The sequence below is a fragment of the Moschus berezovskii genome, chromosome Y (assembly GCF_049115385.1).
Source record: "Moschus berezovskii isolate FMDL1 chromosome Y, NW_MosBer_1.0, whole genome shotgun sequence".
NCBI lineage: Eukaryota > Metazoa > Chordata > Mammalia > Artiodactyla > Moschidae > Moschus > Moschus berezovskii.
In genome coordinates, this window is record NC_142489.1 from 48,741,104 (window position 1) to 48,813,192 (window position 72,089).

Genomic DNA, 72,089 nt, shown 5'->3' on the forward strand with positions numbered 1-72,089 from the left:
CACTCCTGTTCAACACAGTTCTGGAAATTTTGGCTACAGCATTCAAAGCAGAAAAGACATAAAAGAATACAAATTGGAAAAGAAGAAGTAAAACTTTCACTGTTTGTTGATGACATGATCCGCTACACAGAAAACCCTAAAGACTCTTCCAGAAAACTGCTAGAGCTAATCAATGAATACAGTAAAGTTGCGTGGTATAAAATCAACAGAAATCCCTTGCATTCCTATATACTAATAATGAGAAAATAGAAAGAGAAATTAAGAAAACTATTCCATTCACTGTTGCAGCGAAAACAATTAAATACTTAGGAATATATCTACCTAAGGAAACAAAAGACTTGTACATAGAAAGCTATAAAACACTACTGAAAGTAATCACAGAGGACACTAATAGAGAAATATACCCGTGTTTGTGAATTGGAAAAATAAATATTTTGAAAATGAGTATACTAACCAAAGTAATTTATACATTCAATGCAATCCTTATCAAGCTACCAACGATATTTTTCACAGAACTAGAACAAATAATTTCACAATTTGTATGGAAATACAAAAAACCTCGAATAGCCAAAGCAATCTTGAAGTAGAAGAATGGAACTGGAGGAATTAACCTGCTGGATTTCAGGCTCTACTACAAAGCCACAGTCATCGAGACAGCATGGTACTGACATAAAGACAGAAATATAGATCAATGGAACAAAATAGAAAGCCCATAGATAAATCCATACACCTATGGACACCTTATCTTCGACAAAGGAGGCAAGAATATAAAATAGAGAAAAGACAGTCTCTTTAACAAGTGGTGCTGGCAAAACTGGTCAGCCACTTTTAAAAGAATGAAACTAGAACACTCCCTAACACCATAAACTAAAATAAACTCAAAATGGATTAGAGAGCTAAATGTAAGACCAGATTCTATAAAACTCCTAGAGGAGAACGTAGGCAAAACACTCTCCTACATACATCACAGCAGGATCCTCCAAGACCCACCTCCCAGAATATTGGAAATAAAAGCAAAAATAAACAAATAGGACCTAATTAAATTCAAAAGCTTCTGCACAGCATAGGAAACTATAAGCAAGGTGAAAAGACAGCCTTCAGAATGGGAGAAAATAATCAAAATGATGCAACTGATAAAGGATTAATCTCCAAAATATACAAGCAGCTCCTTCAGCTCAGTTCCAGAAAAATAAATGACCCAATCAAGAAATGGACCAGAGAACTAAACAGACATTTCTCCAAAGAAGACAAAAAGATCGCTAACAAACACATGAAAAAATGCTCATCATCCCTTATAATCAGAGAAATGAACATCAAAACCACAATGAGATACCATTTCACACCTGTCAGAATGGCTGCTATCCAAAAGTCTACAAGCAATATATGCTGGAGAGGGTGTGGAGAAAAGGGAACCCTCTTTCTCTGTTGGTGGGAATGAGAACTAGTACAGTCACTATGGAGAAAGGTGTGGAGATTCCTTAAAAAATCTGGAAGTAGAACTGCCCTATGATATAGCAATCGCACTCCTGGGCATACACACTGAGGAAACCAGAATTGAAAGAGACACATGTACTCTAATGTTCATTGCAGCACTGTTTATAATAGCCAGGACATGGAAGCAACCTAGATGTCCATCTGCAGATGAATGGATAAGAAAGCTTTGGTACATATACACAATGGAGTATTTTTCAGCCATCAAAAAGAATGCATTGGAATCAGTTTTAATGAGGTAGATGAAACTGGAGCCTATTATACAGAGTGAAGTAAGCCAGAAAGAAAAACATCAATACAGTATATTAACGCATATATATGGAATTTAGAAAGATGGTAACCTTAACCCTGTATACGAGACAGCAAAAGAGACACAGATGTATAGAACTGTCTTTGGGACTCTGTGGGAGAGGGTGAAGATGGGATGATTAGGGAGAACGGCATTGTAGCATGTATATTATCATATGTGAAATGAATCACCAGTCCAGGTTCAACGCAAGATACAGTATGCTGGGGGCTGGTGCACGGGGATGACCTGGAGGGAGGATATGGGGAAGAGTGAGGTGGGAGGGGGGTTCCAGAAAGGGAACACATGTACATCCGAGGCGGATTCGTGTCAAGGTATGGCAAAATCAACCAATATATTAATGTAAGGTAATTTGCCTCCAATAAAATAAATGAAAAAATAAATAAACACAGAATGTATTAAGGATCTACATGTAAGACGAGAAACTGCAAACCTGCTAGAGGAACACAAAGGCAAAACATTTTCTGATATAAATCACAGCAGGATAGTCTATCAACAACCTCCCAAAGTAATGTAAATAAAAGAAAAATAAATAGGAATGAAGTAAATTTGAAAGCTTTTGCACAATGAAGAAATCGAATGGGAGAAAATATAGGAAGCTGAACAACTGACAAAGAATTAACTTTAAAAATATACATGCAACATATTCGGCTCAATTCTAGAAAAATAAACGACACATTCAAAAAGGGGGCCAAAGAGCTAAACAGATTGTTCTCCAAAGAAGACATTACAGACAGCTAAAAAACACATGAAAAGATACTCAGTATACCTCATTACCAGAGAAATGCAAATCTAAACCACAATGATGTACCATCTCACACCAGTAACAATGCCTGCTATCAAAAAGTCTACAAACGATAAATGCTGGAGAGGGTACAGAGAAAAGGGAACCCTCTTACACTGTTGGAGGGAATGCAAACTATTACAACCAGTATGGAGAATGGTGTGGTGATTCCTTAACACCCTGGAAATAAACCTGCCATACGACTCAGCAATCCCACCGCTGCACATAATACACACCGAGGAAATCAGAATTGAAAGAGACATGTTCACCCCAATGTTCAATGCAGCACTGTTTACAATAGCTAGGATATGGAACCAACCTAGATGTCCATCGGTACATGAATGGGTAAGGAAACATGGTACATATACACAATGGAATATTATTCAGCTGTTAAAAATATTTGAATCAGGTCTAATGAGGTGGATGAAACCAGAACCTATTATACAGTGAAGTAAGTCAGAATGAAACACACCACTACAGTATTAGTTTAGTTCAGTTCAGTCGCTTAGTCGTGTCCAACTCTTTGCGACACCATGAATCACAGCACGCCAGGCCTTCCTGTCCATCACCAACTCACGGAGTTCACTCAAACCCATGTCCATCGAGTCGGTGATGTCATCCAGCCATCTCATTCTCTGCTGTCCCCGTCTCCTCCTACCCCTAATCCCTCCCAGCATCAGACTCTTCCAGTTCGTCAACTCGTCACATGAGGTGGCCAAAGTATTGGAGTTTCAGCTTTAGCATAAGTCCTTCCAATGAATACCCAGGATTGATCTCTTTTAGAATGGACTGGTTGGATTTCCTTGCAGCCCAAGTGAGTCTCAAGAGTCTTCTCCAGCAGCACAGTTCAAAAGCATCAATTCTTCGGCGATCAGCTTTCTTCACAGTCCAAATCTCACATCCATACATGACCATGGGATAAACCATAGCCTTGACTAGATAGACCTTGGTTGGCAAAGTAATGTCTCTGCTTTTCACTACAGTATAGTAATGCCTATAAATGGAATTTAGAAAGGTGATAACAATGACCCTATGTGTGAGACAGCAAAAGGGACTCAAAGTTAAAGACAGACTTTCGGATTCTGAGGGAGAGGATCACATTGAAACATGGGTATTACCATATGTGAAACAGCTTTCCAGTCTCTGTTTGATTCATGAGACAGGGTTCCCTGCACCAGTGCACTGGGACAACGCTTGTGGGTGGAATGGGGAGGAAGGTGGGAGGGGGGTTCAGGATGTGGGACACATGTGCACCCGTGGCAGATTTACGTGAATGTATGGAAATAAGCACTACAATATTGTAAAATAATTAGCCTCCACTTAAATAAATTAATTAAAACAGAACAAAACAAAATTTAATGGTACACCAGAGAGGAAGCGCTTCTGATAGCTAGGCTTTTCCAGGAGGAGGGGCAGCAGAGAAGAGCCAAGGTAATCTCAAACTCAATAAGCGGCAGGAGGCCGTAGGTTGGCAGGATCTGGGGAATACTGATTCTGACAAAGGTGCTTAATTCACCCTGCCTGCATCAGGATCACCTAGGATTCACATGTTATACCTACAGATGCTTTGAGTGAGATTTGGACACAAGAAGTCCCCAAGACCCCCAACTCGGACTGTCACTATCTAAATTCATGATCCAAATCCAGGCTCGGCAGCCATCCTGCATGAGCCTAGCTTCCCCATTTGGGAAAGGAGAGTGTCCCAGACTCTACAAGTTTGGGACTTCAGGGACGACCTCCTGTTTCCCTCAAAGCCTGTTTTCCTATCAGGCACCATTAAGGTAGGGCTTTCCTCCCAGGGGTAATACTGCAGGGGATCGACCAACAGTCATCGGAGATATACTGCTGGCAACATAAAAAAGGTCAGAACACGTCTGAAGAGGCCCCAAACCCTCTCATGTGTAGATAAGAACTCCAATATCCATCTGAAATTCTGGGGAAGGCCCAGAGGGATACCACCTCTGCAATCCTGATCAATCCTGGTCAGTTGTGGTTTGACAACCAGTTGAGGAAGTAAAGGCTGCTGGTGTCCAGACTGAGGCTAGGAGCTCCCCATCCATAATCCCAGAAAAAGTGGACTGGAGTGAAATGATATACCCTATACCCTGGGAGTGGACAAGTGGGACAGGGAAGGTTCACACAGGAGGAGCATCCACTCTTTCCACCACCCACCCACAATGACTGGGAGCCACATCATACCAGTGATGTCATGGTAGTATTCCTTCATGATGACTGCATTCCAGATGTAAGGTCTGTCACAAAAGGAAAATATCAGGTTGCAGTTGGACTGGGGATGGACTAGTTCCTGCATATGCCAGGACCAGAAGGAGGGAAAAGGTGCAAGCTTCTAGGGTCCTCGGCTTACATGCCAGGAAGGCATCAAAGCGTTCTGCTTCTCTTCTCCAAACACTCACGCTGCACATGCATACATGATATGATACGCCCTTTCTCCCACCTTCCCTGCCCATCACCCTCATCCATCTGTCTTCAGTCTTCCTCATTCACCTTCAAATTAAACATGTCCATAAGGAAATCTTTATCTTGGTCACTGATCATGAGATACATCTGGGGGTGGTTCATAAACTGCTTTAGGTCAAGGAGCCAGTACAAGTACAAAAGCAAGTAGATGGAACAGGCATCATCAAAGGATGTGGGCATTCCTGCTTGCTAGACCAGGCCACTGACATCTCCATCCCCTGGCATACCATCAAATATGCTCATAGTTCTATGTTCCCCATGGTCCTCCAGGTCCCTTCTCTACTTCCACTGAGGGACGGTCTGTGTCTTATGGTTTCTGATCTGCCTGGTCTGTGTCTGCTGGGTAGTGGCATGTCACTGCTTAAAACATCAGTGTCTGCAGTCCCTGTAGCATGCCTTGTCTGCAGGCCCGTGTATCCTCTGTTTTTGCACACGTGTGTGTGTGTGAGTTAGTGTGTTTGGCAAAAGATCCCTAGGACTCTCACCTTCTCCCTCTCTTCACCATACGGCATTCGGATATGTCTGGAGTGGTGTGGCCCTAACTAGGGATGAAAAGAGTGGCTCCTTTCTGCTCCACCTTAGGTGAGTGGACAATGTCCTACTATTACACTGCACTAGCTGGAACAAATACAGGGGCTCTAAATGACCAGGATGGGTTATTGGACTCTGAATGTCTCTGTTGCTTTCCCAGATAATCTACAGTTACAATAATAAGGCTTTGAGAATGATGTTCTGGCATACTGTCTCTAGTCACACAGAGTTCCAGATCCAAAGTACCACTTCCATTCAGATGCAGGCTGAAAGGTGTCACCCAGAGTCATGGATCAGACACACACAAGTGGAGATCTGGCCTGGCTTTGCTGACACTTGACTTTGGAGCACACCACTCCTCCCAGCCCCTACTTCCCTCCACCCCATGTGTTTCCCTGTGGCCTCACACACATTCCTCCTCCTGCTAATGCTCCTTCTCTCCTCCTGAACAACCTACCCTCAGAAGCGGTAGTAAGGATATGACTTTGCCAAAGGAGCCAGGAATGCCCTGGATGATGACACTTCTCCGAGACAAGCGACCCTTTTCCTCTGAAGGTTCTTAGACCTGAGCGGAAAGTAGGCCCTGCGGTAATTTTCACCCCCACAGCTCAGCTCTACCTGTGGGAAAGCCAATGCCTCCAGCACCCGAAGTGGGGGCAGAGTGGGCTAATTCCTCGGAGCTCCATGTCTTGTGTGTTCCTGGTCCTGCTCCTCTGGGTTCTCCTCACACTCTTGAAAGGACAGCAGCTCCTGTTCCTCCACAACCGACACCAGCTTCACCTCCTCCATGATGTCTTTCACCAGCGGTTGGAGGTCTTGCCGGAACCCCGCCATCTCTCCTTCCTGCAAAGTTTTGCCTTCCTCCATCACCTCCAACCTGAAGAGGATGCCCTCTTTGCCTGGTGTTCCCTGCCCCCGCTCCCTGTAACGTCCCTGATGGCCCCACCAAGCCAGCAGTTCTCATGGCCCAAGCGGCCTGAAAACCAGTCTCACAAGTAAGAAGATTAAAGCTCTCAGGGGCACTCCAGACTTCTTCTGGTCTTCCTCTCCTTGTGGCCCTGGCCGTGTTTCAGGTTTGTGAAAGAGGTGGGCCTGGAATCAAAGCAACTGGCCTGCACAGCAGGCCCAATGGCTTCAGTCACTCCCCACCAATTGATTACTTGCCAACACTACCAGAAGGGAAGTTGAGGTACACAGGCAGATTCTTATGTCATCACCCATGTGTAGTATGTTGGTGGGAAAGGCCTGGCTTCTACACGCTGACCTTCCAAACACTTCAAAAACCAATCAAATGGAGTCTAAAGGCATTTCCTCAGGGGCACTCTGGCCACAGTGAGCCAGATGCCCATCTCTGATCAACACAAGCATACCCTACATGGAAGCTGTTTTCATGAGAAACAGTGTCAAAGTGCAAATAGGGCAGGCAGGTGTTTCAGTAGCTGAGGACCCAGCGGTTCTTATGAAATATAGAGATTTCCATATTTCTTACAGGAAAATATAATTTCTGATCTTCAACTGTGAAATATGGAGAAGCCCTACTTCCATGAAGGAGGATTAACCAAGATTTTGACACAGGAAATACAGAGAATTCCGTATTTCATGGTGAAAATTGGTTCTCTTGATATATGTTTGAGAAATACCAAGAATTCCATATCTTTTGAAGAAAGAGTGATGGCCAGATTTTCTCTGTAAAATAGAGATGATTTCAATTCCATAACGATTCTCTGTATCTTAAGAAAACCAATGCCAAGGTTTTCATATGTGAAATATAGATAATTTCGTATTTCATTTGAGAAAATAACCACACAGATTTTTGTAAATGATATATAGGGAACTGTACACTTTGGGTAAGAAAAATAGCATGATACAGGATGCTCGGGGGTGGTGTGCTGGGATGACAGAGAGGAATGACTTGGGGAGGGATGTAGGAGAGGGTTCAAGAAGGGGAACACATGTAGACCCAGGGCAGATTCATGTCACTCTATGGCAAAATCAATACAGTAATATAAAAGGAACTAGTGGTCATATATGGATGTGAGAGTTGGACTGTGAAGAAAGATGATGGTCAAAGAATTGATGCTTTTGAACTGTGGTGCTGGAGAAGACTCTTGAGAGTCCCTTGGACTGCAAGGACATCCAACCAGTCCATTCTAAAGAAGATCAATCCTGGGTGTTCATTGGAAGCACTGAGGCTAAAGCTGAAACTGCAATACTTTGGCCACCTCATGCGACGAGTTGACTCACGGGAAAAGACTCTGATGCTGGGAGGCACTGGGGGCAGGAGGAGACAGGGACGACAGAGAATGAGATGGCTGGATAGCATCACCAACTCGATGGACGTGAGTTTGTGTGAATTCCGGGAATTGGTGATGGACAGGTAGGCCTGGTGTGCTGTGATTCATGGGGTCTCAGGGTCGGACATGATTGAATGATTGAACTGAACTAACTAAAATTAAAAATGAAAATAAAAAATAAAGAAAGAATATGATAAAACCTGTATAAAAAAGAGAAAAACAAAGCCAAGTTTTTCATATGTGAAATATAATCAGTGCCATGTTTCATCTAAGAAAATTACCACGCAGATTTTCATATATGATATATAGAGAAATCCACGTTTCGGGTAAGAAAAGTAGCATGCGGATGCTTATAATGTGAAATACCAGAAAATTCAATGTATTCTATTCTAAAATCAGCATCAGAAATCCAATTGTTACTATAGCAATGTACATATTTTCATGTAGAAATATGGCACCCAGATTTTCAGGTGTGAAACATAGTTGATTACATATTTCTTCTTTTTACTGCTTTATGTATATTTTTAAATATAAAGTAATATTGCTCTAATTAAATTAAGTGAAATAAAAATAAATAAATATTACGTATCTCATGTTGTTAAATCTTCACATGGACTTTTATAAAAACAATCCAGAGAAATGTAAATTTCGTAAGGGAAATCAGGGACCAGACAGTGATACAAGAAATAAGTTGATCCTATATTTGATTGCTTGTCCTAGATCTTAATTTCTGAATCACAGACAATTCCAGTTTTATGTGTGAAAATTCTTACATACGTTTTCAAATAATAATAACGGAGGCTCTGTATTCATATGAGCAAATCTATCCTCATATTTTCAAAGATGAAATATACTGAATTCCATATTTCATGTTGGAAGAACTTTACAGTGGAATATAGAGAATTTTATAGCTCAGCATGAAAATCATATTTTCTCAAATCAGATAGAAGATTCTGTATTTCTTGTAGCAAAATGAATGTCGTTTTTCAAATATGAAATCCGCAGCATTCTGTATTCATGAATGAAAGCCACACATAGATTTTCAAATGAGAAATATGAAAATTACATTTTAATTACATTTTGTGATTGAACTCTGGGAGGTGGTGATGGACAGGGAAGCCTGGCCTGCTGTGATTCATGTTTAACAAAGAGTTAGACATGACTGAGCGACTGAACTAAACCTAACTGAACTGAAATACATTAAGATAATTGCATGTCAATATTTTCATATTTCATGCCAAAAGTTCTGCGTGCATACTTTCATATGATATACAGATATCCCCACATTTTCATATATGAAATATGGAGTTTCATATTTCATGTAATAAAATCTGCATATAGAGTTTCATATGTGAAACTGAGAATTTCGTCTTTCATGTAATACTAGATTTCAATATATGAAACATAAAATTGATAGTGCATCCATCAGTTCAGTTCAATTGCTCAGTCATGTCTGACTCTTTGTGACCCCATGAATCACAGCAAGCCAGGCCTCCCTGTCCATCACCAACTCCCTGCGTTCACGAAAACTCATGTCCATCGAGTCGATGATACCATCTAGTCATCTCACACTCTGTCGTCCCTTTCTCCTCCTACCCCCAATATTTCTCAGCATCAGAGTCTTTTCCAGTGAGTCAACTTGTCGTATGAGGTGTCCAAAGTGTTGGAGTTTCAGCTTTAGCATCAGTCCCAACAATGAACACCCAGTATTGATCTCCTTTAGAATGGACTGGTTGGATCTCCTTGCAGTCCAAGGGACTCTCAAGAGTCTTCTCCAACAACACAGTTCAAAAGCATCAATTCTTCAGCGATCAGCGTTCTTCATAGTTCAACTCTCACAACCATACATGACCACTGGAAAAACCATAGCCTTGACTAGATGGACGTTGGTTGGCAAAGTAATGTCTCTGCTTTTTAATATGCTATCTAGGTTGGAAATCTGCAATCAGCATCTACAGCGATTTTGGAGCCCCCCAAAATAAAGTCTGTTACTGATTCCACTATTTTCCCATTTATTTCCCATGAAGTGATGGGACCAGTTGCCATAATCTTTGTTTTCTGAATATTGAGCTTCAAGCCAACATTTTCACTCTCCTCTTTCACTTTCATCAAGAGGCTTTTGCGTTCCTCTTCACTCTCTGCCATAAGGGTGGTGTCATCTGCATATCTTAGGTTATTGATATTTCTCCCAGCAATCTTGATTCCAGCTTGTGCTTCTTCCAGCGAAGCATTCCTCATGATATACTCTGCATAGAAGTTAAATAAGCAGGGTGACAATATAGAATGTTGACATACTCCTTTTCCTATTTGGAACAAGTCTGTTGTTCCATGTCCAGTTCTAACTGTTGCTTCCTGACCTGCATACAGGTTTTCAAGAAGCAGGTCAGGTGTTCTGGTATTAGTAAATGTACCCCTAGTTTTTCACATTTGAAATGTAAAATATTTCACGTCATTTTTCCTATCCATATGTCTTGTCAGTGTATTTTTATTCTGATTTTGATGAATGAAATATTGAAACACTTATAGTTCCAGAGGGAAGTTCTGCATGCAGATTTCATTAATGAAACAGAAAATTCCTTATTTCATGTAGGAATATCTAAGTTTTCTATGGACATATAGAAAAAATAAAGTTGTTGACATTCAGTCACTCAGTCATTTCCAACTCTTTGCAAAACTGTGGACTGTATCACTCCAGGCCTCCCTATCCTTTACTGCCTCCAACACTTTGCTGAGACTCATGTTCAATGAGTCGTGATGCTGTCTATCCATCTCACCCTCTGTCGCCCCAATTTTCTCCTGCCCTCCATCTACCCACATCGAGCCAATGATTTTCTTTTTCTTTTTTTAAAGACAAGGCAGAACCTCATGGTTTTTTTCCCCATGAATCACTTCAAACCAGGTAGCCAAAGTATTAGAACTTCAGCTTCAGCATCAGCCCTTCCAATGAATATTTGGGGTTACTTTCTTTTAGAATTGAGGGGGTTGGTCTTCTTCCTGCCCAAGGTTCTCTTGAGTGCCATGTTCAGCACCACAGTTGCAAAGCCTCAATTCTTTGGCACTCAGCCTTCTTTCTAGTGATACTAGCACATCCGTACATGTGTACTGGTAAAACCGTCGCCCTGACTATGTGTACCTTTGTTGGCAAAGAGATGTCTCTTCTTTTCAGTACCTATGTCTAGGTTTCTCTGAACATTTCTTCCCAGGAGAAGGTGTCTTTTATATTCATGGCTGTAATCACTGTTCCCAGTAATATTAGAGCCCTAGAAAACTGTCACTCTTTCCATTTTTACCCTTTCTATTTGCCAAAACATTGCTATTGTTTGCCCCACCTCTTTTTGAACACCATAGCCAAATACGCCTGTTACTCCATGTGTCTTTGACTTCCTGCTTTTACGTTCCAGAACTGTATGATGAAATGGACATCTTTTTTCTTTTTTCATTATTAATTCTAGAAAGCCCTGAAGGTCTTCCTACAACTGGTCAAGTTCCCTGGTAGCTTATGGTAAAGAAGTGAAACGCAGAGACTGCCATTGTTCATGTAGGAAAATCCGCAACCTAGATGGTCATGTTCAAGAGAGAGAACTCCACATTCCTTGTAGGAAAAAAACCATCCTGAATATCAGCTGTGAAATACAGATAATTCTATATGTCATGAAGGAAAATCTTCAGCAATATTCACACGTGAAGTGTAGATATTAATATTTCAGATATGAATATTGACACTGATTTGCCTATGTGAAAAATAGGAATTCCATATTTCTAGTAGTCAATTTGGCAACTGGATAGGTGATGTGACATACAGAGAACTCCATTTTTAGAGATGATATTCTCTCAATATAAAGAGATTTACAGATAAAACATCTCTAAATAAGAGATGCTATGGTCAGCATCCGCCTAAGGGACCTGACTCATCATTGTCAGAGGAATTGAAGTCTGTTCATTTCCTGTACAGAGACCATTTCAAAGTCGTTCTGTTCTCATCCTGCCTCCTAGTGAGAAGACATGCCACCCTACCCCGTCACCCCAGGGCTGCAGGGCTGCGAGTAGCTAGAGGATCATCCTAAGCCATGCTTTGCGGAGTCCTGATAACTCAGGTGTTCTGCCAAGACCTTAAAGAAGGATGTTTCAAACCGGCAAACTCTGCAGGTAGCAGCTGCTTATGCTATAGTGCCGTCAGTCTCTAAAACCTTACAAAAACGGCAAGATGTGCTCATGTGCCTGGTCCTGTGGGAGAAAGAATACTGCTGTACTGGAGAAGGACAGAAAACTCTTTGTAAGGACTGTGCATACCCCATCTCTGAGCCTGGTAATCTTGCCCATTCTGTTTCTTGCTCCTTTTCATCTCCCTGTATGGCCCTGAAAGCTTTCTTCCTGCCGCTCCTTTCTGCTCAGTGATCCAGGGTCCAGCAGCATGTCTCCCCTTACAGCATCCTTTCTCGATGACATCCCTGGGCTTGATTCCCTGGCGTCAGTGCTTTGGCTACCCCCACGGTTAATGTAGTTTACACGTTTGTTCATTTTCTCGGTATTCATTATCCTTCTCTCAGTCAGGCCAGTTCTTACAGCTCATATGCACATTTCTGCTGGTGGACACACACATATACATACATACAACCCTAAAAGGAAATTTCCACATTTGCATATGATAATATGCAAATTGTCATAGCTTTGCTTTCCAGGGTAATGGACTTTGGTAAGTAACTCTATATATTCTGATTGTTTTCTTTCACTAACTTGTCATTCAAGTTAGTGTCCTGTTCTATCTCTACACTTTCTTCTGGAAGATTACAAATTTGGCGATTTACTCGTGAGAAGGACTGACTTGGAAAGACGTTCGGTGGGCTTGAAGTGCTCGTGGTGAACAGCTGATTGTTGGGTGCTCATGTCATGTATTCCCTCATCACATTGTCTGTTTCACAGTGCCAATCATTTTGGCATCATTCCATTTCATGTGCTTTCCTTCAAGGAATGACAGAAGAAATAGCAAGTGGATTAGGACTGCACTGACTTGGAACTACCAATCTCAGCCTACACCTCTCAAAACAATTCCTAGTTGATGCTGGGCCCTTGAGGCAGGCCCAGTGTCCAATCAGGACCAAGACCTTCTAATCAAGGTGATCCCACTCCTCCCAACTGTGTAATAGGCTGTTTGCAACTGTTTCCATTTTTCCCCCAAAGATTGTCTCCCTGCAGCTGGGAAAAACCAATCTGATGTCTGGACCTCCAAAAGGGTAAATAAAATGCGCCATGCCTGTGTCTGAAATAATATCATGAAGAAGGTGCATGCAGATCCAAATGACCTCTGCTGAAACAAGTCACTGAATGTGAAGTCAAAAAGGTCCAGTGGCCTCCCTTTTTATCACCACTACACTTTATTTCTGCCCATTCATACCCATAGCTCCCACACGGATTACACCCTGAGGAGCCTGCCTTCCCTGAACCCACAGCTCATGCCTCCATTGTGCAAAAAGCAGCATTCCTCTCCCAAATGCTCCAAGAGGGCTTGATTCCAGGCCAGTCCTCACTAACTTGCTAAATGTCAACACTCTCTTTCTGCTTCCCTCATCAAAATGTGGTAGATCTGCCTATAGTTCAAGATCCCTACCAGCCTGAAAATTTGGCATACCACAAATGCGGCTAAAGGTTGGATTGGGGAACATCCAAGGTTCCAACTTCAAATCAAGGGTACCTGTGAATGTCTCACAGTGCATATCTCCTTAAAGATTACCATGAAAATATCAGATATTCTACTCCAAGGAGACTGTGAGAACCATCACTCTTGTGCAGACACACCCACATTGTTCCTTTGCTATCCACAACCAAGGATAATACAAAAAGAAAGGAAAGAATTCATGTCAGGATTTTGGGCATGAGCAATGGGACGTCTTCATCAGGACGGCTATTCCCTAGTCCCTAAGCCTGAACTGCTGCCATGGGCATCAATACTCCCGCTGTCCCAGGGTCACTTCATGCAAACAGCCCACCACAAATCAGTTCACTTCACTTCCGTCCCTCATTTATCTGACACTTTGTGACCCCATGAACTACAGCATGCCAGTCTTCACTGGTCATCTAAAACTCCCAGAGCTTGCTCAAACACATGTCCATCAAGTGGTGATTCAATATCTCTTTTGCTATTCTTTGGAAAATTATGATACCGTCCAATCATCTAATTCTCTGTCATCCAGTTCTCCTGTCTTCAATCTTTCCCAGGATCAGGGTCTTTTACAGTGTCAGTTGTTCACAAAAGTGTACAAAATATTGAGTTTTCAGTTTCAGCATCCGTCCTTGCATTGAATACACGTGAACAATTTCTTTTAGGATTGACTGGTTTAATCTCCATGCAGTGCAGGACTCTAATGAGTCTTCTTCAATACTATAGTTCAAAAATATCAATTGTTCCAGTGCTCAGCTTTATGGTTCAAAATTCACAGCCATACATGACTCCTGGAAACACCATACCTTTGACTAGATGGCCATTTGTCAGCAAAATATTTTCTGTGTATTTTCAATAATGTCTATATTTGTCACAGATTTCCTTCCAAGGAGCAAGTGTCTTTTAATTTCAGCGCTGCAGTCATCATCTACAGTGATTTTGGAGCCCAAGGAAGCAAAGCCTCTCACTGTTTCCACTGTTTCCGCATCTATTTGCCATAAAGTGATGGGACCAGATGCCATGATCTTCATTTATTGAATGGTCAGTTTTAAACCACCTTTTCAAATCTTCTCTTTCACTTTCATCAAGAGGCTTTTTACTTTCTCTTCCTTTCTGCCATGAGAGTGGTATCATCTGCATATCTGGGATTATTGACAATTCTCCCAGCAACCTTGATTCCAACTTGCGCTTCATCCTGCCTGGCAGGATGCGTTTGAATAAACTGGTGACAATATAGAGCCTTGAGGTACCACTTTCCCCAACTCTGGAACCAATTTATTTTTCCAAGTCCATGGTACTGTTGCACCTTGACCTGCATACAGATTTCTCAGGAAGCAGGTCAGGTGGCCTAGGATTCCCATCTCTTGAAGAATGTTCCAGTTTTTCATGTTCCACAAGTCAAAGACTTTGGCATAGTAATTAAAACAAAAATAGATGTTTTTCTGGAACTGTCTTGCTTTTTCAATCAAACAATGGGTGTTGGCAATTTAGTCTCCGGTTGCTCTGCCTTTCCTAATCCAGCTTGAACCTCTGGAAATTCTTCATTTGTTGAAACCTTCCTTGGAGAATTCAGGCATAATTTTTTGCTCTGTGAGATGAGTGCTATTGTGCATTAGTTCAAACAGTCTTTGGCATTGGCTTTTTTGGGATTGGAATGAACTGATCTTTTCCAGTTCTTTGGCCACTGCTGAGTTTTCCAAATTTGCCTGCAAATTGCAGCATTTTCACAGCATCATCTGTTAGAATTATACATAACTCGACTGGATATTCACTGCTTCCAACAGCTTTTTCTTGCTGATGTTTCCTAAGGCCTACCTGATTTTGCATTCCAGGATGTCTGGGTCTGTCAGGATACATTCAATTTTAAGGGATCCAGTATGTTGTGTTCTTTGTGTGCTGTTTCTCAAGGACTCTCTGTTCCTAATCAGTTCCTGCAAAACAGGAACGATCAGAGCTGAACACAATTCTCAGGACTGAGATCATGGGAAAAGTCACCTACTTGGATTCCCTTCAGTGACTCCCTTAGGTGACTCTCTTCAGTGACTTTGCACGGAAAGGACTATCCATTTTGTTGCAACTGATGGAATTTCATTGTTTTTAATGGCTGAGTAATCATTTTACTGAAGATATATATGCACATGTTTCTTCAAATAAAGTACCCTGGTTTTACTCAACACTTGGGTCCCCTGCTTCCTTCTCATTAAGTCCAGTCCCCAGATCCCAGTCTACGCTGACCGTGACAACTGGTGCCTGAACAGGGACATGGTGAACACCCTTGGTAAACAGACAGAGTGACTGTTAGGTCCTGGAGAGGTCGGTAAGTGAGGGATTATGAGAGAAACGGCTGGAAATCCCCACCACCTTTCTACTTTACTTCATCGTTTATTTAAGGTTCAACGACATTTGGTTTCACATCAGCAGATAAAGGCTCATCTCCAAACAGTGGCTGAAAAGAATCCGTGGTTCCCTGGTGAAGGCAGTTTGGAAATTTGAAACTGGGTTAAAGGAAATGTTGAACGAGCCACAAGACGGGGAGTAAATAGTCCAACAAATTTCTGACCCTTTTTGACCCTCATTAAAGCCGTGACATTTTCATTTCAAGGCAATTCTAACTGCAACCTCCATATTCGTCAACAAGCTAGTGCTCATTATACGAATATAAATTAGATGATGAGACTTTACATAAAGCCCAATTAGAGCAACATACAATCTTTCAAAACTTTCCCAACATCCCTGTTCTGGCTGTCCCAAGCGCTCCTCCTCTTGTAATGGACACGAAACCGAAGGTCCCCCAATTCGAGGACAAGATGAATCTGATGTTGATACCTCTGATGCTCTCTTTGACACTAAAGCCAACTATATATATAGATATAGATATATAGATATAGATGATATAGATATAGATAGATAGATAGATATACGACCATGATAAGCTCCTAAAACGCACTCGTATTTATGAAAACACTCTCCACTCATTCTCTTTTACAACAAAGGCTTTCTGATTTACTGGATTTGCAAACTCGAGTCTCTGAGGCTGATTATCTTTTTTTCTATTCTGTGTTAAGAAATGGTAATGCTCAAGTGTAACTAATGCCTCAATACAAAGGCGTTGATTTTTCTCACATACAACAAATGAAAAAGGCTGTAACTATGTACAGCCCTCCTTCTCCGTTTGCTAAAGAACTTCTAAACATTATGGCATCTTCTATTGAAAATTTTATTTTATTCTTTAGGTAGACTGGGAGTTGCTCTCTCCTGTGGTGCTGTCGGAAAGGAGGTCAAAATGCAATTTGAAAAACTGTATATGGAGAATGAAAATCAGGAATGTCAGAGAACCATCACTCTTATTCATGAGATTAGGAATTCTCTTATTGTAACTTAGGGTCAGAAACTCAGAAAATGCAAACGTTTGCTGAGTCAATGGCTATTTCCTTTAAAAAGGGGAATGAAGGGTGTTTTGTTTGTGGGGATAAGAGCTATTGAAAAAAACAAACAAACAAACAAACTGATATTCCTAAAAAACACACAGAGAAAAAATAAAACTACTAAAAAGCCTCGAGGAGTCTGCCTTCGATGTTGTAAAGGGGTACACTGGTTCACTCAAACCCATGTCCATTGAGTTGGTGATGCCATCCAGCCATTTCATTCTCTATCATCCCCTTCTCCTCCTGCCTACAATCCCTCCCAGTACCAGAGTCTTTTCCAGTGAATCAACTCTTCGCATGAGGTGGCCAAATATTGTAGTTTCAGCTTCAGGATCAGTCCTTCCCAATGAACACCCAGGATAGATCTCCATTAGAATGGACTGGTTGGATCTCCTTGCCATCCAAAAGACTGTCAAGCCTTTTCTCCAACATCACAGTTCAAAAGAATTAATTCTTCAGCTATCAGCTTTCTTCACAGTCCAACTCTCACATCCATACATGACCATTGAAAAAAACACAGCCTTGATTTGACAGACTTTGGTTGGCAAAGTAATGTCTATGCTTTTTAATATGCTATCTAGAATCCAATGCAATGTATTCTCTAATCTTATAACTATCACTAATACAGCTGTTTGTTTTAAATTTTTTAAACTTACCACAAGGAGATATTGTGACAAAAGCAGAAAACCATTTCTAGGAACTGAAAGACACTTTTCTTCCTCTGCCTGTTTTGAATCAAGACGGATGACTAAACAACGGATGTGGAAAATTAATATTAGCGGGAAAGGGGCATGATTGTATTTCCCAGATGGACCAACGAAGTCATTTGGCTCCCGCTTCAGAAGATCCACTCCAAAGGAGCTAATATAGAGAGGAAAAGGTGAAATCCCCGGGAGGAGAACATTCCAGTATAAGCCATGGTGGCTTTAAAAATTTCCAAGAAATGCCACACTTGACGTCATTGACCTAATGATCTCCCTACTCGGAGACAGATAAAAATTCTTAATAATCACGCTGAAAATCTGGCTTTTGAACAGGAAATGCCCTGGAATTCTGAGAATATTTTTGTTGCTATGCTTGCTTTGCTTGCTTTGGCTTTGCCCACTGAGGCTGACTTGATTGACAACACTTATTAGGCCTCATGAAAAGTATCAAATGGCAAAATGATAGGATACTGAATGAGGAATTCCCCTGCTTGGTAGGTGCCCAGTATGCTACTTGCGGTCAGTGGAGAAATAACTCTAGAAGGAAGGAAGGGGTGGAGCAAAAGCGAAACCAATACCCAGTTGTGAATATGACTGGTGATAGAAGCAAGGTCCGGTGCTGTATAGAGCAGTATTGCATAGGAACCTGGAATGTTAGGCCCATGAACCAAGGCAAATTGGAAGTGGTCAAACAGGAGATGGCAAGAGTGAACATAGACAATCTAAGAATCAGTGAACTAAAAAGGACTGGAATGGGTGAATTTAACTCAGATGACCATTATATTTACCACTGTGGGCAGCAATCCCTTAGAAGAAATGGAGTAGCCATCATAGTCAACAAAAGAATCCAAAATGCAGTTCTTGGATGCAATCTTAAAAACGACAAAGTGATTCTGTTCTTTTCCAAGGCAAACCATTCAATATTACAGTAATCCAAGCCTATGCCCCAACCAGTAACGCTGAAGAAGCCAAAGTTGAACAGTTCTATGAAGACCTACAAGACCTTTTGCAACTAACACCCAATAAAGATGTCCTTTTCAGCATAGGGGACTGGAATGCAAAGGAGGAAGTCAAGAAACACCTGGATTAACAGGCAAATTTGCCCTTGGAGCACGGAATGAACAAGGGCAAAGGATAATAGAAATTTGTCAAGAGAATGCACTGGTCATAGCATACACCCTCTTCCAACAACACGAGAAGACTCTACACATGGACATCACCAGATGGTCAACACCGAAATCAGATTGATTATATTCTCTGCAGCCAAATATGGAGAAGGTCTATACAGTTAGCAAAAACAAGACCAGGAGTTGACTGTGGCTCAGATCATGAACTCCTTATTGCCAAATTCAGACTTAAAATGAAGAAAATAGGTAAAACCACTAGACCATTCAGATATAACCTAAATAAAATCCCTTATGAATATACAGTGGAAGTGAGAAATAGATTTAAGGAACTAGATCTGATAGATAGAGTGCCTGATGACCTCTGGATGGAGGTTCGTGACATTGTACAGGAGACAGGGACCAAAACCATCCTCATGGAAAAGAAATGCAAAAAAGCAAAATGGCTGTGTGAGGAAACCTTACAAAATCTGTGAAAAGAAGAGAAGCGAAAAACAAAGGAGAAAAGGAAAGATATAAGCATCTGAATGCAGACTTCCAAAAAATAGCAAGGAGAGATAAGAAAGCCTTCCTCAGTGACGAATGCAAAGAAGTAGAGGAAAAAAACAGAATAGGAAAAACAAGAGATCTCTCCAAGAAAATTACAGATTCCAAGGGAACATTTCATGCAAAGATGGGCTCGATAAAGGACATAAGTGGTATGGACCAAACAGACGCAGAAGATATTAAGAAGAGGTGGCAAGAATACACAGAAGAACTGTGCAAAAAAGATCTTCATGATCAAGATAGTCACGAAAACGTGATCACTGACCTAAAGCCAGACATCTTGGAATGTGAAGTCAAGTGGGCCTTAGGAAGCATCACTACGAACAAAGCTAGTGGAGGGGATGGAATTCCAGTTGAGCTACTTCAAATCTTGAAAGATGATTCTGTAAAAGAGCTGCACTCAATATGCCAGCAATTTTGGAAAACAGCAGTGGCCACAGGGCTTGAAAAAGTTAGCCTTCATCGCAATCCCAAAGAAAGGGAATGCCAAAGAATGCTCAAACTACCGTGCAATTGGACTCATCTCACACGCTAGTAAAGTCATGTTCAAAATTCTCCAAACCAGGCTTCAGCAATATGTGAACCGTGAACTCCCAGATGTTCAAGCAGGTTTTAGAAAAGGCAGAGGCACCAGATAGATCAAATTGCCAACATCCGCTGGATCGTGGAGAAAGCAAGAGAGTTTCAGAAAAACATCTATTTCTGCTTCATTGACTATGCCAAAGCCTTTGACTGTGTGGATCACAATAAACTCTGGAACATTCTGAAAGAGATGGAAATCCCAGACCACCTGACCTGCCTCTTGAGAAACCTGTATGCAGGTAAGGAAGCAACAGTCAGAACTGTACATGGAACAACAGACTGGTTCCAAATAGGAAAAGGAGTACGTCAAGGCTGTATATTGTCACCTTGCTTATTTAATTTATATTCAGAGTGCATCCTGAGGAACGCTGGCCTGTAGAAACACAAGCTGGAATCAAGATTGCTGGGAGAAATATCAATAACCTCTAATATGCAGATGACACCACCCTTATGGCGGAAAAAGAAGAGGAATTCCAAAGCCTTTTGATGAAAGTGAAAGAGGAGAGTGAAAAGGTTGGCTTGAAGCTCAACATTCAGAAAACAAAGATCATGGCATCTGGTCGCATCACTTCTTGGGAAATAGATGGAAAAACAGTGGAAACAGTGTCAGACTTTATTTTTGGGGGCTCCAAAATCACTGCCAGTGCTGACTGCAGCCATGAAATTAAAAGACACTTACTCCTTGGAAAGAAAGTTATGACCAACCTAGATAGTATATTAAAAAGCATTACTTTGCCAACCAAGGTCCGTCTAGTCAAGGCTATGGTCTTTCCCATGATAATGTATGGATGTGAGTGTTGGACTGTGAAAAAAGCTAATCACCAAAGAATTGATGTTGTTGAACTGTGGTTTTGGAGAAGACTCTTGTGAGTCCCTTGGACTGCAAGGAGATCAAACCAGTCCATTCTAAAGGAGATCAATCCTGGGTGTTCACTGGAAGGACTGATGCTAAAGCTAAAACTGCAATACTTTGGCCACCTCATGCCACAAGTTGACTCACTGGAAAAGACTCTGATGCTGGGAAAGGTTGGGAGCTGCAGGAGAAGGGGAGGACAGAGAACGAGATGGCTGGATGGCATCATCGACTCTGTGGACATGAGTTTGAGTGAACTCTGGGAGTTGGTGATGGACAGGGAGGCCTGGCGTTCTGTGATTCATTAGGTGCTGTGGTTCATGGGGTCGCAGAGAGTTGGCCACAACTGAGCGACTGAACTGAACTGAACTGATTAGACTTATATACCTAGGACTCCTTTATTGCAAGTTGTAGAATGGACAGATATAGAACCAACCATATCCATTAATGACACAGTACATATGCCTCCTCCTTAGAGATTGGAGGTACCCTCTCTTTCTGAGGAAGATGGAAGGCTAATAAGCATTTCTCTAGGCTATGAAATCCTTCCTTTATGCATGGTCCCCGCAGAATTTTGTATTAATGTTAGTCAACAAAAGTGAGATTTCATCCTGCCTCCAAAAAAGAATTTCCGTTCTTTGCTTGGACTGTTTCCTGCCCTGTCTTTTTTTGAAAACCATGTGAATACTACCCAAACTTTCAGAAAAGGACAAAAGTTGAAATGTAAGGGGTTTATGTATAAGGACTCTACTTATATTCCTGTTTACTGGGGTAGATGTCAAGCTAAATCATGGAAATTAATATTTCTGGCCATTTACACCATTGTTGATTGGGGAACCCATGGAATGTGGCTATCTAACTGCTCAGATGATCTTAATAATACAATGTGCAATTATGTTACTCAAGTGGAATGGAAGATTACCAACATTTCAGTGGAAAACTTCCATGTCATAGGACTCTTTGCCTGGCTTGACAGAAAAATGGCAACTCCTCGCTCTCGAATCATCCTCAATAAATGAATTGGACCTGATAAATGGGACACCTGGAAACTTGATGCACGTAATTAAATACTTGGAACTTGGACTGGATTTTTCACAGGGACCAGTCGTTGTCATAGTAACTCTTCCTTCCATTATAATCATTCATATTTTACACAAGCTTCCATCCCCCTTCTTTTGTTATAGCCATAGGGAACTCACAATTTAATAAGACATTATGTTCTGTGACTTGTATAGATTGTAAATTGTATACTTGTATAAATTCTTCTATTTCTCTCTAAAAAAATGAATCCCTTTTTATTCTTCATTCTCGGTACAGTCTGTGGTTGCCAAGTAGATCTCCGACGGCCCTGGGAATAAGGTCCCATGGTAGGACTTGCCTCCCGGTTACTCTCTAAATTACCCCAACGATCTAAGCGATTCATTGAGTGGCTAATTCTTGGCATTTTGGGACTAATAGCCATTTGCATCACTGCCAGAGTGGCAGGCATTGCTTTACAAACCTCAGTTCAAACCCAAAACTTTATTCAAATTTGTACTAAAGATGCTGATACTGTGTGGGCCACCCAGTCTCAGCCGGATGAGGACGTTCAGGATAAAATACAAGAATTAAAAGCAGGCATCCAATTGGTCAGAGAACAATTGATAGATTTAAAAATGCAAAGATTATTAAAATGTGATTGGATTTCTACACAGTTTTGCGTTACTCCTGTTCGGTTCGACAATAGTGCTTACAACTGCGAACAAACCAAATTTCATTTACAAGATATCCATAAAAATGCTTCCTTAAATGTACAATTGTTCCAAAAGAAAATCTTTGAAATTTCCTCTAAGAGTCTATCCTCTTTCAAATATTTGGAAACCTTAGCTGAACAGCTAGCTAATCAATTATTTGGACCACTCACTTGAGGATGACATCAAAGCATTACACGTCGTATTGGATCTGGAGCCATAATGCTGATAATTATCATGGTGATTATATTTGTAGTATACTGATGCCTTTCAACTAAAATGTTCAGACTAAACAGGCAAAATCAATTGGTCAGTGCCTTTTTCACAGAACCATATGCAGTCACCCCTAATTATGAAAAAATAAAACAGGGAGAATAGTCAGGGGACGTTCAACTTTAAGGGATCCAATATGTGTTCGTCCCTTGTGTACTGTTTCTCAATGACTCTCTGTTGATTCTCAGTTCCTCATCAGCGATGAGCAGATCTGCATGCAGTTCTCACGACTGGGATCATGGGAGAGGACACCTGCTTGGATACCCTTCAGTGTCTCAAAGGATTAATCATTTTGTTGCAACTGGTGGAATTTCATTGTTTTTGGTGGCAGAATAATAATTTTACTGACGATATATAAGCATGTATTTCTGCAAAAAAAAAAAAAAAAAAAAGTACCCTTCTTTCACTCGAGACTTCTGTCCCCTGCATCCTTTTCTGTTAACTCCATTCACCAGGTCAGGGTCTACGAAGATCGTGACATGGATCTAGTTGAGTGATGACACCATCTTGGTTATCTGGTCATGAAGAGTTTCTTTGTAGAGTTCTCTGTATTCGTGACACATTTTAATAGTTTCTGCTTCTGTTAGGTCCCTAATATTTCTGACCTTTATTGTGCACTTCTTTGCATGAAATCTTCCCATAGTATCTTTAATTTTCTTGAAGCGACCTCTAGTCTATCTGATTATATTGTTAACCTCGATTTCTTGGCATTGATCAGTGAGGAAGGTTTTCTTATCTGCCCTAGCTATACTTCAAAATTCTACATTCAAATAGTTCTATCTTTGCCATTCTCGTTTCACTTCCACTTCTCTCTCTCTCCTTTTTCATTTTTTCTTCTTCTCAGCTAGTGTAAGGTGTCTTCAGAAAACCGTTTTGCCTTTGTGCATTTCTTTTTCTTGGGGACAGTCTTCATTGCTGCTCGTGTACTATATCACGAACCTCTGCCCTTAGTTTTCCAGGAACTCTATTAGATTTCCAATGATAATCAAAAGGGCTTTTACTTAGGTCATACCTGAATGATCTAGGGATTTCCCTACTTTTGTTGAAATAAGTCTGAATGTTTCAGTATGAGCTGATGATCTGAGCCACAATCAGCTCCCAGTTTTGTTTTGGATGGCTCCATCGAGCTTCTCCATCTTCAGCTGTAAAGCATATAATCAGTTTGATTTCGGTATTAACCATTTTCTTAAAAGACTCTGATGTTGGGAAAGGTTGGGGGCGGGAGGAGAAGGGGACGACCAAGAATGAGATGGTTGGATGACATCACTGACTCTGTGGACATGAGTTTGAGTGAACTCCGGGAGTTGGTGATGGACAGGGAGGCCTGGCAAGCTCTGATTCACGGGATCGCGGAGAGTCGGACACGACTGAGCGACTGAACTGAACTGAACTTTGTGCATGTGTAGAGTCGTCTCATTTGTTGTTGGAAAAAAGTTTTCTTTGACAGTGCTTTGTCTTGGCAAACCAGTGTTAGACATTGTCCTGGTTCATTTTGTACTCAAAGGCCAAAATTGTCTGTGAATCTAGGTATCTCTTGATGTCCTCCTTTTGCATTCCAGTCCCCTATGATGCAAATGATATCTTTATGTGTGTGTGTCTGTTAGTTCTAGAAGATCCTGTTAGTAAATATAGAACCACTCAACTTCAGCTTCTCACTGACCTTCAGCTCAATTTCTACTTGAACATTGCTGGTCAGGACATAGATTTGGATTATTGTGCTGTTGCATAGTTTGCCTTGAGAATCAGCAAAGATCTTTCTGCTATTCTTAAGAATGCACCCAAGAGCTGCATTTCACACACTTTTGTTGACTATGAGTGCTACACCATTTCTTCTCTAGGAATTCTAGCCCACCGTAGTAGATAAAATGTTCATCTAAATTAAATTTGCCCATTCCTGTCAATTTTAATTCACTGATTCCTGAAAGGTTGATGTTCACCATTGATATATTCTGTTTGACGAATTCCAAGTTTACTTGAGTCATGGACCTAACTTTCTAAGTTCCTGTGCGCTATTGTTCTTTACAGAGTGAGGCTTAAATTCCATCACCAGTCACTACCACAGCTGGGTGTTGTTTTTGCTCTGACTTCATCTCTTCATTATTTTTGGAGTTACTTCTCCACTGATTTCCAGAAGCACATTAGCACCTACCAACCTGGGGAGTACATCTTTCAGTGTCCCATCTGTTTGCCTTTTCATACTGTTCGTGGTGTTTCAAGGCAAAATACTAAAGCTATTTGCAATTCACTTCTCCATTGGCCCACGTTTTGTCAGAACCTTCCATCATGACCCATCCATCCTGGATGGTCCTACATAGCGTGTCTCATAGTTTCATTGCATTAGACAAAACTGTGATCACCTTCATCAGTTTGGTTAGTTTTCTGTGATTGTGGTTTCCATTCTGTCTGCCCTCTAATATATAAGCATAAAAGGCGTATAGATGCTTTCTGATGGGAGGGACAGACTGTGAGTGAACCTGAATCATTTTTATACAGGTGGGGCCATGTTCGGTAAATCTTTAATCCGATTTTCTGTTTGCAGTGGCAGGGGGGTGGGGTGCGGGTTGTTGTGTTCTAGCCCTGTTGTTTAAACTGAGGATAAACTCTGGTATGAGTAATGAAAGTAATTGTGATCTTCTTCAAAAGGGCTTAGGCAAGCACTGTTGTATTCAGTGCCCCTTATCCTGCTGCAATCCACTATCTGCCCACGCCTCTGCTAGAGACTCCTCGATACTCACAGGCAAATCTGGCTCAGTCTCTTGTGGGGACACTGCTCCTTATTCTTGTCTCCTGGTTCACACAAAGATTTGTTTGTGCCTTCCATCAGTCTGCTTCAGTTCTGTGGAAGTTCTGTAATCAAATCGCACTGACTTCCAAAGTCAAATTTCCTGTGGGCTTCTCAATCCCTTTGCCGGACCCCCAGGTAAGGAAATGTGCAGTGCTGCTAGAACTTTCTTAACAGTACGAGACTTTCTTCGGAATAATTATTTTTCAATTTGTGGATGTCTGCTAGCTGGCTTTATTGCGGATTGAATGGCAAACTCTTCCAAGAGGGCATATGCCATAAACTGCATGACCCAGGTCTGTAGCAGCCAGAGACCCTCTCCCCTGTCAGGCCACTGCTGACCAATGCCTCTGCAGGAGACACTCAGTCATTGAAACACAGGTCTGACTCTGGGTCTGTCAGTCTCTGTGTATCGGTGCATCAAAAGTTTTCTGTGCGTCCTCTGAGTATGGCTGGAAGACATTGCTTCTAAACACGATTTCGCCACTCCTAGAGTCTCCTCAGTGATCAATGCAAAGAAATAGAGGGAAACAACAGAATAGGAAAAACAAGAGGGCTCTTCAAGAAAATTAGGGATTCCAAGAGAACATTTCATGCAAAGATGGGCTCGATAAAGGACAGAGATGATAGGGATATAACAGAAGCAGACGATATTAAGAAGAGGTGGCAAGAATACAGAGAATAATTGTACAAAAAAGATCTTCACGAGCAAGATAGTCCCGATAACGTGATCACTGACCTAGAGCCAGACATCTTGGAATGTGAAGTCAAGTGGGCCTTAGAAACATCTCTATGAACAAAGCTAGTGGTGGTGATGGAATTCCAGTTGAGCTATCTCAAATCTTGAAAGATGACGCTGTGAAAGTGCTGCACTCAATATGCCAGGAAATTTGGAAAACTCAGCAGTGGTCACAGGACTGGAAACGGTCAGTCTTCATTTCAATCCCAAAGAAAGTGAATGCCAAAGAATGGTCAAACTACCGCACAATTTCACTCATCTCACAAGCTAGTAAAGTCATGTTCAAAATTCTCCAAGCCAGGCTTCAGCAATATGTGAACCGTGAACTCCAAGATGTTCAAGCAGGTTTTAGAAAAGGCAGAGGCACAGAGATCAAATTGTCAACATCCGCTGGATCATGGAGAAAGCAAAAGAGTTCCAGAAAAAACATTTATTTCTGCTTCATTGACTATGCCAAAGCCTTTGACCGTGTGGATCACAAGAAACATTGGAAAATTCTGAAAGAGATGGGAATCCCAGACCACCTGATCTGCCTATTGAGAAACCTGTATGCAGGTCAGGAAGCAACAGTTAGAACTGGCCATGGAACAACAGACTGGTTCCAAATAGGAAAAGGTGTACGTCAAGGTTGTATATTGTCACCTTGATTATTTAACTTATATGCAGAGTACATCCTGCGGAACTCTGGGTTGGAAGAAGCACAAGCTGGAATCAAGATTGCTGGGAGAAATATCAATAAACTCAGATATGCAGATGACACTACCCTTATGGCAGAAAGTGAAGAGGAAGTCAAAAGCCTCTTGATGAAAGTGAAAGAGGAGAGTGAAAAGATTGGCTTGAAGCTGAACATTCAGAAAACAAAGATCATGGTATCTGGTCCCATCACTTCATGGGAAATACATAGAAAAACAGTGGAAACAGTGTCAGACTTTATTTTTTTGGGCTCCAAAAGCACTGTATATGCTGATTGCAGCCATGAAATTAAAAGACGCTTGCTCCTTGGAAGGAAAGTTATGACCAACCTGGATAATATATTAAAAAGCAGAGACATTACTTTGCCAACCAAGGTCCGTCTAGTCAAGGCAATGGTTTTTCCCGTGGTCATGTATGGATGTGAGAGTTGGACTGTGAAGAAAGCTGATCGCTGAAGAATTTATGCTTTTGAGCTGTGGTGTTGGAGAAGACTCTTGAGAGTCCCTTGTACTGCAAGGAGATCCAACCAGTCCATTCTAAAGGAGATCAATCCTGGGTGTTCATTGGAGGGACTGATGCTAAAGCTGAAACTGCAATACTTTGGCCATCTCATGCGACGAGTTCACTCACTGGAAAAGACTCTGATGTTGGGAAAGGTTGGGGGCGGGAGAAGAAGGGGACAACCGAGAATGAGATGGCTGAATGGCATCACCGAGTCTGTGGACATGAGTTTGAGTGAACGCCGGGAGTTGATGATGGATAAGGAGGCCTGGCATGCTGTGATTCATGGGGTCGCGGAGAGTCGGAAACGACTGAGCGACTGAACTGAACTGAACTGAACAGTCTTCTTGGGACTTCTCCGCCCCCCCTGGACATGGTGTACATCTTTTTGGTGGAACTTGACATTCTCTTGTCCATGAACATTCAGTAGCAAGCTGCAATTTTGGAGCACTCTCAGGAAAAGATAAGTGAATACCCTTCTATTTGGCCATCTTTACTCCCTCAAAGGCACACACTAGTAAAGGGGAAAAATCATATACCCCACAGTTGCACTTTTTTCACCTTTCTACACCACCAGTTATGCAAGGAGCACCTGGATGGATTGCATGCTCACACACTGTATCCGAGGATGCCTGTGGTTTCACAATGAAGGAGTCTACATGATCATGTCATTTGTCTCACATGATGCTATCACTGGCCACATCAGAGAGGGAGTATGCTGTCTGATGGACAGGTCTGAAACAGCAGTAGGCCAGGGCCTTTCTCTAATGTGTAAAAATTCTCCAGTGCAGTAGGCTATCTTTCTGTTCCTCCTCCTTCCAGTCTCTGTTCGTTTCGGAAGGACCTTGACCTCTTTAAAGTCTTGGATCCTGTTATAGCCATACCCACCATTTCCACAGGATACCCCACATCCCATAGACTAAGGGGTCCAACGGCTATGCTTTAAAATACCCACACCATTGAATTTACACTGGGTGAGTTTTCAAAGCTTCCCATCTGCTTCTTGGTAGAAATACACACATCAACGTGGCACAAACTGTGAGTTTCTTTATGTCTCTTGACGTAAACCCAGATTTGTGGACCCACTTTCCTGAATTGTCACTGGCCATCCTTTCCTCATTCCTATGCTGAACAGGAGCATCTCAAAGATGCATGGGCCAGTCTTCCCCACTCTGTGGACACCTCATGCCTCCTTCTGCTTGCTGCATGTCTCGTGATCTCTCACCTGATTTTCTACTTCGGCTGTAGTTAGACACACAGCCACATACAGAAACACACAAACACAGCCACGTCTACCCACCCATGTACACACAAATGTTCAGAGGCACAGGGAACATAGCAAACAGGGATCATAAGTGTTTCGGTAGCTGAAAAACAAGTTCTTCATATCAAATTTAGAGATTTCCATATTTCTCCAAAGGAAGTCTCCATTCTGATCTCCAGTATGAAATATAGAGGTGTGCAACTTTCAAAGTGGAGAATTGTCACCTAGGATTGAATAGAGTCAATAAGAAGCATTTCACATTTCATGGACAAAATTCTGTTTTGATATATATTTGAGAAATACAACAAACTCTAAACTTGATGAAGAAACAGTGGGCCCCTAATTTCATTTGTGCAAGAGAGATCAATCCTAATCCATACTGGTTCTGCATATCTTCAGAGAACCAATGCCTGCCAAGATTTCCATATGGGTAATATACAGAATTCCACATTAAATGCCAAAAAACCATCATGCAGATTTTCATACATGAGTAATAGAGAATTCCACATTTCACATATGAAAAATAGAATCCAGATTTCACAGAGTGAAATAAAAAATACAAGTATCATGGAGTAATACTGGTATCACTATATTTGCATATAAATGTATGCTGCTGCTGCGAAGTCGCTTCAGTCGTGTCCGAGTCTGTGCAACCCCATAGACGGCAGTCCACCAGGCTCCGCTCTCCCTGGGATTCTCCAGGCAAGAATTCTGGAGTTGGTTGCCATTTCCTTCTCCAATGTAAAAGTATCAGTTCAGTTCAGTCCCTCAGTCGTGTCCGACATTGGCGACCCCATGAATCACAGGACGCCAATACTCTCTGTCCATCACCAACTCCCGGAGTTCATTCAGACTCATGTCCATCGAGTAGGTGATGCCATCCAGCCATCTCATTCTCTGTCGTCCCTGTCTTCTCCTGCCCCAAACCCTCCCAGCATCTGTGTCTTTTCCAGTGAGTCAAGTCGTCGAATGTGGTGGCCAAAGTATTGCAGTTTCAGCTTTAGCATCAGTCCTTCCAGTGAACACCCAGGACTGATCGCCTTTAGACTGGACTGGTTAGATCTCCTTGCAGTCCAAGGGATTCACAAGAGTCTTCTCCAACCCCACAGTTCAAAAGCATCAATTTTTGGAAATCAGTTTTCTTCACAGTCCAACTCTCACATCCATACATGACCACTGGAAAAACCATAGCTGTGACTAGACGAACATTTGTTGGCAAAGTAATGTCTCTGCTTTTTAATATACTATAAATGTTGGTCATAACTTTCCTTCCAAGGAGTAGGCGTCTTTTAATTTCGTCGCTGCAATAAGCATCCACAGTGATTTTGGAGGCCAAAAAATAAAGTCTGACACTGTTTCCACTCTTTCCCCATGTATTTCCCAGTGGGAACAGTTTGTGGAATTGCCTTTCTTTGGAATGGAATAAAAACTGAATGTTTCCTGTCCTGTGGTCACTGTTTAGCTTTCAAAATTATTTGCATACTGAGTACAGCACTTAGAGACTATCATTTTTCAGGCTATGAAATAGCTGAACTGGAATTTCATCAGTTCCACTAGTTTTGTTCATAGTGAATTTTCATAAGGATGGCTTGACTTCACATTCCAAGAGGACTGGCTCTAGGTGAGTGGTCACATCATCGAGATTATCTGGGTCATGAAGATTCTGTTAATATAGTTCTTCTGTGTAACCTTGCCACCTCTTCTTAATATCTTCCGCTTCATTGAGGTACATGCAATTTCTGTCCTTTATGTTGAACATCTCTGCATGAAATGCTTCCTTGGTATCTCTAAGTTTCTTGAAGAGGTCTCTAGTCTTTCCCATTCCCTTATTTTCCTCTATTTCTTACCATTAATCGTTGAAGAAGGCTTTCTTATCACTCCTTCCGATTCCTTGGATCTTTGCATTCAGATTGTTCTATCTTTAAATTTTTCCTTTGATTTAGCTTATTTTCTCATCTATTTGTAAGGCATCTTCAGCAAACCATTTTGCCTTTATGTATTTTTCTTGAGGAGGGTCTTGATCACTGCCTATTGTACAATGTCAAAATCCTCTGTCAATAGTTCATCAGGCATTCTTTGTATCAGATCTAATCCCTTGAATCTATTTGTCACTTTCACCGTGTAATCATAAGCGATTTCATGTAGGACATACCTGAATGATCTAGTGGATTTCCACACTTTCTTCAATTTAACTCTTGCTTTGGCAATAAGGAATTCGTGTCCTGAGCCACTGTCCACTCCCAGTCTTGCTTTGCTGACTCTACAGATCTTCTGCATCTTTGGCTGTGAAGAAAAAGTCAATCTGACTTCAGTATTAACCATATGATGAGGTATATTTGTAGTATTCGCTCGTGTTCCCAGAAGAGGGTGCCTGCCATGAGCAGTGTGTTCTCTTGGAAAATGTCTGTTAACATTTGGAAGACTTCATTTTGTAATCTAAGGCCAAATTTGCCTGTTACCCCTGGTATCTCTTGACTTTCTACTTTTGCATTCTATTCCCTGTGATGGAAAAGTCATTTTTCTTGTCTGTTACTTCTAGAAAGTCTTGTAGGTCTTCATAGAATCATTCTAATTCAGCTACTTCAGCATGACTGGTCAGGGCAGACTTGGATTACTGTGCTATAGAATGGATTCCCTTGGAAAGAAACAGATATCATTCTGTCGGTTTTCAGATTGCCACCAAATACTATATTCCAGACTCTTTTGTTTACTCTAATTGCTACTCCGTTTATTCTGAGGGATTCTTTCCCACTGTAATAGACATAATGGTCATCTGAGTTAAATTCATCCATTCCATCCATTTTAGTTCACTGATCCCTAAAATGTCAATGTTCACTCTTGACATCGCTGTTTTGACCCCTTCCTATTTTCCTTGATTCATGGACCTAACTTTTAAAGTTCCTATGCAATCTTGCTCTTTACAACATCGGGGTTTTCTTCCATCACTAGTCACATCTGCAACTGGGTACTGTTTTGGCTTTGGCTCCATCGCGTCATTCTTTTTGGAGTTTCTTCTGCACTGATCTCCCATATCATATTGGGCAGCTACCAACCTTGGAGTTTGTCTTTCAGTATGTTATATTTTGCCTCTACATGCTGCTCATGGAGTTCTTCAGGCAGGAATACTGAAGAGGTTTTCCATTCCCTCTCCAAGGACCACGATTTTTCAGAACCCATTACCATGACCCGTCCATCTTGGGTGGCCCTACAAGCATGACACATAGTTTCATTGAGTGAGTTAGACAAGGCTGTATTCCATGTGATCAGTTTGGCTAGCTTTCTGAGATTATGGTTTTCATTCGATCTGACTTCTGATGGATAAGGTCAAGAGTTTATGGAAGCTTCCTGATGGGAACGACTGACTAAGGGAAACTGGTTCTTGTTCTGATGGGTAGAGCCATGCTCAGTTCAGTGCAGTTCAGTGGCTCAGTCATTGACAAATCTTTGTGACCCTATGCACTGCAGCATGCCAGTTCTCCCTGTCCATCACCAACTCATCGAGTTTACTAAAACTCATGTTCATTAAGTCGGTGATGCTCTCCAGTCTTCTCATCTTCTGTCTACTGTTATCCTCCCACCTTGAACTTTGCCCAGCATCAAGGTCTTATAAAAATGAATCAGTTCTTCACACCATGTGGCCAAAATATTGTGTCTCAGCTTCAACATCAGGTCTTCAAATGAGTGTTCTGGACTGATTTCCTTTAGGATGGACTCCTTGGATCTCCTTGCCATCCAAAAGACTCTCAAGCCACTTCTCCATTATCACAATTCAAAAGCATCAATTCTTTGGCTTTCTTTATAGTCCAAATCTCCAATCCATACATGACTCCTGGAAAAACCATAACTTTGACTAGACAGAAATATTTTGGGAAATAATCTCTCTGATGATTGATATTCTGTCTAGTTTGGTCATATTTTTCTTCCAAAGAGAAAGGATCTTTTAATGTTACGGCTGCATTCCCAATCTGCTGTGATTTTGAATACACCTCCACTCCCCAAATCCCACCCCTGGCCAAAAAAAAAAAAAAAAAAAACTCTCTTTCTTTCCATTGTTTCCCCTTCTATTTGCCATGAAGTGATGGGACCCGTTGCCATGATCATTGTTTTCTGAATTTTGAGTTTTATGTCATCTATTTCACTCTCCACTTTCACTTTCATCAAGGGGCTCTTTAGTTCGTCTTCCCTTTCTGCCACAAACTTGGTTCCATCTCCAGATAAGAGATTATTGATATTTCACCTGGCTATCTTGATTCTAGCGTCTGTTTATGCAACCTGGCATTTCTCATGATGTAATCTGCATATAATTTACATACGCAGCATATCCGTATACAGCCTTGACTTATTTCTTTCCCTTTGGATTCAGATTGTCTTTCCATTTCCAGTTCTAACTTGCGTCTTGACCTGCACACAGACTTTTCAGGAGGCAGGTCAGGTGGTCTGGTATTATCATCTCTTGAGGAATTTTCCATAGTTTGCTGTGACCCGTAGTCAAAGGCTTTGGGGTAGTCAACGATGCAGAAGTAGAATTTTTTCTTCTGGAACTCTCTTCCTGTGTTGCTGATCCAAAAGCTGTTGATAATTTAATTTCTGGTTCCTCTGCCTTTCAAAAATCAAACTTGAATACCTGGAAATTCATGGTTTATGTACTGTTGAAGCTTAGTCTGGGGAATTTCGATCGTTATTTTGCTAGTGTGTAAGATGATTGTAATTGTGTGGTAGTGTGAACATTCTTTGGCACTGGCTTTCTTTAATGCTAATTGACCTTCTCCTTGTATAATTATGGGTCATTAATATGTGTATATTACAAAAACCATCCCAATATTCGATTATGATTATCGTCCACTTAATTTTTTAAACTAAATTATGAAAAAGGAGTAAAGAAAATAAAAGAATTCTACTTGGTGCTCTTTGATGACCTAAATGTGAAGGAAGTCTAAAAATTCAGGTATTTATGTACACATAAGTGTCATTCATTTTGATATATTACAAAAATTAAGATAAGATTGTATAATTTTTATAAAATAAAATTTCTTAAAGCAATATTACAAGTCAATTGTACCTCAAGCAGTGATCAAATAAATGGTTCTACCATTTGTAATATTTTAGTCCTTGAGAACATGATGGTAAGTGAAATATTTCAGTTACAAGGTAACAGAAACTTTAATCACCTGCTGGTTTTAGTTAAAATATGTGAATTTAGGAAAAGTGAGTTGAAAATTGCTATCTGAGCTTATTCAAAATCGAGCACGATTGTTCAATTTACCAACTTGTATCGTAGGTCAAATATTTCTTCAAGGAAGATGTTCTAATAGAGACAGGATGGACATGGATCTGCAGATCTTAGCTCAAGATTATTAATGAAGTTGGAAATACAACTCCAACCACAGTCACACTCTCAATGGTGTGTAGTAGAATATATGTCGCTCCCATTGCTCAGGACCTTCTAGGCCATCTACCCTAGGGCCGGGTAGTGAAAGGTAGAACTTCAGGACAGGCAAAAGGCTATGTATTTCAGAGGCCCAGATCCCTTGATGGAGCCATTCAATGGCCTTTACCAGGGTTCGAAGAAGTAACCAACGTCTGATGCTCACCTCCATGACCTAATGGTTGTGGCAAACCGTAGGGGTAACAGTCTATGACACCCAGCCACCTTTTGGATAGTGTGAGGATACCGAGGGCCAACTGTGTTTCGGGCACATGACTCCCTCATTAAAACGACTGGACAATGTATGAGAACCTTGGAAAGAGAAGGACACGGAGAACAGACAGCTTCCCCTTCAGCTGGGACTGAGCACTGATGGAAGAACCAAGACCAGACGTTGAGATCTAGCCTGCGCCCAGACAGGATAACCAGCCTTCAGAGGGAAACCCTCCTCGTAATCAGGATGTTGGATGATGAAATTCATTTTAGGATATTTCCTTTTAGGTTATGGATTGATATTTGCTTCAGTACAGGTTTACAGAAAAAGTATTACCTGACAGTGACCTTACGTCAATAACAGGATCTGACAGCAAGATATTTGCAACACCTAATCACAACCCTCATTTACCTTTCCTCTAAGTGAGCTGTGTTGAAAGCTGAGGAGTTTGCTGTAATTAAAAGCATAAGCCACACATCTTGCATTACTCTGCAATGAAAACCTCTAGTATTTAAACCCCAATCTTTGGAAATAACTTAGTCTAATAATAGGCATTTGTTAGCAGTACCATCTTATGTCTCAGTTAGGTGGATGAGAGAGTGCCTCATTTCAAAACCACTTTCTCTCATGTGTACATGAGAAGTTTATCATTTTCCAGTATAAAACAAATTAGCTGGTTCACTGGGATGAACCAGAGGGATGGGATGGGGAGAGAGGTGGGTGTGGGGTCAAGATGGGGAACATATGTAACCCGAGGCGCATTCATGTCAGTGTATGGCAAAACCAATACAATATTGTAAACTAATCAGCCTCCAATTAAAATAAATAAATTTAAAATAATGATAATAATACAAACAAATTGGCAAAACCTGATGGCTACCCTGATTATCAAGCTAGTTAAGGACCAAATTACTGTGACAGATGTAATCAGGTCTATTTGAAGAATACTTATAACTTTGGAAATATTGTAATGAACTGATTTGCTAGTATACATATATTATATTTTGCTAGTATACGTATATAATATATAGTATTTTGACTTTACATCAATTTTGTAGTTTGTATATGTGCATCACAGTTTGGTTTAATAATTATACAAAATAATTTTTTTTCTTTATCTAATGCCTTTATGGATAGGATATGGAGATTGGCAAGAAACTCTGAGTCTTGTTTACAATCGTATTAGTCCCAAAGAACCCCTTTTTCTTAAGAATCTGCATTCTCAATTGGGTAGATCTGATTAGTGGGATGAACACTTGGAAACAGATTAGTATAGACCAGTAACAAGTGAAAAGAAGAAAATCAATATTGTAGAATAATGTTGTTCTCTCAAAATGTGTATTTTGAAAATGATGGCATCAGCGACTCGATGGACATGAGTTTGAGTGAACTCCAGGAGTTGGTGATGGACGGGGAGGCCTGGCATGCTGTGATTCACGGCGTCAAAAATGTCGGACATGACTGAGTGACTGAACTGAACTTACTGTACTTTGTACAGAGTCAAAATTATGAGCAATGTGTAATTTCTTTCTGAACCTTTTGCCAACAGGGTTTTCAGGTAGATATTTTGATATACAGGACAAGGTTTTTATCAGGAAAGGAGAGCAGAAACAAAAAGCACAAAGTCATTTATATGTGAAGACAAAGCCATATCATGATGTGTCACCATCCAAAAGAGGCCTCAGAAGAAAGCAAATCTGGTAACCCTTTGATTACTGGCTAGATCCTGGAAGTATGAGAAAACATTTATTGAAGCTACCTGCTTTATGGCATGCTGTTACAGCAAACCTTGAAAAGACATACACCACTGCCTCTTGAAAATAAGCTTTCAAGTTCAAAAGAAGCCTACAGTTCATACCCAGGTTCTCAGGGAAAGGAAACTGTTAAAGTACTCTCTGACCCATTAACTGATAATGCTTCAGAATTTTAATGGGAAAAATCCCATTCTCCACTGCAAAGAGAAGTATAAAGTACTTAGGAATAAATTTATCTAAAGAAACAGAAGACCTGAATCTATATATCGAAACCTAAAAGACTGCAGAAATAAAGATAATAGAAACAGACAGAGAAATATGTCAGGTTCTTAGATCAGAAGAATCAATATGTGAAAATGAGTACACTAGCCAAAACACAATAGGTTCACCGCTATCTACCAGTGTTATTGCTGTTGTTGTTGTTTCCACTAAACAAGATCAAACAATTTCAACCTCTAATAGCCAAAGCAATCTTGAAAAAGAAGAATGGATATAGTGGGATCAACCTGCCTGACTTCAGGTTATACTACAGAGCTACAGTCATCAAGAAAGAAAGGTACCTGCACAAGACAAAAATACAGATCAATGGAACAATATAGAAAGCCCAGAGATATATCCACACACGTATGGACACTTTATCTTTGACAAGGAGGCAAAAATATATAATGGAGGAGAGACAACCACTTTAAAAAGCGCTGCTTGGGAAAATGGTCAACAACTGTAAAAGAATGGTGCTAAAAAGCATACTACCACCCTATACAACAATACACTTAAAATGGATTAAAGAAATAAACATAAGTATAGAAACTATGCAACTCTCAGAGGAAAACATAGGCAGAACAGACTCTAAAACAAATCACAGTATGATTCTCTGTGACCTTCCTGAGTGACAGAAATAAAAACAAAAACAAACATGGGACATCATTAAACTTAAAAGTTTTACACAATGAAGGAAACAATAAGTAAGGTGAAATGGCAGCCTTCCAAATGGGAGAAAATAATAGTAAAAAAAAGTGACTGACATCAAATTAATCTCCAAAATATACAAGCAGCTCATGCAGTTCAATACCAGAAAAATAAGCAATCCAATCAAAAAGTGGGACAAAATCTAAAGAGATTTCTCCAAAGGATACATACAGATATCTAACAAACATCGGAAAATCTGTTCCACATCACTCATTATCAGAGAAACTCAAATCAATACTACAGTGAGGTACCATTTTACACTGGTCAAAAAACTACCATCAAAAACTACCATCAAAAAACTCTACAATCCAGCAATGATGAAAAGGGAGCGGAGAAAGGGAACCTTCTTACGTTGTTGGTGGGAAGGCACACTAGTATGGGCACTATGGAGGCCAGTGTGGAGATTACTTACAAAAAAAAATAAACGGAAATAGATTTACCATATGACCCAGTGATCCCACTTCTGGGCATACAGATCAAGACAACTAGAATTCAATGAATCATATGTACTCCAGAGTTAAATGCAGCACTATTTACTATAGCTTGGAAATTGAAACAACCTTGATGTCCAGTTCGAAGATCAATGGATAAGGATGATGCTGTCATATACACAATGGAATATTCAGCTATTAAAAAAGGGACATGTTTGAGTCAGTGCTATGAGGTGGATGAAACTGCAGCCTATTATACAGAGGGAAGCAAGCCAGAAAGAGAAACACCAACACAATATATGAAACCTTATATATGAAAATTAGAAAAAGGTATCAATGATTCTATAAGCGAGACAATAAAAGTGACATTTATATAAAGAAAAGAATTTGGGACTATGTGGGATATGGCGAGGGTGGGATACTAGGAAAGAATAGCACTGAAGCATGAAACACTGAAACATGTATATTATCATATGGAGAACAGATAACCAGTTGAAGCTCATTACATGAAGCAAGGCATGCAAAACTGCTGCTGTGGGACAACCCAGAGGGATGAGTCCATGAGATGGCTGACTAATATAGTAGTGTGGTTCACTTGTATTACAGAAATATATATATATATATATATATTTTTTTTTTTTTTTTTTCCTCTCAGCAAGTTCTCATTGACTCTATCCACTCATCGATACCCAGCCTAGTGGGGATGAATCAGTTTGATCTCAAATCTAAACCAGACATTCAAACTTCTGCCTTAGGCTCATGAGGTGAATGCTTATAACTTCCTTGCCATCCACTTCTCTTTTACTGTAGCAATGAGTAGTCTCACCCACTGTGACTGAGGCCTTCAAATATATCACTATGGAGCCCATCCTTTCTTCTTGCTAACATCATCTCCATGTTCCCCTGAGCATCAGGTGCCTCCATAAGTACTTATCTGTCGCTCATGAAGGCAACTGAACAACCCTCATGACCTCTTATCAATCTCATTAAAGTATGAAACAGACAAATATACTAAAAAGGCCTGGAAATCTTCACTAACACTGAGAACACCTTCAGAAAAGGGAGTCTCAGCCTTCCTGATAAATGCTTGGCAAAGGTCATGTAACTCGTGGGAAAGAATATGAGGAATATGCTCACTCTTGCTATGGAAAGAAGTGGGTAATACGATGGAACTAATAAGCCTTTCACATATGACTTTAAAAATGATGAGACAGCATGGGAAAGGCAGCACACAAAGCCACACATATGTGGGGTTGCAAAGTTCTTGGGGTTCTTTTGTTCTACGACAGACCTGTTCAATGCCTAAAGCAGCCTGTTTCTAGACAGGAAGAGATATATATGGGTATCAAGATTATCATTTCCTCTCAGTGCCAGATCTTTCCGTTGTGCTCCTTACTGGTCTAGACAAGGGAAAACTTAAATTAGAGTTTATCATTCCCAAATAGGAAAGAAAAGTCCCAGTGGACCAATTTCTATCAAGTCAAAACAGTGTCTTTATTTCATATACTAGGAAAGAAGTTTCAAATCTTGGATGGAGAAAAAGAAGCATAAGACTCTCTACATAAGATATATTTTCATTTCTTTCTTCTTCTTTTTCTCCTTTTTTGAAGGCAAAGAAACAACCAGTGGACTTTAATAAAGTCACAGAGATAATTTAGAAAAATGTTAAGCACTTCAGTGTGAGTGACACAAAGTCCTATGAGATAATATATAGAACACAATTGCATCTGACTCTAAGCTACATGCTTGTTTGTATGTTCAGTCTTGTCCAACTCTGCAACGAAATGGAATGTAGAACACCAGGCTCCTCTGCTCATGGGATTTACTATACAAGATAGTTACTTTCTGTGGCCATTTCCTACTGCACTGTTAGATGTATACAATGAATAAAACTATTATCCATGATTTTCTTGCATCTCTTTCAACACAAAATAAATTATACAGGCTCTTTGTTCCAGCGAATCTTTCTGAAATTCCTGAAATACCATTGTGAATGAGAAACGGTTAAAATATTTTGGACTCTCATGATCACAGCAAGGCAGATACAAATTAAAGGAAAAGGTAAACCTCCAAACCTGACCTACCTTATAATTCAGTGAAGCTCATTTTTTGTTAAACAAATAACAACAGAATTTCCCTTCTTTATCTCCTTTTAACAGCTAAAGATGGAGAAATAAGTAGATAGACAAAGTAGACCTCAGAGAAGTGGGACAGAAATTTCTGTATATGACCCAGTCAGTTTTCAAGTGTTTCACCTTTGTTTTCTTGCCTGTTTACTTGTTTGTTTTTAAAGAACTCATTTCCCAGAACTTCATAGAAACGTTAATGATGCTGAAGATCTAGCGTCACCTTCGTGTCGGTGGGAAATATGACCATGAGCAAGTGGCACTGATTTTCCCTCAGGGCTCCAGGTATAAATCAGTATGTCCAGTGTTTAAGTACTCGGTAAGAGGAACCACAAATCAAATATCCAAAATTTGTGGGATCATGAAAATAACAAGACAGTTCCAGTAACAAGCAAAAAAATAAACATATTCTCCTACTTCATTGTTTATAACAAACGTTTTGTCTGTGTGGATCACAACAAATGATGGAAAATTCTTAAAGTGATAGGAACAGCAGATCGCCCGACCTGCCTCCTAGGAAATCTGTATGCAGATCAAGAAGCACCAGTGAGAGCCGGATGGAAAACAACAGACTGCTTCCAATTACGGAAAGGATTATGACAAGGCTGCATATTGTCACTCTGCTTATTTAAATTATATGTAATGCTCACTTCAATCACTCAGTCATATCCGACTCTTTGCAACCCATTAACCACAGCATACCAGGCCACTTTGTCCATTACCAACTCCTTGAGTTTATGCAAACTCATGTCCATTGAGTTGGTATGCTATCCGATTATCTCATCCTCTGTCATCACTTTCTCTTCCTGCCCTCAATATTTCACAGCCTCAGGAAATTTCCCAGTGAGTCACTTAATCGCATCAGGTGGCCAAAGTATTGCAATTTCATCTTCAACATCAATCACTCCATTGAATACCCAGGACTGATCTCCATTAGGATGGACATTTTGGATCTCCCTGTAGTCCAAGGGACTCTCAAGAGTCTTCACCTACACCACAGTTCAAAAGCATCAGTTCTTCAGCACTCAGATTTCTTTATAGTACAACTCTCATATCCATACATGCTCACTGGAGAAACCATAGCCTTTACTAGATGGACCTTTGTTGGTAAATTAATGCGTCTGCTTTTTGATATGCTGACTAGGCTGGTCATAACTTTCCTTCCAAGGAGAAAGCGTCTTTTAATTTTATGGTGCCAATCACCATCTGCAGCAATCTTGGAGCCTAAGAAATAGTGAGCAACGGTTTCCACTGTTTCCCCACTTGAGATTTAAGCGATTTTTTCCCTATCCGCTTTCAATGTCATCATGCGGTTCTGGTTAGTTATTTTTCACTTTCTGCTGAAAGGGAGGTGTCATTAGCATATCTGAGGTTATTTATATTTCACCCAGAAAACTTGATTCCAGCTTGTGCTTCCTCCAGCCCAGCACTTCTCATGATGTCCTCTGCATATAAGTTAAATAAGGAGGGTGATACTATACATTCTTGACGTACTCCTTTTCCTATTTGAAACCAGTCTCTTGTTCCATGTCCAGTTCTATTGCTTCGTGACCTGCGTATAGGTTTCTCAAGAGGCAGGTCAGGTGGTCCGGTATTTGCCTCTCTTTCCAATTTTCCACATTTTATAGTGATCCACGCAGTCAGGGGCTTTGGCATAGTCAGTAAAGAAGCCATAGATGCTTTTCTGGAGCTCTCTTCCTTTTTCGATGATCCATCAGATGTTGGCAATTTGATCTCCGGTTCCTCTGTTGTTTTTAAAACCAGGTTGAAAATCTGGAAGTTCACAGTTCACGTATTGCTGAAGCTTGGCTTGGAAAATATAGAGCATAATTTTACTATTACTAGTGTGTGGGATGAGTGAAATTCTGCGGTAGTTTGCACATTCTATGGCATTGCCTTTCTTTGTGATTGAAAACATATTGCCCTTTTCCAGTCTTGTGGCCACTGATGAATTTTCCAAATTAGCTGTCATATTGAGTACAGGACTTTTAAAGCATCATCTTGCAGGATTTGAAGAAGCTCAACTGAAATTCCAACACCTACACTAGCTTAGTTCATAGTGATGCTTCCTAAGACCCACTTGACTTCACATTCCAAGATGTATGGCTCTAGATGAGTGATCACTCCATTGTGATTATCTGGGTCGTGAAGATCTTTTTTGTACAGTTCTGTGTATTCTTACCACCGTTTCTTAATAGTTTTTGCTTCAGTTATTTCCCTACAGTTTCTGTGTTTTATTGAGCCCTTCTCTGCATGAGATCTTCTCTTGGGATCTCCAATGTTCTTGAAGAGATCTCCCGTCTTTCCCATTCTATTGTCTCCCTTCTTGTTTTGCACTGATCCCTGAGGAAGGCTTTCTTTTCTCTCCTTGCTTTTCTTTAGAAATTTGAATTCAAATGGATATATCTTTCCTTTTCTCTTTTGCTTTTTGTTTCCCTCGTTTTCATAGCTATTTATAAGGCCTCCTCAGAGAGCCATCCATTGTTTTTGCATTTCTTTACCTGGGGATGGTCATGATCCCTGTCTCCTCTACACTGTCAGGTACCTTCATCCATAGCTCATCAGGCAATCTGTCAATCAAATCTGGTCCCTTAAATCTAATTTGCACTTCCAGTGTAGTGTCATAAGGGATTTGATTTAGGTCATACTTGAATGGTCTAGTGGTTTCCTCCAGTTTCTTCAACTTCTGTCTGAATTTGGCAATAAGGAGTTCAGGATCTGAGCCACAGTCAGCTTCCTGTCTTGTTTTTGCTGACTGTATGGAGTTTCTTTATTTTGGCTGCAAAGAACATAATCAATCTGATTTTAGTGTCAATCATCTGGTGATGTCCATGTGTAGAGTCTTCTCTTGTGTTGTGGGAATAGGGTGTTTGCTTGACCCGTGCGTTCTCTTGGCAGAACTCTAGTAGCCTTTGCCCTGCTTCATTTTGTAGTCCACAGCCAATTTGCCTGGTACTCTAGTGTTTCTTGACTTCCTACTTCTGCTTTCCAGTCCCTTATATTGAAAAGGACATCTTCTTTTTTGTTAGTTTAAGAAGGTCTTGTAGGTCTTCACAGAACTTTCAACTACAGCTTCTTCAATGTTACTGATCAGAGCATAGATTTTGATTACCATGATATTGAATCGTTTGCCTTGGAAAAGAACAGAGTTCATCTGTCGTTTTTGAGATTGCTCCCAAGTACTGCATTTTGGACTCTTTTGTTGACTATGATGGATACTCCATTTCTTCAAAAGGATTCCTGCCCACAGTAACAGATATAATGGTCATGTGAGTTAAATTCTCCCATTCCAGTCCATCTTAGTTCACTGATTCCAAGGATGTCAGTGTTCACTCTTGCCATCTCCTGTTTGACCACTTCCAATTTGCCTTGATTCATGGACCTAACATTCCAGGTTCTTTTGCAATATTGCTCTTTACAGCATCAAACCCTGCTTCCATCACCAGTCCCGTTCACAACTGGTTGTTGATTTTGCTTTGACTCGATTGCTTCATTATTTCTGGAGTTATTTATCCATTGACCTCTAGAAACATTTTGGGCAGCTACCAATGGTTCATCTTTCAGTGTCTTTTCTTTTTGTTTTCATGGGGTTCTCAAGGCAAGAATACTGAAGTGGTTTGCCGTTCCCTTCTCCAGTGGGCCACATTCTTTCCCCTTTGGTGAAGGGCTGTCATCTAAGTAAAAGACAATTTCTTCTTGGAGAAAACTCTATGCAAACCTAAACATTGTATTTAGAAGAGACATTCACCTTGGTAACAAAGGCCTCCACTTCACAAACCCCTGTTCTTTATCCAGTAGTCATGTGCAGATATGGGATCTGGGATATAAAGAAGACTGAGAGAAGGGCATTCTATGGCTTTCAACTGTGCTGCTGCAGAAGATGCTTCAGTTCAGTTCAGTCTCTCAATCGTGTCAAACTCTTTTCGACCCCATGAACCGCAGCATGCCAGGCTTCCCTGTCCAACACTAACTCTCAGAGACAACCCCAACTCATGTCCATTGTTAGGCAATGCCATCCACACAACTCATCCTCTGCCATCCCCTTCTCCTCCTGCCCTCAACAGTACCCAGCATCAGGGTCTTTTCCAATGAGTCAGCTCTTAGCATCAGCTGTCTAAACTATTGGAGTTTCAGCTTCACCATGAGACATTCCAATGCATACCCAGGGCTCATCTCCTTTAGGATGGATTGGTTGGATCTTCTTGAAGTCCAAGGCATGCTCAAGAGTCTTCAACACTGCAGTTCAAAAGCATCAATTTTTCGTCTCTCAGCTTTTCTTACAGTCCAACTCTCACATTCATACATGACCACTGAGTAAATCACAGCCTTGCCTAGATGTACTTTTGTTGGCAAAGGAATGCCCCTGCTTTTTAATATGCTATCTAGGTTGGTTGTAACTTTCCTTCCAAGGAGAAAGCATCTTTTAATTTCATGGCTGCAATGACCATTTGCAGTGATATTGAATCCCCAAGAAATAGACTCTTAGGGGTCCCTTGGACTGCAAGGAGATTAAACCAATTCATCCTAAAGGAAATCAACCCTAAGTATTCATTCGAAGGCCTAATGATGAAGTTGAAACTTCAGTTTTGACCAGTTGATGCAAAGAGTCCCTTCACTGGAAAAGTCTATGATGTTTTTCAAGACTGATGACAGGAGAAAAAGGGATTAATAGAGGATGAGATGGTGGGACCGTATCAGAAGTACAATGGGTATGCATTTGAACAAACTCTGAAAGATAATGAAAGATAGAGGGGCCTGTTGTGCAACAGTCAATGGCGTCAAAAAAGAGTTGAAGACAACTTGTTGACTGAACAATGACACTCAATATCTCTAGAGTTACTTCTACAAATCACTCTAAATATACTTAAAGAAAGTAGTAACAAATAACAACTAAAGTGGTATAATAGAAGATGGTTTAATGAATTTATTTTTAAATATGGGAACTGTAGACTCTGAGAGAAACAAAGCTTAGAATTGAATAAATTTTAAGTATTACTGTGAGGGAGGAAACAGGAAGATGGATGAGGAATATGATGGGGAGACAACTTTCTCCGCCATGAATTCATCCAAAGGACATTTGAACGCTGAGTTAATCCCACAAAGCAACTTCTGAATGCCGGTAGAGGACATCAGTTCAGTTCAGTTCAGTCGCTCAGTCGTGTCCGACTCTCCGCGACCCCATGAATCACAGCACGCCAGGCCTCCCTGTCCATCACCAACTCCCGGAGTACACTCAAACTCATGTCCACAGAGTCGGTGATGCCATCCAGCCATCTCATTCTCCGTCATCCACTTCTCCTCCCGCCCCCAACATTTCCCAGCATCAGAGTCTTTTCCAGTGAGTCAACCCGTCGCATGAGGTGGCCAAAGTATTGCAGTTTCAGCTTTAGCATCAGTCCCTCCAATGAACACCTAGGATTGATCTCCTTTAGAATGGACTGGTTGGATCTCCTTGCAGTATAAGGGACTCTTAAGAGTCTTCTCTAACACCACAGTTCAAAAGCATCGATTCTTCGGCGATCAGCTTTCTTCACAGTCCAACTCTCACATCCATACATGACCATGGGAAAAACCATTGCCTTGACTAGACGGACCTTGGTTTGCAAAGTAATGTCTCTGCTTTTTAATATTCTATCAAGGTTGGTCATAATTTTCTTTCCAAGGAGCAAGCGTCTTTTAATTTCATGGCTGCAATCAGTATCTGCAGTGATTTTGGAGCCCAAAAAAATAAAGTCTGACACTGTTTCCACTGTTTTCCTATCTATTTCCCATGAAGTGATGGGACCAGATGCCATGATCTTTGTTTTCTGAATGTTGAGCTTCAAGCCAACCTTTTCACTCTCCTCTTTCACTTTCATCAAGAGGCTTTTGAGTTCCTCTTCACTTTCTGCCATAAGGGTAATGTCATCTGCATATCTAAGGTTATTGATATTTCTCCCAGCAATCTTGATTCCAGCTTGTGCTTCTTCCAGCCCAACGTTCCTCATGATGTACTCTGCATATAAGTTAAATAAGCAAGGTGACAATATAGCCTTGACGTACACCTTTTCCTATTTGGAACCAGTCTGTTGTTCCATGGCCAGTTCTAACTGTTGCTTTCTGACCTGCATACACGTTTCTCAAGAGGCAGATCAGGTGGTCTGGGATTCCCATCTCTTTCAGAATGTTCCACAGTTTACTGTGATCCACACAGTCAACAGGACATCAGGCACCCAGAAAAGCAGTCCATTGTCTTGGAAAGGAGGTAAGAAATAACATAAAAGATAAAAAGAAGGTCAAAAGAGGGAAGGATGGAGGTACATCAAGGGAAGGGAGGCTTAAAAAACAGAGAAGTTTCCAAACACCTCGAAACCCTCACTGGTGAATCTGTGGCAATCCTTGGTACCTCAGAGGTCAACATAACGTGGAGGAAAAATAAATAAATAATTAAAATCTACAGACTACATGCTCAGCAGTAACTCCAGGGGAGAAGCAACGCAGCTGCCGACACCCCCAACTAGCTATCGGGGGCTGGGAAGGTAGGCGCGGGCTGCGTCCCTTAGAGTAAGGACCGGTCCTGAAAGCCCTGAGGGCAATCTGAAGGAGCTAACTTAAAATAACTAAGCAGAGTGAGGGATAGCTACCCTGTGAAAGGCGAAATGCCCCAAGCTAAGACACAGTCAGACCTACTCATAGAAAAAAGGACTGAACAGTGCTAGGCAGCTGAGGTTAACCCATCCACCATCCCACGCTGAGACAGGCAAGGAAGGGCAGCCAGAGCCTGAAGCGGGCAACCTCGGCCCCAGAGAGGCATCCTATATCAAGCTGTAAGCAGGCTTCTCTGCTAACTAAAACTTCTTAGCTTCTGGCCAGTTGATATCCGCCTGAGAAGGTGTACTGGTTGTACACCCAGAAAACCAAGCAACAGTGACGGGGGAGGCAATAAGTCACAGTGACTGTGCTGGCCAAACACCTGGTCACCTGAGCTGCTCAGACCAGGCAAGGGCACAAAACGCAGGCCAAACCAAGTCTGCGCCTTTTTGGAGTATCTGAGAACCAGAACCTGAGCGGCATAGACCAGGGATGTCCCTGCAACCCAGTGCCGGCCTCGGACGCTTCCTGGCAGAGCAACCTAAAGCCTGTGCAGTGTAGACTGGGACAGCACACACGCCGTGAGCTGGGGCAACCCAGTGTATCCAAGACACCACAAGCACTCCCCACTGATGCCACTGATATTTGTCTGTAGCTTACTTCCCTCCCCACAGTACTACCGAACAGGTGAGCTTAAAAAAGTGTCTACCACCGCCCTTGTGTCAGGACAGGAAACAGACACTGAAGAAACCAGCAAACAGAAGAAGCTGAAACAGAAGGAACTGAATTGGAAGAGACAGATGGAGAAGTCTTGAGCCTACTGCAAGAATAAGACTGAAAACCAGAGGCAGAGGCTTAAGTCCAAATCCTTAGAACACCAGAGAACTGCTGTTCTAGGTAACATTAATTGACAAGAGCTCATCAAATGCCTCCATACCTTCACTGAAACCAGGCACCACCCAAGGGTCAACAAGTTCCAGAGAAAGACATACCAAGCTAATTCTCCAGCAACACAGGAGAATACACCTAATCTTCAATATAAAGGCTGCCCAAAGCCACTCCAACCCCAATGACATCTCATAATTCATTGCTGGACACTTCAGTGCACTACAGAGAGAAGAAATCCAGCTCCACCCCATAGAACACCGACACAAGTTTCCCAAACCAGGCAACATTGACATGCTACCCTTCCAAGGCCACACACAGCGATGAAACTACACAATAAAGAAAAATCCACACACTGCCAGAAGACGGAAATGACACCACTAACAGAGCAATATAAGCAAGACGAAGAGGCAGAGAAATATCCAGAAAGTAAAGGAAAAGGATAAATGCACACCAAAAAAAAAAAAAAAAAAAAGAATAAGATATAGGGAATCTACTTGATAAAGAATTTCGAATATTGATAGTGAAAATGATTTAAAATCTTGAAAACAAACTGGAGTTACAGGTAAATAACCTGGAGACAAGGATCGAGAAGATGCAAGAAAGGTTTAATAAAGATCTTGAAGAAATAGAAAAGAGTCAATATACGATGAATAATGCAATAGATGAGATCAGATACACTCTGGAGGGAACCAACAGTAGAATAACGGAGGCAGAAAACAGTTGATAAGTGACCTAAAGATAGAATTGTAGAAATAAATGATTCAGAGAGGAAAAAAGAAAAATGTTTGAAAAGAAATTAGGACCATCTCTGAGACCTCTGGGACAATGTTAAATGCCCCAATATTGGAATCATAGAAGTCCCAGAAGGAAAGACAAAAAGAAAGGCCATGAGAGAATACTTGAGGAGATAATAGTTGAAAACTTCCTTAAATGGGGAAGGAAATAATCACCCAATTTCAAGAAACACAGAGAGTCCCTAACATGATAAACCCAAGGTGAAATACTCCAAGAGAAACATTAATCAAACTTACAAAGATCAAACACAAAGAAAAAATACTAAAATCACAAGGGAAAACCAACAAATAACACACAAACGTTTCCCATAAAAATAACAGCTTATCTTTCCACAGAAACTCTTCAGGCCAGGAGGGAATGGCAAGACATACTTAAAGTGATGATATAAAATATCCTACAGCCAAGGTTACTATAACCATCAAGGATTTAATTCAAATACGAAGGAGAAATCAAAAGCTTTACAGACAAGGAAAAACTGAGAGAATTCATCATCACCAAGCCAGCTCTCCAAAAAATGCTAAAGGATCTTCTCTAGACAGGAAACACAGAAACGGTATATAAAGTCGAACCCCAAACAATAAACAAAATGGCAACGGGATCACACTTATCAATAATTATCTTAAATGTAAATGGTTTGAATGTCCCAACCAAAAGACAAAGACTGGCTGAATGGATACAAAAGCAAGACCCCTATATATGTTGTCTGCAAGAGACCCACCTCAAATTAAGGGACACATACAGACTGAAATTGAAACGGTTGAAAAAGATATTCCACACAAATAGAGACCTAAAGAAAGCAGGAGTAGCAATACTCATATCGGATAAAAATAGACTTTAAAACAAAGGCTGTGAAAAGAGACAAACAGGACATTACATAGTGATCAAAGGATCAATCCAAGAAGAAGATATAGTAATTATAAATATATGCACCCAACATAGGAGCAATTACTAGCAAGTATGTAAGGGGAAATTAACAACAATGCAATAATAGTAGAAGACTTTAATAGCCCACTCACACCTATGGATAGATCAACTAAACAGAAAATTAGCAAGGAAAGACAAGCTTTAAATGATACAATAGACCAGTTAGACCTAATTGATATCTATAGGACATTTCACCCCCAAGCAATGAAGTTCACCATTTTCTCAAGCACACACGGAACATTTTCCAGGATAGATCACATCCTGCTCCATAAATCTAGGCTTGGTAAATTAAAAAAAAAAAAAAACCTGAAATCATCCCAAGCATCTTTTCTGACTATAATGCAGAATATTTAACTTCAATTACAGGAGAAAAACTATTAAAGATACCAACATATGGAGGCTGAACAACACGCTGCTGAATAAATCATAGAAGAAATCAAAAAAGAAATCAAAATGTTCATAGAAATGAATGAAAATGAAAACACAGCAACCCAAAACTTATGGAACACTGTAAAAGCGGTGCTAGGCAGAGGTTCATAAAACTACAGGCAAACCTCAAGAAATAAGAAGAAAGTCAACTAAATCACCTAACTCTACACCTAAAGCAAATAGAAAAGGAAGAAATGAAGAACCTCAGAGTTAGTACAAGGAAACAAACCTTAAAATTAGGGAAGAAAAAATGAAAATGAAACTAAAGAGACCATAGCAAAAATCAACAAAGCCAAAAGTTAGCTCTTTGAGAGGGTAAATAAAATTGACAAACCACTAGTCAGAGTCATCAAAAAACAACGGGAAAATAAACCAAATCAATTAAATTAGAAAGTAAATGGGAGAGATCACAGCAGGCAACACAGAAATACAAAGGAACATAAGACACTACTATCACCAATTATTTGACAATAAAATGAACAACTTGGAAGAAATGGACAAATTCTTAGAAAAGTACAAGCTTCCAAAACTGAACCAGGAAGACATAGAAAATCTTAATAGACTCATCACAAGCATGGAAATAGAAGCTGTAATTAGAAATCTTCCACCAAATAAAAAAGCCCAGGGCCAGATGGCTTCACAGCTGATTTCTTCCAAAAATTTAGAGAAGAGCTGACACTTTTCTACTCAAACTCTCCCAGAAAATTACTGATGAAGGTAAACTTCCAAAATAATTCTAGAGCCCACCATCACCATAATCATAAAACCTGGCAAAGATCCCACAAAAATAGAAAACTACAGGCCAATATCACTGATGAACGTAGATGCAAAATTCCTTAACACAATTCTAACAATCTGAATCGAACAACACATTAAGAAGATCATACATCATGACCAAGTAGTAATTTATCCCAGGAATGCAAGAATTCTTCAATCTGAATCAAACAACACATTAAGAAGATCATACATCATGACCAAGTGGTCATTTATCCCAGGAATGCAAGAATTCTTCAATATTCGCAAATCAACCAATGTAATACAGCACATTAACAAAAAGGAAAAAAAAACACATATGATTATCTCAAAAGATGCAGAGAAAGCCTTGGACAAAATTCAACACCCCTTTATGATAAAATCCCTCCAGAAGGTGGGAACAGAAGGGACATTATCTTAACATATTTAAAGCTATACATGACAAACCTACAGGAAACATTATCCTCAATGGTGAAAAATTGAAAGCATTTCCCCTAAAGTCAGGAACAAGACAAGGGTGCCCACTCTCACCACTAGTATTCAACATAGGTCTGGAAGTTTTGGCCACAGCAGTCAGAGCAGAAAAAGAAATAAAAGGAATCCAAACTGGAAAAGAAGATGTAAATCCCTCACAGTTCACCAATGACACGACCCTCTACACAGAAATCCCTAAAGACTCTACCAGAAAACTACTAGGGCTAATCAATGAATAAAGTAAAGTTACAGATTTTAAAATCAACACACAGAAATCCCTTGCATTCCTATAAACTAATAATGAGATAATAGAAAGAAAATTAAGGAAACACTTCCATACATTTTTGCAACGAAAAGAATAAAATACTTTGGGATCAGTTCAGTTCAGTCGCTCAGTCGTGTCTGACTCTTTGCGACCCCATGAACCACAGCACGCCAGGCCTCCGTGTCCATCACCAACTCCCAGAGTTCAGTCAAACTCATGTCCATCGAGCCGGTGATGTCATCCAGCCATCTCATTCTCTGTTGTCCCCATCTCCTCCTACCCCCAATCCCTCCCAGCATCAGACTGTTTTCCAGTGAGTCAACTCGTCGTGTGAGGTGGCCGAAGTATTGTAGTTTCAGCTTTAGCATAAGTCCTTCCAATGAACACCCAGGATTGATCTCCTTTAGAATGGACTCTTTGGATCTCCTTGCAGTCCAAGGGGCTCTCAAGAATCTTCTGCAGCACCACAGTTCAAAAGCATTAATTCTTTGGCAATCAGCTTTTTCACAGTCCAACTCTCACATCCATACATGACAATGGGAAAAACCATAGCCTTGACTGGACGGACCTTGGTTGACAAAGTAATGTCTCTGCTTTTTAATATGCTATCTAGGCTGGTCATAACTTTCCTTCCAAGGAGTAAGTGTCTTTTAATTTCCTGGCTGCATTCAGCACCCGCAATGATTTTGGAGCCCCCCAAAAATGAAGTCTGACACTGTTTCCCCATCTATTCTCATGAAGTGATGGGACCACATGCCATGATATTTGTTTTCTGAATGTTGAGCTTGAAGCCAACATTTTCACTCTCCTCTTTCACTTTCATCAAGATGCCTTTGAGTTCCTCTTCACTTGCTGCCATAAGGGTGGTGTCATCTGCATATCTGAGGTTATTGATATTTCTCCCAGCAATCTTGATTCCAGCTTGTACTTCTTCCAGCCTAGCGTTCCTCATGATGTATTCTGCGTATAAGTTAAATAAGCAGGGTGACAAGATACAGCATTGACTTACTCCTTTTCCTATTTGGAAGCAGTCTGTTGTTCCATGTACAGGTCTAACTGTTGCTTCCTGACTTGCATATCCACCTAAACAAACAGAAGATTTATATATAGAAAAGTGTAAGACACTGGTGAAAGAAACAAAATAGGACACTACTAGATGGAGAAATATACTGTTTGTGAATTAGGAGTTTAATATTGTGAAAATGTGCATATTGTTTAAAGTAATTTATATTCAATGCAATCCCTATCAAGATACTAACTGTATTTTTCACAGAGCTAGAACATATAATCTCACAATTTGTATGGAGATACAAAAAAACCTCGAAAAGCCAAAGCAATCCTGAAATAGAACGGAACTGAGGGAATCAACCTGCTGGACTTCAGGCTCTACTACAAAGCCACAGTCATCAAGACAGTATGGTACTGGCATAAAGACAGAAATATAGATCAATGGAACAAAATAGAAAGCCCAGAGATAAAGCCACGCACCTATGGACACCTTATCTTTGATAAAGGAGGCAAGAATATAAAATGGAGAAGAGACAATCTCTTTAACAAGTGGTGCTGGGAAAACTGGTCAGCCACTTGTAAAAGAATGAATCTGGAACACTTCCTAACACCATACACAAAAATAAACACAAAATGGTTTAGAGAACTAAATGTAAGACCAGAAAGTATAAAACCCTAGAGGAGAACATAGGAAAAACACTTTCCGACATAAATCACAGTAGGATCCTCCATGACTCACCTCCCAGAATATTGCAAATAAAAGCAAAATAAACAAATGGGACCTAATTAAAATTAAAAGCTTTGCACAACAAAGGAAACCATTAACAAGATGTAAAGACGGCCTTCAGAATGGGAGAAAATAATAGCCACTGAAACAACTGAAAAAGAATTAATCTCCAAAATATACAAGCAGCTCCTGTAGCTCAATTCCAGAAAAAAAATAATAATCAAAAAATGCGCCAAGGAACTAAACAGACATTTATCCAAAGACATACAGATGACTAAGAAGCAAGTGAAAAAATGCTCAACATCCCTCATAATCAGAGAAATACAAATCAAAATCACTGTGAAGTACCATTGCACATCAGTCAGAATGGCTGCTATCCAAAAGTCTACAAGCAATAAATGCTGTTACACTGTTGGTGGGAATGCAAACTAGTATAGCCACTATAGAGAACATTGAGGAGATTCCTTAAAAAACTGGAATTAGAACTGCCATACTATCCAGCAGTCGTACTCCTGGGCACACACACTGAGGAAACCAGAAGTGAAAGAGACACATGTATTCCAATGTTAATTGCAGCACGGTTTATAATAGCCAGGACATGGAAGTAACCTAGATGTCCATCTGCAGAGCAATGGATAAGAAAGCTTTGGTACATATACACAACGGAGTATTACTCAGCCATTAAAAAGAATACAATTGAATCAGTTCTAATGAGGTGGATGAAAATGGAGCCTATTATACAGAGTGAAGTAAGCCAGAAAGAAAAACACCAACACAGTGTATTCATGCATATATATGGAGTTTTGAAATATGGTAACGATAACCCTGTATCAGTTCACTTCAGTTCAGTTCAGTCGCTCAGTCATGTCCAACTCTCCGCGACCCCATGAATCACAGCACGCCAGACCTCCCTGTCCATCACCAATTCCCGGAATTCACTCAAACTCATGTCCGTAGAGTCGGTGAATCCATCCAGCCATCTCATTCTCTGTCGTCCCATTCACGAGACAGCAAAAGAGACACAGGTATAAAACAGTCCTTTGGACTCTGGGAGAGGGATGATTTGGGAGAATGGCATTGAATCATGTATATCATCATATGTGAAGTGAATCACCAGTTCAGGTTCGAAGCATGATGTAGGACGTTTTTGGCTGGTGCACGTTGTTGAGCCGAAGGGAGTATAATGGGAGGAGAGATGAGGGAGGGGGTTCAAGAAGGGGAACTCATGTACAGCGGGGGTGGATTCATGTCAATGTACTGCATAACCAATACAATATTGTAATGAGTGACCAATAAATAATAATAATAATAAATAAAAATGAGTAAAAGAATTAGTGTGCAGGTAAAATTTCATCCAAGCAATAAACAATAAAGGAACCCTCGTGGCTATACTAATAGTAGACAAGTTTTTTAAGAAAAAATATTTTGAGGCAAATGGCATTCAATATTATTATACAACATTTTTTAAATTTGTTTTAGTTGGAGTATAATTAAAGTATTGTAGTGGATTTTGCCCTTCATTGATATGAATATGCCATGGGATTAAATATGTTCCCAATCCTGAACCCCCTCAGGATTAAGTCTGGCTGAAGAAAACACAATTCTCAACTTTTTGGCTGGGCATTTTTCCCAATCAGTAGAACAAATTCCAGGATTTTAAAATAAGTGATCCTTGTAAAGCACCTCAACTTTCAAACTACATGTCTAATTTCCTACTTAGGATAGTCCTGAATATCAGAGGCTTACTATTAGGTACTAAAATATGAAGGAATTCATGTTTCTATAAATTGGTGACATCAACTGATAATCCTTCTTTACTTTTAGAAAAAACAAATGGAGGGAGGGAAGAAGATGGTGGAGGAATAGGATGGGGAGACCACTTTCTCCCCAATGCATTCATCAAAAGAACATTTGAACACTGAGCAAATTCCACAAAACAACTGAATGCTGGCAGAGGACATCAGGCACCCAGAAAAGCAGCCCATTGTCGTCTAAAGAGTTAGGAAAAAACAAAAGATAAAAAGAGAGACAAGAGAGGTAGTTATGGGAGCTCCATCCCAGGAAAGGAGGCATAAAAAAGAGAGAAGTTTCTGAACACCAGGAAGCACTCTCACTTGTAAGTCTGTGGCGAGCCTTGGAACCTCAGAGGGCAACATAACCGGGAGGAAAAAGAGAGAAATAATCAAAACCCACAGATTACTCTCCCAATGGTAACTCCTAGCAGAGAAGCAACGCAGAAGCCCGCATCCACCAATAGCAGGTGAGGGGTGGGCAAGGAGGTGTAGGCTACATTGAGGATCCGGCATGAATGCCTCAGGGCAATCTGAGAGCTAATTGGAGATACAAAAGCAGACTGTGGGATAGCTACCCCAGGAAAAGGCGAAAAGCCCAAACCTAAGACTCCACCAGACCCGCTCACAGAACAAAGGACCGAGCAGAACTAGCTAGCTGCGAAAACACATCCCTCGCTGAGACATGCAGGGGAGAGCAGTCAGAGCCAGAAGGGGGCAATCATGTCCCCAGAAAAGCGTCTGATTCCAAACTGCAGGCAGGTTTCACTGCTGGCCAGGACTTCTTGGGTTTCTGGCTGGTTGACATACGCCTGAGAAGGTGCACTGGTTGTACACCCAGAACACCCAGCAACACGGACCACAGAGGTCATAAGTAGCAGCGACTGTGCTAGCCAAACACCTGGTCACCTGAACTGCTCAGATCAGGGAAGGGCACAAAACGCAGGCCCAATCAAGTGTGCACCTTTGTGCAAAACCCAAGTACCTGAACCTGAGTGACTCAGGCCAGAGATGTGCATCCAACCCAGAACCTCTGTGGGAGAGGTTGAGGGTGGGATGATTTCGGAAAATGGCATTGAAGCATGTATATTATCATATGTGAAAGAAAGTGCCAGTCCACGTTCGATGCATGATGCAGGATACTCGGGACTGGTGTACTGGGTTGAACCAGAGGGATGTCATGGGAAGAGGTGGGGGGGGTGTTTCAAGATGGGGAACACATGTGCACCCGGGGCAGATTCATGTCAATGTATGGCGAAACCAATACAATAATGTAAAGTAATTAGCCTCCAATTAAATAAATTTTAAAAATATTTAAAAACATAAAAAAAATGGCAATCAAATGAAGTGAGGAATATTTATGTCTAGAGTCTGAATTTATTCTATTTTACCTCTGAATTTGAAGTTTTTGCTTTATGGTTTGTCTAGACATACTAAAGCAGTCCTTGGTGCAGATTTTACTTGACAAACGCGCTGGTACATATTTTACTTGACATGTGCACTGTGATGCATTTCTTGCCATTTGCCCAAGTTGTCCAAGGACTGACTCATTTTTCAATTTAAGAAACAATTTGCAATTGGAGAATAATAGCTTTACCATGTTTGTTACTTTCTGCTGTACCACAATGTAAATCGGCTATCAGTATATATACACGAGCCTCCCTTTTGAGCAGCCCTCCCACCTGTTCTTGAGCCTGCTCTGCTACCCCACAATCCATTCCTCTAGGGCACCCCAGAGCCCTGAGGAGGAGTTTCTCACCAGCTAACTACTTCATACTTGGTATTGTACATATGTCAGGGCATCCTGCTCAAATTGTGCCACTCTCTACGTACACTTCTGTGTCCAAGTCTATTGTTTAACTACGCATTTCTTTTCCCACTCTTCAGATAGATTTTTCAGAACGAGATTTCTAGATTCCACATATATTCGTTAATCTACAGTATTGGACTTTCAGTTTCTAAATTACTTCACTGTATATGATAGGCTCTAGATACATCCATATCTCTAGAACTAATCCACGATTTTTCTCTATCTGGATGAGAAATGTTCCACCTTAAGGATGTACCATAACTTCTTTATCCATTTATCAGTAGATGGACACCTAGATTGTTACATAACTTGTTTAATGTAAATGGTTTTGCAGTGGATACTGGGATACACTTTTTTTTTTCTTTTTCCAATGGTGGCTTCTTCTGTGTATATGTCAAACAGTGGGATTTTGGACATATGGTAGTTTTATTAATAATTTTCTAAAGAATATTCATACTCTGTTCTATCTTGGTGGGAGTTGGTGATGGACAGGAAGGAGTGGCGTGCTGTGATTCATGGGGTCACAAAGAGTTGGACACAACTGAGCGACTGAACTGAAATGAACTGATCTGAAAAACACTGTAGTGTTCCCTTTCCTTCACATCATCTCCTATATTCATTGTTTTAAGGTTTATGTGTGTGCGTGTATATATATATATATATATATGTATTTTAAATGTTTGTTAATTTATAATATAAATATTTGCATATTATATTTATATTATACATGTGTATATTATTTTAATTTTATTTTATTTATATATTTTAATTATATTTGTATTATATTTTTAAATTGTATTTTATATGTATATATAAATATACACATCACACACACACACACACACATTTGTTTCATTATTTGGTTACACCAGGCCTTAAATGCTGCATATGGAGTCTAGTTCCATGACCAGGGATCAAACATGGAACCCCTGATTTGAAATCATGGTGTCTTAGCCACTGGACCATCAAGGAAAACCCTACTGTAGATTTTTATGATGATCACCATGCAGAATAGTGTATGATACCTCACTGTTGTTTGGATTTATATGCCTTTACTATGTTGAGGTAATGTTTGCTACGCTGAGTTTCTGGAAAGATTTTTTATCACACATGCTTGTTGGATTTTATTAAAGTTTTATTTTTTTTCTATTGAGGTGTTCATTAAAAAGAGGTGGCAAAAATACTCAGAAGATCTGTACAAAAAAGATCAAGTTAATCACGATGGTGTGATCAATCAACTAGAACCAGATTTCTTGGAAGGTGAAGTCAAGTGGGACTTGGAAAGCATCACTATGAACAAAGCTAGTGGAGGTGATGGAATTCCCGTTGAGACATTTCAAATCCTGAAAGATGATGCTGTGAAAGTGCTGCACTCAATAGGCCAGCAAATTTGGAAAACTCAGAAGTGGACACAGGACTCAAAAGATCAGTTTTCATTCCAAACCCAAACAAAGCCAATGCCAAGGAATGTTCAAACTACCGCACAATTGCACTCATCTCACACGCTAACAATATCATGCTCACAATTCACAAGCCAGGCTTCCGCATGCATGAATGGTGAACTTCCAAATGTTCAAGCTGGTTTTAGAAAATGCAGGGGAACCAGAGATCAAATTGCCAACATCCTCTGGATCATGGAAAAAGTAAGAGAGTTCTAGAAAAACATTGATTTCTGCTTTACTATGTCAAAGTCTTTGACTATGTGGAGCACAATAAACGCTAGAAAATTCTGAAAGGGATGTGAATACCAGACCACCTGACCTGCCTCTTGAGAAACCTATATGCAGGTAAGGAAGCAACAGAATTAGACATGGAACAGACTGGTTCCAAATAGGAAAAGGAGTACGTCAAGGCTGTATATGGTCTCGCTGATTATTTAAGTTATATGCAGAGTACATCATGAGGAACGCTGGCATGAAGAACCAGAAGTGGGAATCAAGATTGCTGGGAGAAATACCAATATCCGCAGATATGCAGATGACACCACCCTTATGGCAGAAAGTGAAGAGGAACTAAAACACCTCTTGAGGAAAGTGTAAGAAGAGAGGGAAAAAGTTGACTTAAAGCTCAACATTCAGAAAACTAAAATCATGGCATCTGGTCCCATCACTTCATAGCAAATTGATGGGGAAACAGTGGAAACAGTGTGAGAGCTTTTTGGAGCTCCAGAATCACTGAAGATGCTGATCGCAGCCATGAAATTTAAAGACGTTTACTCCTTGGAAGGAAAGTTACCACCAGCGTAGATAGCATTTTAAAAAAGTAGAGACTACTTTACCAACAAAGGTCCTTCTAGTCAAGGGTATGGTTTTTCCAGTGGTCATGTACAGATGTGAGAGGTGGACTGTGAAGAAAGCTGATCGCCAAAGAATCGATGCTTTTGAATTGTAGTGTTGGAGAAGACTCTTGAGAGTTCCTTAGACTGCAAGGTGATGCAACCAGTAAGGAGATCAGTCCTGGGTGTTCATTGGAAGGACTGATGGTAAAGTTGAAACTCCGATATTTTGACGACCTGATGCAAAGCGTTGACTCACTGGAAAAAAACTTTGATACTGGGAGGGATTAGGGTCAGTAGGAGAAGGGGACGACAGAGAATGAGATGGCTGGATGGCATCATCGACTCAATGGATGAGTGGAGTGTACTCCGGGAGTTGGTGATGGACAGGGAGTCCTGGCGTGCTGTGATTCATGGGATCACAAAGAGTCAGACAGACTGAGAAACTGAATTGAACTGAGGTGATCATATGGTTTTAATCCTGAAATTTGTTATGATGCATCTCATGGATTAATACACAGCTACCGGAGAATGTCTGCATATCTGGGGAAAACCTCAATATTAGAGCTGTTCGATACTTTTAAAGTGTTGATGGAATTTTCTTGGAATGATTTTGTTGAGGATTTTGCCTCTATGTTTGTCTATGTGATACTGGTTTATAATTTTCCTTTTCTGTGTTAACTTAGTCTTTGCTATCAGGTGATGCTGTACTCATAGGATGAGTTTGTGGGGTTTCCTACCGTTGTAGTATTTTGGAAATGTTTAAGAAGCCCATATGTTAACATTTAACTTAAAGGTTCATAAAACACCTGTGACATCATCTGGACCTTGAATGTTGTTAGCTGACAAATTTTTCATAGCAGTATTAATATTAGTGGTTGTAATGTTGTGTTCAAATTTGCTGATTCCTCTTAGCTGAGTTCATAAGAAGTAGTCTGTGGTTTCCAGATTCTACATTTTATTGGCTTAAAGTTCTTTGTTGTAATCTATCATGATCTTTTGGTATTTCTGTGCTGTTGGTTATAATGTGTCCTTTCTGATGTATGACTTTATTGATTTGACTGTTCTCCCTTTTTTGTTGATGGCTCTGGCTTATGTTTTATGTATTTTCTTTATTCCTTCCAAGAGCCCCCTTTTAGTATTATTGATCTCTGCTACTATTTTTATCTCTTCATTTTCCTCCCGCTCTTCTCTGTTTTTTTTTTTTTTCTTCCCAAAACCAATTTTTGGTTTTGTGTTTATTCTTCTGTCTAATTGCTTTAGTTGTAAGTTTAATTAGTGTTTTATCCTGTTTCATGTGTTTTATGCAATCACAATTTAATTGTCGTTAGTTTGTATGAATATGTACTTCATGGGAAATAGATGGGGAAACAGTGGAAACCGTATCAGACTTTATTGTTTTGGGCTCCAAAATCACTGTGCATGCTTATTGCAGCCATGAAATTAAAAGATGCTTACTCCTTGGAAGGAAACTTATGACCAACCTAGATGGCATAATAAAAAGCAGAGACATTACTTTGCCAACAAAGTTACATATAGTCAAGCCTATGGTTTTTCCAGTGGTCATGTACAGATGTGAGAGGTGGACTGTGAAGAAAACTGATCCCCAAAGAATTGATGCTTTTGAATTATGGTGTTGGAGAAGACTATTGAGAATCCCTTGGACTGCATGGAGGGCCAACCAGTCCATTCTAAAGGAGATCAGTACTGGTTTATTCATTAGAAGGACTGATGCTAAAGCTGAAACTCCAACACTTTGGCCAACTCATGCGAAGTGTTGACTCACTGGAAAAGACTTTGATGCTGGGAGGGATTGGGGGCAGTAGGAGAAGGGGACGACAGAGAATGAGATGGCTGGATGGCATCACCGACTCAATGGACATGAGTGGAGTGAACTCTGGGAGTTGGTGATGGACAGGGAGGCCTGGTATGCTGCGATTCATGGGGTCACAAAGAGTCAGACAGACTTAGAGACTGAACTGAACTGAACTGAACTGAGGTGATCATATAGTTTTAGTTCTGAAATTTGTTATGATGTATCTCATGGATTGATACGCAGCTACTGGAGAATGTCTGCATATCTGGGGATAACCTCAATATTAAAGCTGTTTGATACTGTTAATGTGTTGTTGGATTCTTCTTGGGATTATTTTGTTGAAGATGTTTGCCTCTATGTTTGTCTATGTGATACTGGTCTATAATTTTCCTTTTCTTTCTTTACTTTGTCTTTGCTATCAGGTGATGCTGTACTCATAGAATGAGTTTGTGGGGTTTCCTACCATTGTAGTATTTTGGAAATGTTTATGAAACCCATATGTTAACATTTAAATTAAAGGTTCATAAAACACCTGTGACAATATCTGGACCTTGAAAGTTGTTAGCTGACAAATTTTTCATAGCAGTATCAATATTAGTTGTTGTAATGTTGTGTTCATATTTTCTGTTTCCTCTTAGTTGAGTTCCTAAGAAGTAGTCTGTGGCTTCCAGACTCTACATTTTATTGGCTTAAAGCTCTTTGTTGTAATCTATCATGATACTTTGATATTTCTGCGCTGTTGGATATAATGCCTCCTTTCTCATGTATAACTTTATTGATTTGAGTGTTCTCCCTTTTTTGTTGATGACTCTGGCTCAGGGTTTATGTATTTTCTTTATTCTCTCCAAGAGCCCCCTTTTAGTATTATTGATCTTTGCTACAATTTTCATCTTTTTTTTTTTTTCCAGTTCTATCCTCTATTTTTTTTACACAAAAAACAATTTTTGGTTTTGTGTTTATTCTTCTTTCTCTAATTGGTTTAGTTGAAAGTTTAGTTAGTTTTTAACCTGTTAATTGAGTTTTATGCAATCACAATTTAATTGTCATTAGTTTGTATGAATATATACTTCATGGGAAAAAGATGGGGAAACATTGGAAACTGTGTCAGACTTTATTTTTTGGGTCTCCAAAATCACTGTAGATGTTGATTGCAGCTATGAAATTAAAAGACGCTTACTCCTTGGAAGGAAAGTTATGACCAACCTAGATATCACAATAAAAGGAGAGACATTTCTTTGCCAACAAAGGTCCGTCTAGTCAAGGCTATGGTTTTTCCAGTGGTCATGTACAGATGTGAGAGTTGGGCTGTGGAGAAAGTTGATTGCCAAAGAATTGATGCTTTTGAATTGTGGTGTTGGGGAAGACTCTTGAGAATCCCTTGGTCTGCATGTAGTTCCAACCAGTCCATTCTAAAGGAGATCAGTCCTGGTTGTTCATTGGAAGGACTGATGCTGAAGCTAAAACTCCAATAATTTGGCCAATTCATGCAAAGAGTTGACTCACTGAAAAAGACTCTGATGCTGGGAATTGGGGACAGGAGGAGAAGGGGAAGGCAGAGAATTAGATGTCTTGATAACATCACTGACTCCATGGACGTGAGTTTGAGTGAACTCTGCGAGTTGGTGATGGACAGGGAGGCCTGGCATGCTCTGATTCATGAGGTCTCAATGAGTTGTATACGACTGAGTGACTGAGCAGAACTGATGCACACACACACACACAAACACACACACACACAAACACACAGACACACACACACACACACATATATATATATATATATACACACATATATATATATATTTTTTTCTCTCTCTCTGATTCTTCAATGATTTCTTGGACATGAAGAGGTGTATACATGAACCTCAATGTATTCATGCTTTTCAGTTTTTTCTTTGTTATTTATGCTTTGTTTGTTTTTTTCTCCCCCACCTTTGTCAGTTAGTTCAGTCCGTTCAGTCGCTCAGTCATGTCCGAATCTCTGCGACCCCATGAATCACAGCACGCCAGGCCTCCCTGTCCATCACCAACTCCCGGAATTCACACAAATTCAAGTCCATCGAGTCTGTGATGCCATCCAGCCACCTCATTCTCTGTCTTCCCTGTCTTCTCCTACCCGCAATCGCTCCCAGCATCAGAGTATTTTCCAGTGAGTCAATTCGACGCATGAGGTGGCCAAAGTATTGGAGTTTCAGCTTCAGCATAAGTCCTTCCAATGAACACCCAGGATTGATCTCCTCTAGAATGAGCCGGTTGGATCTCCTTGCAGTCCAAGGGACTCTCAAGAGTCTTCTCCAGCACCACAGTTCAAAAGCATCAATTCTTCGGCGATCAGCTTTCTTCACAGTCAAACTCTCACATCCATACATGACCACAGGAAAAACCATAGCCTTGACTACATGGACCTTGGTTGGCAAAGTAATGCTTTTTAATATACTATCTAGGTTGGTCATAACTTTCCTTCCAAGGAGCAAACGTTTTTTAATTTCATGGCTGCAATCAACATCTGCAGTGATTTTGGGGCCCAAAAAAATAAAATCTGACACGGTTTCCACTGTTTCCCCATCTATTTCTCAAGAAGTGATGGGACCAGATGCCATTATCTTCGTTTTCTGAATGTTGAGCTTCAAACCAACTTTTTCACTCTCCTCTTTCACTTTCATCAAGAAGCCTTTGTGTTCCTCTTCACTTTCTGCCATAAGGGTGGTGTCATCTGCATATCTGAGGTTATTGATATTTCTCCCTGAAATCTTGATTCCAGCTTGTGCTTCTTCCAGCCCAGAGTTCCTCATGATGTACTCTACATAAAAGTTAAATAAGCAGGGTGACAATATACAACCTTGACGTACTCCCTTTCCTATTTGGAACCAGTCTGTTGCTCCATGTCCAGTTTTAACTGTTGCTTCCTGACCTGCATACAGGTTTCTCAAGAGGCAGGTCAGGTGGTCTGGGATTCCCATCTCTTTCAGAATGTTCCACAGTTTATTGTGATCCACATAGTCAAAGGCCTTGGCATAGTCAATGAAGCAGAAATAGATGTTTTTCTGGAACTCTCTTGCTTTCTCCTTGATTCAGCAGATGTTGGCAATTTGATCACTTGTGCCTCTGCCTTTTCTAAAACCTGCTTGAACATCTGGAAATTCACGATTCACATATTGCTGAAGACTAGCTTGTAGAATTTTGAGCATGACTTTACTAGCGTGTGAGATGAGTGCAATTGTGTGGTAGTTGAGCGTTCTTTGGCATTCCCTTTCTTTGGGATTGGAATGAAGACTGACTTTTACCAGTCCTGTGGCCATTGCTGAGCTTTCCAAATTTCCTGGCATATTGAGTGCAGCACTTGCACAGCATCATCTTTTAGGATTTGAAATAGATCAAATGGAATTCCATCACCTCCACTAACTTTGTTCGTCGTGATGCTGTCTAAGGCCCACTTGACTTCACATTCCAATATGTCTGGTTCCAGTTGAGTGATCACGCCATCGTGATTATTTTCGTCGTGAAGATCTTTTTTTTACAGTTCTTCTGTGTATTCTTGCCACCTCTCCTTAATATCTTCTGCTTCTGTTAGGTCCATACCATTTCTGTCCTTTATCGATCCCATCTTTGCATGAAATATTCCCTTGGAATCTCTAATTTTCTTGAAGTGATCTCTTGTTTTTCCTATTCTGTTGTTTTCCTCTATTTCTTTGCATTGATCGCTGAGGAAGGCATATAAATCATAACACTGTGGTTTAAAAAACAAAGTCTGATACAATTTTGATTATTTTAAATTTACCAAGTCCTGATTAGTGATCCAGTTTTTTATTTATTCAGAAATATTTCTTTTGACATTGCGAAGAAACTGCACTCTGTGGGTTTTGGGTGAAATCTACTTCAGTATGAACTGAATTGTCAGGTCTGCTTGTTATTTAAATTTGTTTTCTTTTAATACTTCATTTAAAAATTGGAAGATAATTTTTTCCCAATGTTGTTCTGGCTTCTGCTCTACAAAGGCATGGAACAGCCTACAGTACACTTATGGCAGTTATTGTGTTATCATTCATTTCTTGTTGTTTAGTTATTCCATGACCTTCGTAAGTGATTCTTGCATGATCTCTATTTATTTACTGAGAGATTTGATCATCTTTCCTATCGTTACTCTCAATTTTTTTCCAGTAACAATTTCTATTTCCTCTTTAATTATGACATATGTATTTTTACCTTGTTTCTTTGCCTGCAAAATACTTTCCTGTCTTCATATTTGCTTAGCTTACTATGTAACTAGTCTTTCTTACCCGGGGTATAGGATGGTAGTAGTTGCTTCCAGTCTGTATTGTGAATATATAAGTTTGGTCCAGTGGTTTGTGTGTCCGTGGAGGGGGAGGGACTGGCAACTACATTCTTGTAGCCACAGCTGATGCTTCTCTCTCTCATGGTGGGACCGTGTCAGAGGAGTCTTTTTCAGGTGTGTATAGGTTTAGTGTACTTTAGACAGTCCATCTGGGAATGATTTGGCTTGTGTTTCTGTCTTACATTTTGTGTGGTGTGAGGCAGCATCTCTGGGTAGTATAGGCTTTTGGGAGGATTGGTTCTTCGTTTCAGATGGAGGCCTTCATAGAGACTCTCACCAATTAATATTCATTAGAGCTGGGAATTATCTGGTGGTCTATGATACATTGTTGAAGCCCTAGGTGATCAGGCCCAACTTCCAGTCAGAGAACCAAGATCACATAGTAAAAGATTAGACAGGGGAACAAAGGAAGACAGACACATGGTAAGAAATAAAAATCAAACCACAAGTAAAATAATAGAAGCAGTAATGACAATAGGGAAGAACACAGAATCAAGAGAACTAAGCAAATATCTTGTAAGACATAAAACAACACCAGAGCTGAGTGCCACCTGAAGAATAAAGGAAAAAACTCTGAAAAAATGATAAGAGCTTTCCCACAGAATAAGGGAAAATCACAGTTAATAAGGAAATATATGTTTATTAAAACAAAAATGACAAGAAACAACAAACAACTTCAACAAAAGTCACAGAAATCAGGAAAAGAAAATGCACAATAGACACATACCAATATAAACAATCTTAAAACACCAAATAAGCAAGAATAATAAGAAAGCTTTTAAGTGAGACAGAGTGAACCACCACGCAGCATAGCAAAACATCGGAAGTACAATGAATGTTACCTAGGGTCCCTGGGTTTTGGTCCTGAACATGCGCCACAGCACAAATTCACCTCTCTAGAAAACTCGCCAAATGTGGGCAGAACTTAACTCTGGACCTTCAGTAAGGACAGGTCAGACTCTAAACTTGGATTAGTCCTTTGTTCTGAGAGCTGCAACAACCTGGGTATTTTCATTCGTTGGAAATCTATTGTCCTTTTTTATTTCATAGAGAAAGCATCTGCAGAGTTGATTGCATAGAGAAAGCATCTGCAGAGTTAATCTGCGGCTTGCTCAGCTGGTGGGAAAGTTTTCAATCCTTTTCCTTCATTTCCCTGATCCTGAGTCTCAGATGTAGTTTGATAACAATCTCTCCGTGTGGTCACCAGAGAAGGCTGTCCCCAAGACCCTTCAGGAACACTTGGGCCTGCCTTGGTGAGCACAGGAGCAAGAGGTACAGCTGCTGGGACTGTAGGAACCCTGGTGGTGTCAGTTTTGCAGAGTAGCCAGCGACCATGGGTAGAAAAATTATGGCCCTAATGGGATAGTTTTCTAGCCTGCGGTGGCAGAAGCATGTGTGATAGTTCTAGTTGGTCTTTTTCTATTGCCAGATAGTAGTTTTCAGCATGTGGCACGAGGGGGAAATTCAATGCTGTCACCACATCCTCTGTGTGACTGAGTACTAAGATCCCACTTCTTTGTCAGTTTGGGATTTTTCAAAGGCATTCCTTTCTGCACAATTTGTCAACCCAGTTGCATAATTCCATCTCCACATAGTCAAGCAGTTCCCTCACAAGTTGTCTTTCTAACCCCATGTTTGATCTTCCACGCCCTTGTACACTAGTTGACCTGCCCTGCCATTTGGGGCATGCAGGACCACACCACACATTCTCTGTTTGATTTTCACTATAGGCAAACTATATTTCATCAGCTTCTTCACCTTGCTTCCTTTCAGTCAAAATTAATTTAACTTTAGTGAGGTCGCTTGCCTGAATCCGCAATCTATTCCCTGATTCTCCATCTCCCACCGCAAGACACAGGCTTGGTTCTATTCCATTCGTCCTCCTCCCATCTTCCCTCCATTCTTCCCAGTTATGTCTAGTTTCCATATAGACCTCACTGTTGAGCAAGGTCTTCTGCTAATATCCATTTGATGCTCTGGAGGAAATGTTATCTTGATAGAAGGATTATTTGTGATGCCTCCATAGAGAGAGTTGCACTCAATGTCCTCTTACTTTCTGCGAAATCAAAAATTCTGATCTTATTTCTAGGCAAGCTCTGTAATTCCTTTATGCATGCCGGTGAAACGACAAACTTTAGCTGACATGAATTAATCAGTTTGATAGGAGGTTACATACATATTTACGTAATTGTTATATCATTGATTTTGAAAACGCAAATAAACACATTTATTTTTCTTGAAATTTTTGCTAATGAGGAATTGTTATCTGATTAATGACTCAGAGGTGAAAGCATCTGCCTGCAATGAGGGAGACCTGGGTTCGATCCCTGGGTTGGGAAGATCCCCTGGAGAAGGAAATGGCCACCCGCTCCAGTATTCTTGCCTGGAAAATCACACGGACAGAGGAGCCTGGTGGGCTATACTCCATGGGGTAGCAAAGAGTCGGACATGACTGAATGACTTCACTTCACTAAGGAACTATAGCTCTTTCCAGGATGAGAGGTGGTGCAGTAATTGGGCTCAAAAAGTCAGTCCCTGAAAATATCTAGCTATTTGTCAAACTGTCCTGACATTTTCCCAGAGCACAGATTCCTTATTCCAGCTCTGGAAACTTAACTGTTTTAAGTGGGTGTCAAAGGTCAGAGAGTGGCATTGGCATAATTTAATTCTTGTATAGGAAGATGGCAAGGGCCCAGGAATGTGACAACTGGTAGATGATAGCTTAAAAGAGAGAGACAGAGAAAAAAAGTGCAGAACAAAGCAAAGCAAAACAGGGAGGTGTAGTCAATCATTTAATCATAAGGTAAACCTTAAATGGAGTTTGGATCATAGAAAAAGCAAGGAGATTTCATAAAGTTATCTACAGTTACTTTATTGTCTCTGTTACTGGCATAGACTGCGTGTGAAAATGAGGTCATTCAGGTGTGTTTGACTCTTTGTGACCCAATGGACAGTAGCCTACCATCTCCTTTTCCTGGGCATCTTCTACACGCAGTGATCAAAACTGTGTCTGCCCCATTGCAGACAGATGCTTTAGCATCTCAGCCACCAGGGAAGCCCTTCGACTGCATGGGTCACAACAAATTGTGGAACATTCTTAAAGGGATAAGAATACAGCACCACCTTACCTGTTTCCTGGGAAACGTGCATGCAGGTGAAGACACAACAGTTGGAACTGGACAAGGAACAATGAACTGTTACATAATAGGGAAGGAAATTCATCAAGGCTATATATTGTCACCCAGCTCATTTGACTTCTGTGCAGAGTGCATCATGGAAAGTAACTTGCTGAAAGAATCTGAAGCTGGAAACAAAATTACTGTCAGAAGAATGAATAACCTGTGTTATAAGATGACAACATACAAATGCCTGAAATATATCAGGAAGTAAAGAGCCTTCTGATGAAGGTGAAAGGGGAGAGTGAAAAAGCTGGATTAAAACTCAATATTAAACCAAACACTCACAAAAAATAAGCTCATGGAATTTGGTCCCATCATTTTGAGATATATTGATGGGATACAGTTGAATTAGTGACAGGTTTCCCTTTTTTGACCACCGATATCACTGCCGAATTGACTGCAGCCATGAAATTTAAAGGAACTTGCACTTTGATGAAAAGCTGTGACCAATCTAGACACCACGTTAAAAAGCTGAGAGCTTACTGAAAAAGACCTGACTAGTCAAAGTTGATTTGCAGGAGGAACGTGTGGAAGAATGAGCAGAACCACAAGAACTGAGTGCCATAATATTGATGCTTTGCAACAACGCCTGAAGAAGATGTGTGAGAGTTCCGTGGTGAGCATGGAGTTCAAACTGGAAAAGCATGAAGGAAACCATCTCTGACTGTCTCAAAAGGAATGATGCTGAACATGAAGAGCCAAAATATTGGCCACATGAGTCCTAGAGCAAAATCACTGGGAAGATACAAATGCTGGGAAAGATTGGGCACAGGAAAAGAAGGGAAGGGCAGAGGCCGAGATGGCCGCAAAGCATCACTGACTCAAAGTTCAAAGATTTGAAAAAGCTCTGGGAGATTTGAAGGGCAGGCGATCCCCGGGTTCTTTCTGTACATGTAGTCACAAAGAATTAGACAAGAGTGAGTGACTGAACTACATCAAAAAATTAGTCTTGGCAGTGCTGGGAGATAGTTCAGATAGCATGTTAAGCCTGTCATTGTACCTGGGATGGTAAGTGATATTCAGAACAATTAGAAAGAACAAAGATCTTGTCAGTTTCCTTCTTTTCCTCCCTCACATTTTACTTCTTACAATGTTTTTGGAGAGCTTCCCAGAAAAGGAGAACTCCTGCGGAGTCATGTGGTATCCTGAGACAGAAACCTTACCGCATCAGCCACTTGGATCTACAATCTTGGCCTTTGGCAGAAGTAGGTATTGTCTGTAAATATCCTCTAGAACTGCCCATCTTCTGATGTGTTAACAGGCATGATATTTGATCTTAAGGATGAGGTGAGAGTTAAGCAAACTTATATCTTCTTAATCAAACTCTGTAATCGTGGGAGAAGCATCTTAGACTTGTGTATTCTAGTTACCCTTAGGAAAGCTTACAAGGGGTTATATTACTAAGTAAGGATGTAGGTAGGAGACTGGATCCATTTAAACTTTGCTACTTGCCTTCTCTGTACATGGACCATTCCTCTTTTAGTGTCACAATTTTTGTCTTCAGATGAGGGTTGAGAATTGTGGAACTGTGTGAATGTATCTGAAGTCCCATGAAACAGAAGACAGGGAGTACACAGTTTTCCACTTTGAATCAGATCTCAAGATTTTTGCCTTAATTGATTTGCACTATCAGTGCATCTCAAATATTCATACATTATTTTCATTTATTTATTTATTTTAATTGGAAGCCAATTACTTTGTATTATTGTATTGGTTTTGGCATACATTGACATGAATCTGCCCCAGGTGCACATGTGTTCCCCATCTTGAACCCCACTCCCACCTCCCTCCCCATCTAATTCCTCTGGTTTATCCCAGTACACCAGCCCGGAGCATGCTGTATCATGCGTCAAACCTGGACTGGTGATGCGTAGCATATATGATTATATACATGTTTCAGTGCCATTATATGATGATTGCCACACAGAGCTGAAACCAGAATTCATGTATAGTCATCATCTTATCAGTGTGGTAGGGCTTGGATATTGAAGATTTTGTCTACAAAGTATGTGGGCCATGTTATCACTTCCTTCTATTTAATTGTCCATTTTAACTGATACCCTTGTGAAGGAGGAAGGCCACTTCCACCATGTGGGAACAGAATTACAGATTTCACCATTAGTTTTCTTTGATCCCTAAGAATGTTATTCATAATGGTGAGTGTGCCACCTCCAAAACGAATGTAGTATCCTATTATAGGAAGGCCTGGTTGAAACTCCACACATCTACTTAGCTTCTCTGGTATTGCTAAATTAGTAGGTGGGTGTTTTTGTTATTGCCAGACATCACAGACTTCTAAGGCCCCTCTCAACTTTTGGTGGGCTGATTGTGACAGTGCCATAGATTTTAAGTATCTTAGGGTGGAATCGCTTGGTTATTGTTGAAATGCTTTCATTCTCTGAGACTCATCCATTTGTCTTGTAGTTTGAAATACTAAAGCAGACTTTTGAATGGACTTTTTAATCTGTGCCTCTTTATACTATTGAATTAGCCGTTTCTTCAGCCAAAATCTTCAACACAAAAGTACAAAAGAGAACCTAGACGTACACTCACAATCACATTCTTAATCTGATACACATGCATACACACACACAAAAGGAGAGTCACAATCTTACATGTCCAAAACACAATTATGAAAGGAAAAGAAAACCGAAGGACTCACTGAAGGACACCTGTGAAATGCAAAGAGTTCTCTGATATATGTTTCTAGGCCTAATGTTGGAAGTTATTTTGTAGTTAAATGATTTCATTCTAGTGACATTTTAAATCAGAATCTTTCAAAAGATAGAACTTTGTTCTACATCATATGGGATCTTAGAATATTTGCATGAAAAACTATTCTGTGATTTGATGAAAATAAAGTTGTAGTGTAACAATATTGAAGTCATATTTACCTCTTTAGGCTCTTCAGTGACACATTTGCTTGTTATATTATAAGAATCCAATTTCATCCCCTGACCTTGTTGCATCAATTTTTCTACTTTTTGCCCCAATCTTCTGTATTTACCTCACTTAATATTTTGTTTTCAGTTTTACAATTTTCAGCACCAATTATAAAGTAAATACATAAAGGAAAGAAAATTGAATTCATGTACAATGCTTCCCTAAGGTATTGAGCTATTTCCTCTATAAGCTTTGTAGAATGACAGGTACTGTTATTTTAAAGTAATATGGGAATTGGTAACAAAGGGAAAGGACCATATAACCAGGTTTCCCTTGGTAGGACAATTGAAGTACAGGTTAATGCTGTTAGTACAGGTTAGTACTGTTTTTGTTTCAGGAGGAAACAAAAACAGTAGCTTTTCAACATGATATAATGAATGTCCTTGTCCATGTCTTTTTCAAGTTATCACAGAGGACTAAATGGATTATTCCTGTTCTTTATGAGAAGGACCTGACAGTCAAAGCAGAACATGAAAAGAAGGTAAAAGGGACTGAGAACGAATAATCAGTACATGGCAATGAAATAGCAAATGGAATCACCTTTAAGGTGATATTGCTCACAGGATGCAAATTGGACTACATCGTCAGTCAGATTGTCAGTTCAGTTGCTCACTCCTGTCTGACTCTTTGCGACCTCATGAATCACAGCATACCAGGCCTCCCTGTCCATCACCAACACGTGGAGTTCACTCAAACTCATCTCCATCAAGTCGGTGATGCCATCCTGCCATCTCATTCTCTGTCTTCCCCTTGTCCTCCTGTCTGAAATCCCTCCCAGCATCAGAGTCTTTTCCAGTGAGTCAACGCTTTGCATGAGGTGGTCAAAGTATTGGAGTTTCAGCTTCAGCACCAGTCATTCCAATGAACACTCAGAATTGATCTCCCTTAGAATGAACTGGTTGGATCTCCTTGCCGTCCACGGGACTCTCAAGAGTCTTCTCCAACACCAGAGTTCAAAAGCTTCAAGTCTTCGGCTATCAGCTTTCTTCACAGTCCAACTCTCACATCCATACATGACCACTGGAAAAATCATAGCCTTGACTAGCCAGACCTTGGTTGGCAAAGTAATGTCTCTGCTTTTTATATGCTATCTAGGTTCATCATAACTTTCCTTCCAAGAAGTAAGCATCTTTTAGTTTCATAAAAAACCTGAAATCTAAAACAAGAGCATTGAACTTTGGGCTTGAAATCATAACTAAGAACACCAATTTCAATAACACTTACCATTGCTTCAAAATGCTCACCTCTCTAAACATGGCATTCTCACCTACATTGAATGCAATTTTTCAATGAAAGAAAAAGTGTGTTTGTTGACCACTCCTTTATCTACACAGATATTCCACAGATTTCACTGTTCATTAGCTGCAGGAACGAAAGTGGTCAACTTAACTTGGTGTTGTCCTATGTGGGTAACCATCCTAAAACAGGGATCTGACT